This window comes from Eleutherodactylus coqui, chromosome 4 (genome assembly GCF_035609145.1).
Source record: "Eleutherodactylus coqui strain aEleCoq1 chromosome 4, aEleCoq1.hap1, whole genome shotgun sequence".
Classification (NCBI taxonomy): Eukaryota; Metazoa; Chordata; class Amphibia; order Anura; family Eleutherodactylidae; genus Eleutherodactylus; species Eleutherodactylus coqui.
In genome coordinates, this window is record NC_089840.1 from 217,040,190 (window position 1) to 217,112,278 (window position 72,089).

Genomic DNA, 72,089 nt, shown 5'->3' on the forward strand with positions numbered 1-72,089 from the left:
TCAGGCCAGAACCACGGCCAGGGAGAGGAGACACAGTTCAGGTGCAGGTTGCCTTGTTAGAGTGCCCTGGGTGGCACCATTATGCCTGAGCTTTAATGAGGCACCCCCAGTGATGATGCAGGCAGTGATGCCCAGTAGTTTCAGCCCCAACGATAGGGGATGTGAAGAGGGCTACCCCTCTACTTGCCCAGAGAGCTTAGGAAATGATTCAGCGTGCCTAACATTCTTTCATGTGAACTTTTCTATAGGAACATATTGGTTCCTATTAGAAGACTAATAGCGCGAAAACAGCACTCGTCTGAACGAGTTCTAAGGGAAAAGTACCATGGCAGTTCGTTAGCTGTGATCAAGAAAGAAATGTCTTTTGAAACATGTATGAAGGTAGACATGGTGTTACACGGTACCTACCATTTGTGATTTATAGATTTTTTAAGTCGGCTTTTCTTGTAGAACAGTCTTACGGTCTCATTCCCATAAACTTATAGCTTGGGTACCAGGTCTTTTTCAGAGTCTCTGATGGAAGGGTTTGGCCTACCTGCAATGGACAATCTTCCCCCCTGAACGATTAAGGGAAACTGGGGTGAACCTACGGAGTTGACCAACTCTGATCTTTATGCAGTAGTAGTACAGCAACAACTTCTGCTATGCCCGTAAGGCAATCGGACCTTCCTTGCAGAGCCGCTCCGCATACGTCTCACTCTCTCAACAACCTTGCTCACTCTGCCCACTTTCCAAATTCTGGTCCATGGTTGCAGGCCGGAACAGCCATTGCTTGGGTCTCCGTGACTCTTAAGGATACAGGAACAAACATAACATGTAAAAGCAAAAACATTGCCCTGACTGGCTACCCTTTACATGAATATTATTGCAGACCAAGTATGTGACCTCCATTTGCAACCTTTGGACTGCCTATGAATCCTGTACAGTTGCTTTTTTTAATGGACTACAAGTTTACTGAGGAACTACTCAGATAGTCATTGGTTGTGCCATGTAGATATACCCCTGTATGTTGTGTGGAACAGCAAGTTGGCTGGATGACAGGCCTAGTGCCCTGCAATGTCATAGTATATATTGTGCTTTAGCTGGACTAGGAATGAGAGCCTTCTGAGGACCAGTTACATGAGAGGCATGGAGGAATCACTAAGCTAGGGGATAAGTATCTGATTGGTGGGGGTCCGATCACTTGGACCCCCACCGATCATAAGAACAGTGATCCTATGTACCTACAAATGACTGTAGTGGCAGTCTAGTATATGTGCTGCCCCCTATTAATTTAAATTAGACTACTGGAGATAGAATGGGCTGAATATGTCTAGAGATTTTAGCTCTTCCAGACACACCCATGCAGCTATCCCTGCTGATTAGCATTCAGTATACAGATGGCCTGTTTACAGCCCCCTTCAGGTCATTCTATGCACAATCTTGCCAATTTCTCTTCCCAAACTCTAAATGGATAAAAATGAGTTCATCATCTTTCCCTACATTGCTCCCTGTCCTTCAAACCATACTTACAAGCTATCACCACTTCCTGCCGCCTCCAACTCAAAAACATCTCTTGGATGTGATTAGAGATGAGCGAGCACACTCATCTGAGCTTGATGCTCGATCGAGTATTAGGCTACTCAAGATGCTCGCTACTCGAGTCAAGCACAACGCAGTACTCAAATACATTTCATTTCCCCTCCCAGCATGTTTACTGCCATTTTGTAGCCACTAAGCATGCAGGGAAGGCATTACCACTTCCTGCTGTGACATGCCAACCCTGTGCACGTCTACAGCAGTGAGTGGCTAGCGAGATCAGGTGACCACAAAATACTTAAAATGGTGCCGCCAGCGGCTCGCCTCAGACGCATGCTGGCAGAGGTTAGGGAAAGAGCTGCTGAGATAGGGAAAGTGTTGGTGTAGTCCTTCTTAGGACTACTCCTCATTTAGTGAATTATCATTTTAGCTGGCTGGGACCAGTAGTGCATCAATTTTTTTTTCAAGCATCCCGGCTGTATTCTGCCCACTGGTAGAGGTTTTATGCAGTGTACTGCCAGGGGTGTACACACAGAACATAGGAATTTACCATTTTTAATTTACATTTTTTCTGGCCTTGCTCAGAGTCTATAAAAGCTAACAGTCTCTGTGTGCAGAGAATTAGCCATAGTTCTCATTGCTAAACAGTGGGTTCATTTTTCTGGCCTTGCTCACAGTCTGAAAAAGCTAACAGTCTCTGCATGCGGTGAATTAGCCGAAGTTCTCATCACTATACAGTGAGTTGATTTTTTCTGGCCTTGCTCACAGTCAATAAAAGCTAAGAGTCTCTGTGTGCGGTGAATTAGCCATAGTTCTCATCGCTATACAGTGGATTAATTTTTTCTGGCCCTGTGCAGAGTCTGTCACATCTACCATTCTCTGTATGCAGTGAATTAGCCGTAGTTTTCATCGCTATACAGTGGGTTAATTTTTTCTGGCCTTGCTCACAGTCTATAAAAGCTACCATTCCCTGTTTGCGGTAAATTAGCCGTAGTTCTCATCACTATACAGTGGGTTAAAGGAGATGTCTCGAGGAAGCAGTGAATTTTTTTTTTTGCCCAGTCCCCCCCATTAAGTACACATTACTAAGCCCCCCTGTAAATGACATTTCTAGCTGGTTCGTACTTACCATTCCAGCGTTTCAGCAACTTATAAAAGTTTCCCCAAGATGGCCGCCAGCTCTTTTCCCGTCGCTCGCTGCAACCCGACGTGCGCGCTCCCGAGACGCTGCCAGCTGTGTCTCCATGGCAACCAGACGCCCCGCAGCCGCCGACCGGACACAACCGCAGCCGCCGACCAGTCACCCACCGCCAGGCAGCAGGTAACCGGCGCAGCCCCCCCGGCGCAGCGACAGCCCCCCCCCCCGGCCCAGCGCTAGTTCCCCCGGCCTAGCGACAGCCCCCCCCGGCCCAGCGACAGCCCCCCCCCCGGCCCAGCGCTAGTTCCCCCGGCCCAGCGACAGCCCCCCCCGGCCCAGCGCTAGTTCCCCCGGCGCAGTGACAGCCCCCCCCCGGCCCAGCGCTAGTTCCCCCCGCGCAGCGACAGCCCCCCCATCGCAGCGGCAGCCCCCCCCCCCCCCGGCGCAGCCCGGCGCAGCGGCAGCCCCCCCGGCCCATGACTTACCAGGACAGCTGGGCGGCTTCTCCGGACAGCTTGGCAGCTCTGCACCTTCCTCTAACAGAGGAAGGTACAGAATGGCCGCTCCAGCGCGCTCCCGAGCAGTGACAGCTCGTCTGCGCATGCGCAGAAGAGCTGTAGCGGGGAGCACACTGAAGCGGCTCGTGCTGAATGGAGAAGACCGGACTGCGCAAGCGCGTCTAAAAAAGCAAGCTGCCGGCGAATTTAGACGGAACCATGGAGACGAGGACGCTAGCAACGGAGCAGGTAAGTGGAATAACTTCTGTATGGCTCATATTTAATGCACGATGTATATTACAAAGTGCATTAATATGGCCATACGGAAGTGTATAACCCCACTTTGTTTCGCGAGACCACCCCTTTAATTTTTTCTGGCCTTGCTCAGAGTCTATAAAAGCGACCATTTTCTCTGTGCGGTGAATTAGCCGTAGTTTTCATCACTATACAGTGGGTTAATTTTTTCTGGCCTTGCTCAGAGTCTATAAAAGCGACCATTTTCTCTGTGCGGTGAATTAGCCATAGTTCTCATCGCTATACAGTGGGTTAATTTTTTCTGGCCTTGCTCAGAGTCTCTCAAATCTACCAGTCTCTGTGGGCGGTGATTTAGGCCTAGGTCTCAGTGTTATACACTGGTTAAATTTATTCTGGCCCTGATCAGAGTCTCTCAAATCTACCAGTCTCTGTAGACGGTGAATTAGCCCCAGGGATCAGCGGTATCCACTGGTGAAATTTTTTCTGGCCCTGCTCTATGCTTTATCCTTCATGATGAAGAATAGGGGTAAGAGTCGAGGCCGAGGACGTGGGCCTCCCAATGAGCGTGTGGGCAGAGACCGAGGTCCTTGGCAGGGTGAAACAGTGCCCTGCTGCAAAGAGATTAGTAGAGCACCGCGTATCTCCACTCCCCAGCTTCATGTCACATTTTGCAGGTCCGCGTGGTAGACCATTCATTATTAAAAGCAAGCACAGCAGTGCAATCAGCTGCTGACGTGGATAGCGGATAACACCTCCACTACTTTATCCAACACCCAGTCTTCCACGCAGTCCACTCACGCCACCCAAGGGAATGCATCTCTGAATCCTCAGGCTGCTCCTTCTTCCGCCCAGCCTGGTCACTCTAGGAAAAGGAGAGATTATGATGAACAGGCATATGTAAGGAGAATTTATGTGTTTATCAAAGAGAAGACGATCCCAGATCCCGTGCAGAAGTCTGAGCCCAGGAGAAATTCAAATCAAACCAACTTTATGTGGTATCAAATAATTTCTACTTTATTCTGAGGTGGACAAAGTATTTATATCCTAAATGACATCACAGTAAAGATTATACCTCCAAAAATGGATAGAATATATGATAGGTTAAGATAAAAAATGATTAACATAAGTTACACCTTCTAGGGTGTATCTATTACATACAATGAGACCACTATGAATTCAGGAGAAAGGAATGCATGTAATACTTTACAGACTTACCCCCTGTAGTGTGTAGCTTCCTGTCTATAGATATGCATACATGGGGGGTCTAGTAGACTATCATCTTTCCTGAGAAGACATGGAGGCCTAAAGAAGGGTTATATTTTAACCCTTTCACTACTCATACCAGTATCATGCTCTACAAGGCAATATAGAATAATTAACTGATACATTGATCTACAATTTTCTTAACATTCCCCACTTTAGATCAATACATCAACACAGTATTATAGTAAATACACATATATAATGACTCTACCACAGACCCCCCTGGCTACGGCCCGAAGCTTTATTACCAGGACGCCTGGGTTCACACTTCAAGACTAAGTATATAATTATTTCATATAAAAGCATTACATTGATATATATATATATATATATATATATATATAAAGTCATTCCACCAATTGTACCCACAATTAGGCCCGCCTCCAAGAGAAGCTTGGCCTTGATTTATTATGAGATTGATGTTTCTTTCTTCATATATAAATGATTGTCCATCATGATATAAAATCTTATTTATTGAAATGTCACTCAGTTATTAGAGCGATCCTCCGGTACAATCAGAACGCACTGGAATCAAAATGTCACACTTCAAAATCATCAAAGAAAAATGGTGCTTTCTTCATAGAACTTTTAACCATCACTTGTCATAAAAGGTGGTCACCTGAACCAGTAAATCATCCTGTTCTTCGTCATCTTGTATATTTTGGAACATAGTTTTGGTGATGGAAGTGTTAATAAGGTTTTGTAACAGTCCTGGATACATGGAATACAACAACAACCACAGAGTACTAGAATGGAGGCAAATACTGACAGAGACTAATGTGGAGTATATGACTTGTGACCAGTGTCCGAACAAGTTTTCCAACCAGTCTGTGAATGGATCGTCTATTCCAGAGTTATCAGCTAGTTCATTTGATAATGCATTTAACCCTTCCAGTGCTCGAGTAACACTACCATCAGGTGCTGTGTTATTAGGAATGAAAGTACAACAATATCCTCCAATCATTTTACAAACTCCTCCTTTTTCTGCTAGTAACATATCAAGAGCCATTCTATGTTGCCATGCAATAAGTGTAAGGTGTGTCCTAGTTGTTCCTCTAGGCCCCTGATTGCATCTCTTGTATAATTAACAAATCTCTGTTGGTTATAGTATGTGTAATTAATCCAGTCTACATCTTTATTCACTGTTACCCACCATACGAGAAGAGACTCAAACCCCCTGCAGCCATCCGATTTCTCGCCCCATACTCGTCCGGTACCCCCCTTGGGACCCCGATGGGTCAGAGGAACCTTTGGGAGAGGTGTTCCTAGTTCTCCGGACATGGCCCTTGCTGTTGCCCTCGGAGGTCATGAGGTACACAGGCATTATCAGTTGTACCAAGCACAATCCCGTTAGGGGCTGTACCTGGCACCTGTTCTAGGCCCGGTCACCACACAACCATCACACTTCTGTGCGTGCTCTCTGTAGCTCAGGCCATATCCCAGAGACAGCGTGCCCTTTACGGTTCTCCTCTCCGCACAGCATCCCTCAGGCAGTCTCCCGTAGTCTGCCTTGGTCCCATTACCAGGTAGCGCGAAGCAAGCATGACCCCAGGATCAGAGGCAACAGCAGGTATTTGGTCCCCGCTCACAGGTGGAAACAGCAAACTCAATGTATAACATGGATCACTTATCTGTGGGGGGTAGGTACAGTGAAGAAGCTTAATCACACATTTTACGTTCATCACAGCGTGAGGACTTGTCATTAACTTTCATCTATCGTGGGATCAAGTCTTTCTATCTCATATAATTATTAATAACATATTCTCTATACACAATATTTACTGCATAACATTAAGATTTACACAACTACTACTACTCCAATCATCTGCAGTCGCTTGATCCTCCAACGTTAACAACCCCCCTCAGGAATTTCTCTTATCAAGGAGAGGTGATGGAGTAAGATGAACAGAGCTTTAGCTGTGGCTGGACTACTACAGATAACTGCAGCATCCTTGTGCTATCCTCCCCTTAATAGGGACACTCAGCTCTCACATTATCAACAACTTCATTATTATTATATCTTACATGACATTATCACATTGAAAACACCATTTAACAATCAAAATCACTGCAAACCAATCACAGAACGGACATGTACACAAATAACAGCAAGAATGGACGTTCCCTATTCACACAGGTTTATACTAAACTTCATTCCTGATCATCTTCATTACAGGTCTATTCATATCAAGCAAGCAGAGCATGGCTAGAGTCAGTCACACTCCCCCCCTCCCTTTTTCTCACTGAACTCTAAATCTAAAAAGTGGGGGTGAGGGTGAAAGAAGCATTCCCATGTAACAGATGATTTAACCATTTGTGAGCTGACCCCATCTTATAGCACACACTTAATAAGATAGACAACATATCATCAACACACAGAGGACAGTGATGGAGGCTGCTGACTATTCCTATGCAGTTCAGAGAAGGCACTAATCACTGGTGTTGTGTACTACAAGTGCAAGCATTGGGATGCCAGGTAGAAGGTACAGCTATGGGATGTAAGGAGCCAAGATGGCGTCTGGGCGGCGGCCAAAGGTATTACAGCAGGTACTAAAATGGCCGCAGGCCATGACTAGCACTAAGATGGCAGTCAGGAACGTGGCCTGACTAGGAGTACTATCAAGCCAGGCAAGCATCTAGCCACGCCTTACCCCTTTGTGTGCAATGCCAACAAGTCCCTCATCTGACACACATCTATAATAATCTTTGTGTATAGCGCCAACATATCCCGCAGCGCTTACATAGACAGGGGGATACAGAAAGACAAAAGGACAAACATTACAGAACCACGGTTACATAGTAATCAGCTGATGGAAACAATAGGGGTGAGGGTCCTGCTCCAACGAGCTTACATACTACAAGTAATGGGGGGATACAGAAGGTAAAGGGATGGAGATGTGCACGGTATGGCGAGGTAGGGATGTGCACGGTATGGCGGGGTGGAGATGTGCACAGTATGGCACTCGTCACTCCTTCTATAGAAGTTACACCCCGCGCTCTCCCAGCATCCCCCATGTGTAGGACGGCGCCCCCTCCTGGTCTTATACTCCCTTCTGCATTGTTTAGCACAAATAATACAAGACAAAATTTTTTTTTTTAGAGTAGTTTGTAAACCCCTAGGCTGTGAACACTGTCCATATGAGTGCTACCATCCCCCCTGTTGAGACATGACACAGCCCATGGCTCAAAACTGCTGCACATCTGAAGAACAATTTAGGTAAGATAGCTTTTTTTTTTTTTTTTTTTTTTTAACGGAGATGTACAGCCCATCTACAAAGGGTGTATTCAGCATCTACAAGAGATACCTCCTGCAGATCTGGTCTGGATAACACCTCATGTGCCATCTCTCCTAGACAGTTGTATGGGGGACCGTCTGAAGAAATAGGCAGTAAGGTAAATGGATGGACCGTAGTACATCCCTAGGTTGTCAGGTGTGGCTGTGAGTAGTAGTGTCCTGCAGGGGGATGTTTAGAAGGACTAAGATATGAGTATAACTAACTGCGTGCGGTACTCAGTGTGTGGGGGGGGACAGCACTATAGTGGCAGAAGGTCTGACTACCACTTGTACACAGGCAGGGAGCGCTCGGCCACTGGATCTAGTCTGCTTCCCACCGTGTTCCTGAGTTAATACAGAGGTGATATATCCTTCTCCTGAGTCAACAGTTAGCACAAAGGGCATGCTCTAGTTCAGCAGCCCCCCAGACTGATGTGCCCACCAGAGTCTGTTTTAACCTGACAAAGGCTTCCTCAGAGGCCCATCTCACTGGATCCTGCCGGCTGCAGCCAGAGGGTCATCATAGATGATTCTGGTAAGAAGCGCTGTCAGAGATGCAGAATTTGAGATCCAGGAGCTGTAGAAGTTTGTCTGTTACGATCGTGTGGGCAGGCAAAGCACGGAACCCACATGATCATGACCAAAGGGGACGCACACGGGTATCACCAGGGTCACACGGGACTCACACCGGTTTCAGGCAACTGACCCTGTGCTACAAGGGAGGATGACAGTGGCCCTACCTAAGCGGGGACATTGCCCTAATAAGGGCAGCCCAGCGGTCTTCGGATCTGGGCCCTAGCTGATCCTAGGAGCCACACACCAGAACAGGATGCATTCACATGCCACATGACAGACACAGAATACACTGCATACAACATGCAACCACTAGTACCAGATTGGAAGCTGAATATAAATACCAGGTATTAGTTGACATGTTGTACAAGATGTTGAAAGCTAGCAGGCCACTTCACGGCTCCTGGTTATACTGCTAGTCCCTACACTAACCAGGAGTCTAGCAGAACCAGACAGCATTCACACAGAACGCTGCAACAGGACAGGACACAGATAGCAGGACACACAGCAAGCTAACACAAAACTGACAGAATATAAACGTACAAACGGACATGAACCTGATCACACTGCAACCCTCACCAGACAAGCATTCATGACGGCCCACCTGAGGGGCCATATAGACTGACCAGGGGATTGGCTAGCAGACAGTACCACACCCAGCCAGCTCAATCATTAACCCTGTGAGTGCTGTGCTGCTGGAAACACAATAGAACAACATATCCCAGCAGCACATGTAACATTGTCATTCCCAAAGAGGACATCATTTGCTCATAGTTTTGGGACCTCCAGAATTGCTTGCCTACCTTCATCTGACAGGTTATGCCCCAAATATTTAACCGTTTGCTGACCGTATTGGAGTTTCTACCTGTTTACTTTTATGGCCTTGCTCATAAATAAACCTCAAGAGTGCGACTGTGTCCCTCCACAATTCTCTCCACTGTCTGCTGCTGGCTACCAACATACAGTAGTAGCTGACTACCTCTAAGAGGCTGGAACTGGGCTAAGTGTACTGACATAGCCTGGGAGAAAATTGTTGGAGGTTCACAGCAGCCCTGAGGTACTCTGGTGAAGGTATACCTAATTCTATCATAATATCTCATCACAACACATTTACTGGACATATTCAAGACTATATAATCTGACATTCACAGGCTTATTTGTCTCTAGGTCTGTTATAACTGGTTCAGAGAGGGATTCCCTGTGGGTCCGGCCATTAACCCCTCTTACCAGGATATGACTATTAATACATTTTACATTGGCTACATATTGGGATGTATTAATGCCCTGGTCGCTCCTGAGCCCACCAGGAAAGTAATCATCCGCCCATTCACCTGGAGATCTATCTCAGGCAGTGGAGATTGCCATGAGATCCTCCAAGTGTTGTACATCCACCTCTTCTAGTCATTTTTCCCAAGGTGTCCGAGAGTATTCGTTCTCTGGACATCCTCGGGCAATATGACCAGATTTCCCACAATTCCAACACACAATTGAGTCCCTGAACGGCACCCGACCTCTGCTTCTCCCTCTACCTCTACTTCCACGTCCTCTCGCTGTCCAATGACCTCTCTGACTTTCCTGAACCATCGCATCACATTCTTCCCCCTGTATAAAAACCCTCACTCTCTCACCCTTCTTTCCCTTCTCTTTGTAACACTTTTCTGCATGTTTTGCATATTGCAAAACATCCTGCAACGATCTCATCCTCAGGGTAACCATGTATCTCACTATATAACCTCCTATTCCCTTCTGATTATACTATGGAAGGGGTCCACCATCTCCTCCCCTCCCATTCTAATTTCCTTCTACAGAACTCCAATCTGGCCATAGAATTCTTCTATCTGCTCTCTCTATTTTTCATTCAATTGGCACTCCTCATTAACCCTTTGAATTGTTCATCAAACTGTCGGGCGTCTATTTTTATATGGGCGTGACAGTTTGGGGCTTCTTTTAACCAGACTTCAGCAGCGGATAATCCGTATTTCTGCTGATCTTTTAGCTGATTTTGTCCATATTTTATCACATAATTCTTTACAACTAGGAACTCTTAATTTATTTATTTATTCCACTCATCTCAATCACTCACACATTCGCTTCATGCAATATAAGACAACAATACAAATAGTACATTATGTTAGTAGGCGGCCGCCCTCTTCATATTCTTAGTTACTCTATAACACAATATCAAAGAGAAAGTAATAGAAAGATAAGAAGTAAAGTTCCTGGACACCCCTGTGTCCCATGACGTCATCTAACCACTTTTTACGTGTCGCACGGAGTTAATTCTTTCCTGTAGCCTTCTCACAATGGCTATGGTCTCACATAGACTACTGCTATTGCCCCTTTGGCAACCCATTCGTCTATACTTCTCATTTACCTTACACATTTCACATAGACTACTGCTATTGTCCCTTCGTCTATGATTGCCTCTCATTTACAATACACATTGTAAATTCTACTAACACTAAAGTATACAGAAGAAGAAGAAGAGAGAAGAGAAGTTTAACCATTGTTATACTTACTACACGTTATCTGGGAGGCTTCTAAATTCTCCGGCTAGTTCGGAAAAACGTCACTGTTTCAGACAGGATGCCCGACTGGCCTCTAATTACGTCTAAGCAAGACGGAGGTCTTTTAATGATCGGAGAGTACTTCAGACCCACCTTTTCACAGCCAGGCTGTCCTCTCCCTCTGCAGTGAGTGATTCCGGCTCGAAGGACCAAAAATGTAAGGAGAATTTATGTGTTTATCAAAGAGAAGACGATCCCAGATCCCGTGCAGAAGTCTGAGCCCAGGAGAAATTCAAATCAAACCAACTTTATGTGGTATCAAATAATTTCTACTTTATTCTGAGGTGGACAAAGTATTTATATCCTAAATGACATCACAGTAAAGATTATACCTCCAAAAATGGATAGAATATATGATAGGTTAAGATAAAAAATGATTAACATAAGTTACACCTTCTAGGGTGTATCTATTACATACAATGAGACCACTATGAATTCAGGAGAAAGGAATGCATGTAATACTTTACAGACTTACCCCCTGTAGTGTGTAGCTTCCTGTCTATAGATATGCATACATGGGGGGTCTAGTAGACTATCATCTTTCCTGAGAAGACATGGAGGCCTAAAGAAGGGTTATATTTTAACCCTTTCACTACTCATACCAGTATCATGCTCTACAAGGCAATATAGAATAATTAACTGATACATTGATCTACAATTTTCTTAACAGCATACACCCAAGAACTCTTCTCGGGTCCCTGCCCTGAGTGTAAAAAAATGGTTCAACAGCCACGTGAGGAGTTTTCCATGACCGATGCCGAAAATGTGGAACTTTCATAGACTCAGGGTGATGAGGGTGGGGACTTCGAATTACTTTCTCAAGATCTATTTGTGGATGATGAGGATGAGACACAGTTGTCTGTCAGCGAGGTGGTTGTTAGGGTAGTAAGTCTAAGGGAGGAGCAGACTGAGGAGTCAGAGGAAGAGCTGGTGGACGATGAGGTGACTGACCCCACCTGGCTTGCAAAGCTTCCTGAAGATAGGGCTTCAGAGGGGGAGGCAAGTGCTGCAACAGAACAGGTTGGAAGAGGCAGTGGGGTGGCCAGGGGGAGAAGCAGGGCCAGAGCAAATATTCCACCAACTGTTTCCCACAGCAATCCCTCGCGGCAAGCCTCCGTGCAGAGGGCTAGGTGTTCGAAGGTCTGGTGGTTTATTAGTGAGAACACGGAAGACCGACAAACAGTGTTGTGCAACTTGTGCCGCACCAAGATCAGCCGGGGAGCCACCACTACCAGCTTCACCACCACCAGCATGCACAGGCATATGATGGCTAAGCACCCCATGAGGTGGAACGAAAGCCATTCACCGCCTGCGGGTCACACCACTGCCTCTTCCCCCGTGTCACAACCTGGAACAGAGGTACATTCCCCCTCCCAGGATGCAGGCACGAGCGCCTCCCAGCCTACACCCACACCCTCACCTCTACGGTCCTCCACTGCCTCTACCAATGTGTCCCAGCACAGCGTTCCACTGTCGCTAACCCAATCGTTGGAACAAAAGCGGAAATACACGGCCACCAACCCGCAAGCACAATCTTTAAACGTGCATATCGCTAAACTACTCAGCCTGGAGATGCTGACATACAGGCTATTACAAATGGAGGCTTTCCGCAACATGATGGCGGCAGCTGTCCCTCGGTACTCGGTCCCCAGTTGCCACTATTTTTCCCGGAGTACTGTCCCTGCCCTACACCAGCACGTCTCACGCAACATAAACCGTTTCATCACCTATGTGGTTACAGGGAAGGTCCACTTAACAACGGACACGTGGACAAGTGCTGGCGGGCAGGGACACTACATCTCCCTGACTGCACATTGGGTGAACTTGGTGGAGGCTGGGACCGAGTCTGACCCTGGGTCTGCTCACAAGCTACCCACACCGAGGATTGCGGGTTCTACCTCGGTGAAGGTTTCACCGGAGAATTATGCCACCTCCTCCAAACACCCTCCCTCCTCCTCCACACCCTCCACCTTTCTATTACCACGTGTGAGCACGTCGCCGGCAGTCGGTAGCTCGAGGTGCTGTAGCACTGCGGTGGGCAAGCGTCAGCAGGCCATGCTGAAACTACTCAGCTTGGGAGAGAAGAGGCACACCGCCCAAGAGCTGTTGCAGGGTTTGACAGAGCAGACCGAGCAGTGGCTTTCGCCGCTGAACCTCCAACCAGGCATGGTCGTGTGTGATAATGGGCGTAACCTGGTGGCAGCTCTGCATCTTGGCAGGCTAACACACGTGCCATGCCTGGCCCACATGTTCTATCTGGTGGTTCACTTTCTGAAAAACTACCCCCATTTTTCTGACCTGCTCACCAAGGTGCGTTGTGTGTGCGCCCATTTCAGGAAGTCCACCACAGGTGCTGCCACCCTCAGGACACTGCAAAAGCGCTTCCAGCTGACAGTGCACTGACTGCTGTGCGACGTGCCCACGCACTGGAATTCTACATTGCACATGTTGGCCAGGCTGTACGAGCAGTGTAAAGCCATTGTAGAATACCAGCTGCAACATGGCCAGCGAAGTGGTAGTCAGCCTCCACAGTTCTTCACAGAGGAGTGAGTATAGATAGCAGACATCTGTCAGGTCCTAGAAAACTTTGAGGAGTCTACACAAATGGTGAGTGATGACGCGGCCATTATCTGCATAACCGTCCCGCTGCTTTGCCTGCTGAGAAGTTTGCTGCTAAGGATAAAGGCTGACGCTTTGCAGTTAGAATAGGAGATGGGGATGACAGTATGTCGCTTCATAGCCAGACCACCTCCACGCCTGTTTCTCAGTGTGTATGGGAAGAGGAGGAGGGGGATGAGGAGGAGGAGGGGGAAGAGACTGCTTCCCACACTGCAAAGGGTACCCATACTATTTCCCTCACATTTGTTTAGCGTGTATGGGCTGAAGAGGAGGAGGAGGATTATGAAAGTCATCCTCCTAGTGAGGACAGCGATGTGTTGCATACTGGGACTCTGGCACACATTGCTAACTTCATGTTAAGCTGCCTTTCCCCTGACCCTCACGTTAGACGCATTCTGGTTAACAAGGATTACTGGGTGTTGATCCTTCTCAACCCATGGTATAAGGAGAACCTTTCCACTCTCATTCCCGAAGAGGAAAGGAGTATGAAAGTGATGCAATACCACAAGGACCTGGTGGGAAAGCTGATGCTAAGGTTCCCATCTGACAACGCTGACAACGCTAGCGGTACAGGACGTACATCAGTGGGCCAACTAGCAGGGCACACGCAGGAATCAGGCAGCATGTCCAGCGCAGGCAAGGGAACACTCTCCAAGGCCTTTGCCAGTTTTATGGCTCCCCAGCCAGACTGTGTCATCACTCCCCAGTCTAGGCTGAGTCGGAGGGAACAGTGTAAAAAGATGGTGAGGGAGTATATAGCCTACCGTACCAACGTCCTCCGTAATCACTCTGCTCCGTACAATTATTGGGTGTCAAAGCTGGACACGTGGCACGAACTTGCGCTGTATGCCTTGGAGGTGCTAGCCTGCCCTGTCCCCGCCTGCTGATAGATCAGGACTACAGAGCTGGGGACAGGGTGGAGAAGATGTGGCTGAGCCCCAGCAGCTGAAGGGAGGTGAGTATCATTTAAAGCCCTTCCCTGAAATCCAATAACGGATGCAGGCAGCAGAATCCTCTACCGCAGCTGTCATGTGTGACAGCTGTGGTAGGGAATTGAAGAATTCATCTGCTGCATCTGTCACAGATGTGGCAGATATAGCAGCAGGGAATTGTTCTTACTAGCAGGGATGAAGGAAACATCTGATGCATGCGATAGATGTGTTCTTCATCCCAGCGGGGGACGCGGCGGCGGGTTAGTTTTTTAAATTTTTTTTCTCTTTTTACACTAAAACTATTGCTTTTCAGGGAAGGGCTTATATGAAAATCCCTTCCGTGAAAAACAATTTAGGGGTGCCAGCAGAGCATTGTTTTCAATGGAGCCACTGGCAGCAGCCGCGGCTCCATTGAAAACAATGCACGCTCCGCCCGGATCATCAGTCACCCTGAAAAGTGCTTGACTCTCTCATTGACTTCAATGGGGTTCGTTACTCGAAACGAGCTCTCGAGCATTACAAAAAGCTTGTCTCGAGTAACAAGCACCCGAGCATTTTGGTGCTCACTCATCTCTACCCAGGTGTAATAGCATCCAACACAGTAACTCAGTAGTAATAGTGACCCCCACAGTTTCCCCAGTAGTAATATTATCCCCCACAGTTGTCGCAGTACTAACAATGACCCCCTCATTAGACTCAATAGTAATAGTGTTCCTTCACAGTAGTATCAGTTGCAATAGTGACACCCACAGTGGCCCCAGTAGTAATAGTATCCCCTACAGTTGCATCAGTTGTAAGAATGACCCGCACATTGGCCTCAAAAGCAAAAGTGTCCCCCACAGTAGCCTCAGTAGCAATAATGACACCCACAGTGGCCCCAGTAGTAATAGTATCCCCCACAGTTGCATCACTTGTAAGAATGACCCGCACAGTGGCCTCAAAAGCAAAAGTGTCCCCCACAGTAGCCTCAGTAGCAATAATGACACCCACAGTGGCCCCAGTAGTAATAGTATCCCCAACAGTTCCCTTAGTAGTAATAGTGACCCCCACAGTGGCCTCAAAAGCAATAGTAACTCCCACAGTGGCCCCAGTAGCAATAGTGACCCGAAAGTAGACACAGTAGCGAGTGTCGCCCACAGTGGCCCCAGTAGCAATCGTGTCCCCCACAGTAGCCTCAGTAGCAATAATGACACCCACAGTGGCCCCAGTAGTAATAGTATCCCCAACAGTTCCCTTAGTAGTAATAGTGACCCCCACAGTGGCCTCAAAAGCAATAGTAACTCCCACAGTGGCCTCAGTAGCAATAGTGACCCCAAAGTAGACACAGTAGCAAGTGTCCCCCACAGTGGCCCCAGTAGCAATTGTGACCCACACAGTAGACCCAGTAGTAATAGTATCCCCCAGAGTTGCCTCAATAGTAATAGTGACCCCCACAATAGCCTCAGTAGTAATAGTGACACCACATATCAGCCCCAGTAGTAATAGTATCCCCTATATCAACCCCAGAAGTAATAGTGCCCCTACAGTGGCCTCATTAGCAATAGTGTCCCCCACAGTGGCCTCAGTAGTAATAGTGACCCCCACAGTAGCCTAAATAGTAGTAGTGACCTCCTATAATGGCTCTAGTAATAATAGTGTCCCTTATATCGACTGCAGTAGTAATAGTGACTCCCCACAGTTGCCTCAGCAATAGTGACTCCCACAGTGGCCTCAGTAATATTAGTGACTCCATATATCGACCCCAGTAGTAACAGTGACCCCCAAAGTGGCCATAGTAGCAATAGTGTCCCCCACAGTTGCATCAGTAGTAATCGTGACCCCCCCATAGTAGCCTCAGCAATAGTGACTCCCACAGTGGCCCTCAGTAGTAATAGTGACCTCCACAGTGGCCTCAGTAGTAATAGTTACCTCCACAGTACCCTCAGTAGTAATAATGACCCCCTATACCGATCCCAGTAGTAATAGTGAGCCTCACAGTGGCTACAGTAGCAATAGTGGCTCCCACAGTGGCCCCAGTAGTATTAGGGACCCCCACAGTGGCCTCAGTAGAAATAGTGACACCCACAGTAGCCTCAGTAGTAATAGTGACCCCCTATATTGACCATAGTAGTAATAGTGCCCCCTATATTGACCATAGTAGTAATAGTGACCTCCACAGTGGCCTTAGTAAAAATAGTGAGTCTCATGGTGGCCCTAATAGTGACTCCAACAGTGGCTCCAGTAGTAATAGTGTCCTGCAGTAGCCCCAGTAGCAATAGTGACCCCCGCAGTGGACCTAGTAATAATAGTGTCCCCTACAGTGGCCTCAGTAGTAATAGTGACCCCAACAGTTGCCTCAGTGGTAATAGTGACCCCCCACACTGGCCTCAGATGCAAAAGGGACTCACACAGTGGCCCCAGTAGCAATAGTGAGCCTCACAGTAGACCCAGTAGTCATAGTGCCCCCACAGTGGCCCCAGTAGTAATAGCAACCCACACAGTAGCGTTTCAGTAATAATATCTGCCACAGTGGTCTCATTAGCAATTGTGACCCTCACAGTTGCCACAGTAGTAATATTATCCCCCACAGTTGTTGCAGTAGTAATAATGACCCTCATGATAGCCTCAAAAGCAGTAGTGTCCCCACAGTGGCCCTAGTAGCAATAGTGACCCCTACTGTAGACCCAGTAGTAATAGTGTCCTCTACATTGGCCCCAGTAGTAATAGTGACCCCCGCAGTGGCCTCAAAAGCAAAAGCAACTCTCACAGTTGCCCCAGTAGTAATAGTGTCCCCCAGAGTGACTCTAGTAGCAATCGTGTACCCCGTAGCAGACGCAGGTGTAATAGGGTCCACCACAGTGGCCCCAGTAGTAATAGTATCCCCCACAGTTGCCTCAATAATAATACTTACCTCCACAGTAGCCTCAGTAGTAATAGTGACCCCCTATATCAGCCCCAGTAGTAATAGTGTCCCTAATATTGACCCCAGTAGTAATAATGTTCCCCACAATGGCCCTAGTAGCAATAGTGACCCCCCCCCACAGTACATTCAGTAGCAAGTGTCCCCAACAGTGGCCCCAGTACTAATGGTGACCCCCACAGTAGACGCAGTAGTAATAGTGACCCCCACAGTGGCCTCAAAAGCAATAGTGACTCTTACAGTGGACCCAGTAGTAATAGTGTCCCCCGAAGTGACCCTAGAAGCAATAGTGATGCCCACAGTAGACCAAGGTGTAGTAGAGTCCACTACAGTGGCCTCAGCAGCAATAGTGATCCCCACATTGGCCCCAGTAATAATAATATGCCCACAGTTGCCTCAGCCTTAATAGTGACTCCATATATTGGCCTCAGTAGTAATAGTGTCCACTATATCGATCCCAGAAGTAATCGTGACCCCCACAGTGGCGTCAGTAGCAATAGTGTCCCCCACAGTGGCCTCAGTAGTAATAGTGACCCCCACAGTAGCCACGGTAGTAATAGTGACCTCCTATATCAGCCCCAGTAGTAATAGTGTCCCCTATATCAACCTCAGTAATAATAGTGACCCCCACAGTGGCCTCAGCAATAGTGACTCCTACAGTGATCCCAGTAGTAATAGTGTCTCTTACAGTGGCTTAGTAGTAATAGTGATCCACACATTAGCCCTAGTAATAACCTCCTCAGTAGCAATATTAACCCGAAAGTAGCCACAGTTATAAAAATAACCCCCTAAGTAGTATTAACTCCACGTTAGCATCAGTAGTAATATGAACCCCTCGCAGTAGCCCCAGTCAGAGGCGTAACTTGAAGCTCCCGGGCCCCAATGCAAAACCTGTAACAGGGCCCCAACTATAATGGTTTAATAATAGTACTGGGCTCCCTATATAGAGAAGAGAGGCCCTTTGGGCCCCCTAAGGCTCCTGGGCCCGGGTGCAACCGCATCCCCTGCACCCCCTATAGTTACACCCCTGGCCCCAGTAATAGTAGTAACACCACAGTACATTGTTACGCCTGTCAGCTCATAGTTTATTTTGCCAGCACACCTCGTTCTGTCCAGACAAGCCAGGGTTAACATCTCCCGTGCCTCCCAGTCAGGTTAATTATCCTGCTATGTGTCTGAGGAGTGTGCTGGTGATTGACAGGTCTATTTACCTATCGGCTCCTCCCGCCTTCCTATAAGATCCAGCTCATGCTGCCTGGAAGTTGCCAATTATTGTTCTGTTGTTCTAATTTTCTTGTCTGTTGGACCTTGCTATTGTCTGCTTTACTTTCTGTTATCTGCCAGGCCTGTCTGCTAGACCTTGCTTTTATTTTCAGTTTTCAGTGTCTGCTGTGTAGTTCAGCTACTCTGACCTGCTGGTAATCTGGCCCTGGTACTTTGTGTCCTTCCCTCAGTCTGCTTGCTAGTCTGCCTCGTTTTGGTATCCTGCTTCCGTCACCTTGTCCGCTAGACCTCACTGTTATCAGCCACTGTTTTCCAGTCCACCTCTGTTTGTATCTTGCTTCTGTCAGTTTGTCTGCTAAGCCTCGCTGTTATCAGCCACACCTTACCATCTGCCTTTCCTGTCGGTGCTAGTGGGTAGTAGTCTCTTGCATAGGTACTGCGGTCCCTGTCTGTCCCCCCTAGTAAGCGTAGGGTTAGAGTTGGCGGCCTGGACGAGTTCACCATAAGGACTATCTCCAGGAAGGGACAGTGGCGTGGGTGTAGGTCAGGGAGCCCCGCGCCTTGCGTACCTAAGCACCCCACTAGTACCGTAACATACATTGAGTAATAGTAACCCCCTCAGCAACCCAAGTAATAATATTACCCCTTCCAGTAGCCCCAGTAATTAACTCCCTCAGTAGTAATATTATTTCCCACTGTAGCCCCAGTATTAATAGTACTCACCTAACCCATATACTTACCTCCTCCTTACAGTCAGCGCCGCTTCTTCTCTTCGAGAAGTAACAGCCGGCTCCCACTGTGGGATAGTGTTGGCTCAGCTTCTGAACCACGCCATGCACAGGACTTAATTTATGTCCTGTTCCGTTAAGTATATGACAGCTAGGACATAAACTTACGTACTCTAGAGTTAAGAGGTTAAAGGGCCATTCCAGTGATTTTTTTCCCATTCATTATATAGCTGTCCCTCCAGTATATAAAAGTGAGCTAGTGTAAGTTGATCAGATTTTTCCAAGGGTCAAACCAGGACAAAGGGGTGTGGTCAGGGGGTGGGGCTTATCCGATGTATGATTCTCATCACAATTGTTACAAAACGTACAGGGCCCCCACAGTAGCCCCAGTAGTAATAGCGACCCCCACAGTGGCCTCAAAATCAATAGTGACTCCCAAAGTGGCCCCAGTAGATAAAGTGTCCCCCACTGGCCCCAGTAGTAATAGTGACCCCCACAGCAGACCCAGTAGTAATAGTGACGCCAAAATCAATAGTAACTCCCACAGTGGCCCCAGTGGATAAAGTGTCCCCCACTGGCCCCAGTAATAATAGTGACCCCACAGTAGACCCAGTAGTAATAGCGACTCCCACAATGGCCCCAGTAGTAATGGGGTCCCCTATATCGGCCCCAGTAGTAATAGCGACCCACACAGTAGCCGTAGCAGTAATAGTGTCCCCCACAGTGGCCTCAGTAGTAATAGTGACCCCCACAGTTGCCCCAGTAGTAATATTATCCCCACAGTTGTCATAGTAGTAATCGTGACCCCCACAGTATCCTCAGTAGCAATAGTGACACCCATAGTGGCCCCAATAGTAATAGTATCCCCCACAGTGGCCTCAAATGCAATAGTGTCCCCACAGTAGCCTCAGTAGTAACAGTGACACCCATAGTGGTGCCAATAGTAATAGTATCCCCACAGTTGCCTAAGTAGTAATAATGTGCCCCACAGTGGCCTCCAAAGCAGTAGTGACTCCCACAGTGGCCATAGTAGTAGTAGTGTCCCCCACAGTGGCCCTAGTAGCAAGTGACCCCCACAGTGGCCCAAGTAGTAATAGTGACCCCCACAGTAGAACCAGTGGTAATAGTGACCCCCACACTTGCCTCAGTAGTAATAGTGACCCCCTATACCGATCCCAGTAGTAATAGTGAGCCTCACAGTGGCCTCAGTAGCAATAGTGGCTCCCACGGTGGCCCCAGTAGTATTAGGGACCCCCACAGTGGCCCCAGTGGTAATAGCATCCCCCACACTTGCCTCAGTAGTAATAGTTACCTCCACGGTAGCCTCAGTAGTAATAATGACCCCCTATACCGATCCCAGTAGTAATAATGACCCCCACAGTGGCCTCAGTAGCAATAGTGGCTCCCACGGTCGCCCCAGTAGTATTAGGGACCCCCACAGTGGCCCCAGTGGTAATAGTGTCCCCCACAGTTGCCTCAGTAGAAATAGTGACACCCACAGTAGCCTCAGTAGTAATAGTGACCCCCTATATTGACCATAGTAGTAATAGTGCCCCCTATATTGACCATAGTAGTAATAGTGACCTCCACAGTGGCCTTAGTAAAAATAGTGAGTCTCACAGTGGCCTTAGTAGAAATAGTGTCCACCTTAGTATCATCAGTAGTAATAGTGTCCCCTATATCGGCCCCGGTAGTAATGTCTCTGATATTGGCCCTAATAGTAATAATGTCTCCCACAGTGGCCCTTATAGCAATAGTGATCCCCACAGTATACCCAGTAGTAATAATGACCCCCCCACAGTGGCCTCAAAAGCAATAGTGACTCCCACAGTGGCCCCACTAGTAATAGTGTCCCCCACAGTGACCTGAGTAGCAATAGTGATTCCCAGAGTAGACCCATGTGTAATAGAGTCCACCACAGTGACCTCAGAAGCAATATTAACCCCCACAGTGGCCCAAGTAGTAATAGTATCGCGCACAGTTGCCTAAGTAGTAATAGTTACCTCTACAGTAGCCTCAGTAGTAATAGCGAACCCCTATATCGGTCCCAGTAGTTATAGTCCCCCCAACGCATATACTTACCTCCTCCTTGCAGTCAGCGCAGCTCCTCCTCTTCTTGGCGCTGATCCCGGGTACACACTGACAGCAGTGCAAGTGCCCGGAACATTTTTTCCCTTGTCCTCTCCTGCGGAATGAAGGAGAGGACTTAGGGGAGGAGGATCCCGGATGCACACGTTTACATCAGAACATGCGCCATGATCAGTGCTGCCAGCGGCACAACTATGAAGGGCTCTGCATGCCACCTCTAGCACGCGTGACCTACCCACTGACCTAGGTGTGTGTGAAGACTTATAAGACGATCGATACTCTTTTGGAAATATGCAAAAAGGGAACATGGAACAATACCTCTGCAGCACCAACTATTGGAAGACAACATTCATGCAAGTCATTGTTATAAAGACTTACATAAAGAGTCAGACAATGCCTTGCAGGAATGCTGGTCTCCTCACTGACCTTCTAGGTTATAACTTATAACCTTAAGGAGAAACGATACACTTTCTGAGGGTGCCTTCCCACTTGCAAACGCGATATTGCTGCATTTTTTTAATGCGAATGTCAATGGGACTTTGTAATGTTAAAAATGCATCGCACAAAAATCCCAAGTTTATGCTTTGTGATTTTTGTGCAATGCCTTAACATTAGAAAGTCCCGTTGATATGCACGTTAAGAAAGCGCAGCTATATCGCGATCGCAAGTGTGAAGGCACCCTGACCGCCATTCCTATATAAAACACTGAGTGGGGAGTGTTTAAATCCACCGAGGAGTGAGCGAGCCAACGATGATTATTGTGCTGGCTGAAACTGAACAATGAACGATAGGTTAGTCGTTGGCTCGCATTTAAACTGAGCGATTTGTTCACTTTCATTAGGCTTAACAATTGTTTGAAGGATAATCGTTGCGTCTTAACGCACCTTTAAGCGTACAAGGAGAGCGGTGTGCAATGCATATTCTAACATTTCCTCCATTATGAAACAAAACTGCTAATATTCCTTGTTAATAGATTTTATTACTCTTTTGTATAGTTATAAAACACCTAGAAAAAAATTAAAGAAAGAAACCCCAATACATTTAGGTCAGTTTCACGCGACCAAGAAACTCACATGAGATTTGTGCGTTGCACACAAATCCCGCATGAATATGATCCCTATTCTTTGGAGTCATACGCATAAGCAATGTAAAACGCGCTGCATGTTCTATCTTTTCACGTTCCTTGGAACGCATTGCCATTGTTTCCAGTTGGACAGTAAACCACAGTGCACTTGTCGATCCTCCGACACGGCTGAAAGCTGCGCCGAGGATCGCTTCTTTACTGAAGTGATTTGAGGCATTTTTGCCGTGGATATCGCGTTCGCCCCTGTGTATAGGTAGCCTCACTGATTAGCTATAAAATTAATTAAAATGAAAAGTCCACTGGAGCTCTGTTTAATAAATCTATCTATTTCACCACAGAGGGCTCTGTTACTTCCTAGTACATCCTACGGACCTCACCAGTCCACACACCTACACATGTCCATCCCTAGGCAGTCACATTTGGCACTATACGGGTCACCCTGAGCGCAGGAGTCATCCTCTTTTTCTCTTTACTTAACCCCTTAGTGACCAAGCCTGTTTGCGTCTTAATGACCAGGCCAAATTTTGCAAATCTGACATGTGTCACTTTAACATGGAAAAACACCAGAAAGGTTTTGCATATCCAAGCGATTCTGACATTGCTTTTTCGCCACATGTTGTACTTCATTTAGGCGGAAAAAAAAGACCGATAGAATTTGTGTTTATTTATTAAAAGCGCCAAAATTGGGAAAATTTTGAAAAAATCATCATTTTTTCAGATTTCCAACTGCAATATCTCAAATAATCTGCAAACATTATCCAGAAATTTTTGCTGAGATATATATTTCCACCCGTTTACTTTATTTTGAGCGCACATTGGAAAAACTTTTGTTTTTTTAACCATTTAGGAGACGTATAAATTTAACATTACTTTTCAGCATTTTGAGGAACACAAAGCCAAGATTGGAAAGGCTCATAGGAGTCAAAATGATAGATACCCCCACAAGTGACCCCATTTTAAAAACAACACCCCTTAACGTATTCACTGAGGGGTGTCATGAGTATTTTAACCCCACAGTTTTTTCTCACGAGTCAATGCAATTTAGAAGAGAAAAACTAAAATTTTTTATATTTTTGCAAATATGTTATTTTAAAGACAGGACTAAGGATGAGCGAGTATACTCGCTAAGGCACTACTCGTCCGAGTAATGTGCCTTAGACGAGTATCTCCCTGCTCGTCCATAAAGATTCGGGGACCACTGCGGCTGACAGGTGAGTCGCGGCGGGGAGCAGGGGAGAGCGGGCGGGAGAGAGAGATCTCCCCTTCGTTCCTCCCCGCTCTCCCCCGCAGCTCCCCGCTCCGCGGCGGCCCCTGAATCTTTAAGGACGAGCAGGGAGATACTCGTCTAAGGCACATTACTCGGACGAGTAGTGCCTTAGCGAGTATACTCGCTCATCCTTAGACAGGACGTTTTTCTATAGTACACATGAAAATGAGGATTTGCACCCCAGAATGGATACCCCTGTTTGTCCCGTGCTCAGAAACATACCCATTGTGGCCCTAGTATTACGTCTGTATGCACAATGGGGCCCAAAATGAAAGGAGCAACCGGTGGCTTTCGGAACAGAAATTTTGCTTGAAGGAGATTTAGTCCCCATTGCACACTTGTAGAGCCCTTGAGTGACCAAAACGTTGGAGAACCCGCACAAGTGACCCCATTTTGAAAAGTAGACCCCTTAACGAATTTATCTAGGGGTACGATGATTTTTTTGACTTCACAGTTTTTGAATGAATCTAAGCCAAGCAGAAGGAAAAAATTATGATTTTCATTTTTTTGGCAATTGTGTCAATTTAAAAACAGGTTTTTTTTGTACAGTGTACATAGGAATGAAGACGTTCACCCCAAAATGGGTACCCCTGTTTGTCCCGTGTTCAGAAATATACCCATTGTGGCCCTAATCAACTTAAAGGAAACATAGCTAGGCCTATAATGGAAGGAGCACCTGTTGGATTTCAGGGTACAACTGAATAAATTCCAGGCCCCATTGCCCACTTGTAGAGACATTGAGCGGCCAAAACATTAGAGAACCCCCACAAATGACCCCATTTTGAAAACTAGACCCCTTAACGAATTTATCTAGGGGTGTACTGCGTATTTTGACCCCACGGTATTTGAATGAATTTAAGCAAAGCAGAAGGAAAAAATTAAGATTTTCATTTTTTTGGCAATTTTGTCAATTTAAAAATGGGGTTTTTTTGTACAGTGTACATAGGAATGAAGACGGTCACCCCAAAATGGATACCCCCATTTGTCCCGTGTTCAGAAACATACCCATTGTGGCCCTAATCTACTTACAGGACACATGGCTAGGCCCATAATGGAGGGAATGCCCGCTGGATTTCAGGGTACAACTGAATAAATTCAAGGCTCCATTGCCCACTTATACGGAAAAAAAATTGACTTCCTAAAAATAATCCCCCCCCGCCATCGCCATTTTTTTGGCATTCCCTAAATATTAGATAAAAGTAATAATATAAACTGCGTTTTATGTCCAAAGACAGGGGTAATTACGGTGGCTGGTTGGGATGGGCACATGGGGCAAGAAAACCGGGTATCCCCCCTTCTCTCTCGGGGGTATTTCGTGACCTCAGCGGCAGGGATAGGGGTGTAAAAAGTGGCGCTCTGTGAAGCTTCGTAAGCTTGCTGCGGTGCGGCGGTCTCACACAGAAGGTGCTCAATAAGCTGCTCCTGGAACTGCAGGTAGGCGAGCGTTCCCGGGGCTTCTTGTAAATTACGGATTACAGGTAGCGATCTGAATAATGCCGGGCTCTCACGGCCATATGCAGAATCCGCTTGCGGAGGCCCGCAGCGGATCCCAGCTGTGCGCCCGGACGTGACCCTGCGTATGGCTGCGTAATGTACTGCGCATAACTGCCTACTCACACAGGCGGTCATGCGCAGTACACCGTTTTTTGTTTATATTTCCCGTGCTGTTGCTTAGAGATGACCCGGGTAACCGCAGCCCGTACACAATGTATTTGCACATGGGCTGCGAGTATATCCGCGGTCATAGAGCACAATGGGCTCTAGGTCACGGATATCCACGGTAAAATATAGCATGCAGTGTTCTGTTTCTGCGAGTGGATTACGTAATTCCGACCCGCTAATTGGGGGGAATTGTGTAGTCCAATGCATGTGATTCCTCTCCAGTCATGCGTGACCGGCCTGTTATATCGCTAATTTATCACGTGACCGGGGACCGCTCAACGAGGCCTCCGATCACTGCTGCAAGCACTCAGCGACCAACGCAAGGAGATTTAAAATTTCCTGGGCTCCCCGGCTCCTGTGAATGTGTCCGGCATTTTGCCGGCGGGTGCATACCCAGTAGCCGGCAGGATCCATGGAGGATAATCGCATCTGGATTCAAATGCGGAAGCCTCCGAGAAGATGTTTCATCTCCTCTCACCGATCGCATTGGTGAGGGAAGATGAAATTTCCACTTTAAGAACTTTTACGTGATCGCCATTATGCATTGGATAACGGCGATCACGTGATCAGTAACCGCATACCGCAGCTCCCCGTGACATCTCCAGGCTCTTGGCTACGTTTGGTAGCCAGGAGCAGGGAGATTTTAAATTTCTGGGGCAATCTTTCACTTTTGCGCATGCATCCGCCATCATGCTGACGGGCGCATGCGCCGAAGCTGGGGTAAGGTCCGCGGATCAACATCCCACCAGGGAACAAATCCGGGGATCTTGGGTACGTAATTTCATCCCCCCTTACAGATATGATCCGTAAGCGGAGATGAAACTTTAACTTTATAAACTTTTAACTTTTTTTTAAAAACTTTTTAACGTTATATGATCACCGTTATACGATTGATAACGGTGATCATATGACTAGAAACCGCATACAGCGGTCCCCAGTCATATCTCCCTGCACTCGGCTATCTGTGACAGCCGGGTGCAGGGAGATTTTGAATTTGACGGGCTCACCGGCCTTCTGCGCATGCGCGCCACATCGGCGCGTGCGCAGAAGCCAGCGGAGGGTCCCGAGACTGACCGGAGGACATGGAGAAAGCAGGGTGAGTATTTTCACCTTCCCTCATGGATCCGATCCATGAGGGGAGGTGAAGCTTTTCTTTTTTTTACATCTTACTTCACTTTTCCGCGATCGCCGTTATCCATTGGATAATGGCGATCGCGGTACCGGGGACCGCTCACCGCGGTCCCCGCTGACATCTCCTGCCTCCCGACGACCTACAAGAGCCGGGAGCCAGGAGATTTTAAATTTCCCGGGCCGCCGGGGCATGCGGCTGACGTAAAGCCGCCTGGCGCGCATGCGCAGAAGGCCGGCTTCAGGGCCCGGAGGACCAGGAGAGCGGGGAGCAGTGCGGCGGACTCAGGTGAGTAATTTCAGCTGCCCTAATAGATCCGATCCATCAGGGCAGCTGAATCTTTAACTTTTTAAAAACTTTTTTTTAACTTTAATGCCGATCGCATTGCCGGGGGGGAGGGGGGTCCCTGCAGCCCGGGATGACAGCTCCATGCTGTCGGCTACCTGCGGACACCGACAGCATGGAGCTGTCACGTCCAGAGCCCGAGGGGCTTTATTCTCTGCAGGACACATGTTTTTACGTCCTCAGAGAATAAAGCCCACTTGGGCAGGACGTAAAAACACTATGGGCTGGTCGTTAAGGGGTTAAAATTAAAACCTGTCACACGTGAAGTGTGACGTGAAAAACATTTTCTTGTTATAATCTCACCTGTCAAGGGGTGGGATATATTAGCCCCTTAAGGACATGACCTATTTGGGGTTTAGAGACGCAACGATTTTCTGGGGATTTTCGTTTCTGCTTTTCAAGAGACATAACTTTTTTTTATTTTTCCATCGACACGGCCAAATAAGGGCTTGTTTTTTGCATGGCGAACTGTAGTTTTTATTGGTATCTTTTTGGGTGCATATAATATATTGTAAAACTTTTATAATGTTTTTTGAGAGCAGGGAGAGAAAACATCAATTCTGCCATTCTTTTTTAATTCTCATCAAACAGCATAAATGACACAATATATATTTTTTGCGAAACAGTACGATTACAACAATACCGAAAACATAATTTTTTAATGTTTTCCACTTTTGCATAATAAAACCCTTTTTTGGAATTGATGATTATTTTTGCATAATTGCATTCAAAGTCGCATAACTTTTTTATTTTTCCATGGACGGAGCTCTGTGAGAGCTTGTTTTTTGCGTCACAAGCTGTAGTGCTTTATATACCATTTTGGGGTACATATGGCTTTTTTGGAGGTAAAGGCCGCCTGCAGACAGGCGGAAATTCTGCGGCGGGATTTCTGCCGCTGGAAGCCTGCATAGGATTGCGTTAACAAACGCAATCCTATGCAGACGGCCGCAGTTAGGCTTTGTGAAATCTCGCGAGGCAAACAAACCGCAGCATGTTCTATTTCTGCGAGCCCCGCACAGAAACGTCACTCACCCGCTGCTGGCTCCGGTCTGCGCATGCGCCAGCTGCCGGTACATGAAAGATCCGGAGCTGCGGGGCATGGGTGAGTATGCGCTGCTCTCTGCAGGCGCTCGGGTCGGGTCCCGCGGCGAGAATTCTCGCTGCCGGATCTAATCCAGCCGTCTGCAGGCGACCAAAATAAATAAAATAAGCATTTTGCCTCCATTTTTTTTACCATTTTTTGCTGTGCAGGATAATTAGTGTGCTCAAATTGGTGCTCAAACAGGTCATTAAAGACACGAGGATACCACATTTGCGTTTTTTTTTCTATAGAAATAGGGAAAAATGAGCAAGAAAGGGTTTTCTTTCTTTCTGTATTTTTTTACACCATGTCTTTTGTTTTTTACACTGTTTATGTCCCTGAAGGGGACCTCATTCATAACAGCTATGATAGGGCATTGCAGGACTGCTATGGCTTTTCGCTGGTTTTAGCGAACATAGGCAATGGCAAAGCAGGATGCCTGTATCTGGCGTCCTGTTGCCACGACAACCCGACGGTCCTCGCAATTACATTGCGTGGGTCCAGTAATGTCCAGAGGCAGCGCACTCCCTCTGTGAACCCTTTAAACGCAGCGATCTACATAGATTGCAGCATGTAAAGGGTTAACAGCGGGGATCACTGTCCCAATGCACCCCCGCTGTTGCAGGCTATCAGTATAAGCCAGCTCCTGCTGCCAGATGGCGCAGGATTGTTTTAGATCCCGCGAGATCCACATGACGTAAGGTTATGTAATGTTGCCTTAAGTACCACCCTGCCATGACATAACTCTATGTCCTATGGCGGGAAGGGGTTAAAGGTGTTGTACCAGGATATAAAGTTATTCCCCTATCCACAATATATGATTGGTTAGGGTCCTAGTGGTTGGACCCTGACCAATCGCAAAAATGGGGGTCCCAATGGTCTCCACGTGAATGGAGCAAAGGACACACGAGCATGCCACAGCTACGTTTATTTCAATGACAGTGCCTGAAATTGTCGAGTATGAGCGCCAGAGATTGCTGAGCGCTGTCACTGAAGTTAATGGAGCTGCAGCACGCATCACACTCATCCTCACATCCAGCCATGAGGGGTCCATCGGAACACCCATTATTGTAATCGGTGGTCGGATCATAATGTTATTCCCTATCCTGTAGGCAGGGGAATAACTTTATATCTTGGTACAACCCTTCAAGCATCAAGTGAAGAGTCAGCTCTTGGTGTGTTGGAAGCAGGTAAAATGGGCAAGTGTAGGAAACTGAGTAACTTTGGCGAAATAGTAACGACTAGACGACTGGAACAGAGCCCTCCAGAATACCAGGGAGGGCGGTTCCCAAGATGCAATGGTTAGTACCTACCAAAAGCGGTTCGAAGAAGGACAACTGGTGACAGGGTCATGGGCACCATAGGCTCATGTATGCATGTTGAGAGAGACTTTTGTTAAATGTAAATGAGCAAATTAAAGAAGTATAGGGATCATCGCACTGTAAGAGGTCATTAGATACCTCTACACCCTGGACAGTGGATTTCTAAATTACACTTTAGTTTTTTCTTGCTGGCACAACATTACATCTTTCCTCACAATTAAAACACTAATAAAAATGTAACTACAAAACTCATCTTTATTTTAGAAAATAAAAACATTTAGCAAAAATGTAACATTATACACAAGTTTTCACTGTATACAAATCTGAAAACAATCGTCCCTGTTCATTCCCAGTGAAGGTACAATGGTAAACGGCTTTATGGGTCGGGATAGTCACAAATGGTAGAAGACTTCAACGTGTAGCGATTTGTAGACTCATTCTATGGAGCGGCAACGACTGCAGTATAAGATGCTGGTTTTAGAAGAACAACTGAAGACATGGTAGAGGATGTTGAGCCCTGGTAGTACCTTCTCATGCTTGCACATAACAGTTTAATCGTTTAGTATGGTCCGGCTCAGGGGTGGAAGTGGGCTAGGGGTCATCTGCTTCCAACTCTTCCACTAATCCGGCCAACTTCTCCATCCGGGATACTTGTTGATCTGAAAAGATTAGACCTAAACAAATGTTACTGCAATTAGAACAGGATTCTCTCCAGTCTCTCCAGGTTGCTCCATGATGTCGGGTAATCACTGAGAAGGATCATAAGAAATCACTGCTTTTGACAGGAACATAGTCTTATCACAGTGTACATTGACACTTACAAGGTGCTCTCAAGCTGGTGACAGACTGTCTGAGCAGTTAGAAGACTTAGAAGGTTCTTTAGGGATGCTTCTTTACCCAATTAGTGTAGGCACAGGTTAGACTGTTCATATCTGTGCAAGCGTCTTCGGCACACAGCTGACATAGATTCCCGAGCAGCCTGGCGGAAGCCCGGAGGACACCATGCTAGTCAACTGGGTCCTATGGACATCATTCATGTCAGTTAAGCATGGGGTCCAGCACTTCCAATGTTTAGCTCCTATGATGGAGCCAAACAATGGAAATAATAGTGCAAATGTGAATCCAGCCTAGTTTTTGGCTGTGGATGGAGGGTTTATTATACTATCAGGATCAAATATGGCTGGATATTCAGAGGAAGTGGATAGTTTGATTGAGAAAAGAGGTCCATCCAAGTGTAAAATACCCGATTTTTAATTTTGCATAAAATGCCTTTATCAAAAATACAAATAGTGGGTGCCTTACTTGACTTATGGTCAGTAAATTACGGTGTAGCATAAGCAGAGGCAGTGAACGATAGCAAAGTACAACTCAAATGGTGCATTTCCTTGAAAGCCAACAAAATCTTGGAGATTTTCTACAGTATAATTGGCTGTGAAAATCAAGACTTCTAGACCAGCTTTTCTCAACTCCAGTCCTCAGAGACCCCCGACAGGTCATATAGGGGGGTCCCTGAGGACTAGAGTTGAGAAACACTGTTCTAGACCAGTCAACGCTTTGATGGGCTGCGCCAGCTGTCTTGGCAATGCTGATTGGAGGACCGTCTCTGACTGATGCATATCCCAAGATATGGTGCATATTTCAAAATGTTGGTGCAGAAAATGAACATGGCATGGGGTGGAGGGGGAAGGGGAAGGAAATATCATACTGCAAATGTGCTGATAATGTAAGCCTTTAAAAAGCTAAGTTGATATTTCTGTTGCCAAATTTTGTGCCTTCTGAAGTGTCTCTCGTTTTGATTGGAAAAATAGCTCTGCATACAACGCTGTTTTTCTAGTCAGAATTAGTGATGAAGGCTCCAAATGTAGCCCAACCTTTGCAGAAGTCCTTACCACCTCATGACATTAGCACAGTCTAGTCTTATAGTTTTCTTAAATCATAAGTCATAGGAGTACAAAAGTAACCAGTCATTTGTAGTAACTCATACCTCTTGTTATAGTTGTATATCTCAAGATCTGTAAGTTATAGCATTAACCTCTTCAGTGGCACGCCCGGAAATTTTCCAGGACTAGCTGCGCTGCCCATAGTGACATAGCCCAGAAGATTTCCTGGCTATGTTTCACTATAGGACCATGCAGAACACAATGCCATAAGCTGTGGCATTGTGCTCTGCCTGCATAGTCCCACAAAGAACCAGTGCAGGACTTTAAAAAAAGAAGCGGGAAGATATAACCGATCTACCGGCAACTTTCCGATTCTTCCCTGCACTGTTTACATCTGGCCACGGAAACCATCGGTTTTTCAGACGCCGGCTGATGGTCCGCGTGCAGGGAGAGCTGGTGACCAACTGTCAGATGATAGCCGGGCACCAGCTCTTACAGCAGAGAACAAAGAAAACCTCCAATCTCCGCTGTTTAACCCTTTACATACCGCAATCTCTGTGACCGCAGCATGTAAAGTGCTGACAGCTGAGAACGGAGAAAACCTCTGATCTCCGCTGTTTAACCCTTTAACATGTTGTGGTCTGTGCGACTGCAGCATGTAAAGGGCTGACAGAAGCAGAGGGCTCCCTCTGTCACCATTGGACAGCTCTCCCTGCCACGTTGACCATCGGCTCGTCAGAAGCCGGCCAATGGTCTCCATGGCAGGGAGAGCTGGTGATCGGCTGTCAAATGAAAGCCGTGTCACCATCAGAACCCTCGCAATGTGATCAAGCGGTTCTGAAGGGTCTCAGTTGCATCCGGAGGCTTGAATATAGCCTCCGGGTTTGCCAGCTAAATTAGGCTATGGCGCTAAGACTCTGAGCTTCATAGCCTGTCTAATACCCTACTATGCCTCAGCATTCCAGAGTATTAGAAGAATAAAAAAAAGGATTATGCAAGTTCCCTAAAAAAGACAAAAATGTAAAAAAAATGAAAAAGTTAAAAAATTATAAAAAAAACAACAATAAAAATGCCAAAACCCCACCATTCTCCCTTTAGGGCTTATTTAGACGGGCATATATCGGTCAGGTTTTCACGCCCGGCTGATATACGCTGCCCCTTTCTGCAAGGGGAGGAGCTAGTGCATTGAACTCCCGCCCCCTCTCTGCCTCTTGCTACTGTTTGCAATGGAGGGTTGGGTCAGGGGCGGAGCTATGTTCCATCCTGTTATGCCCCCTCCATTGCAAGCAATGGCGAGGGTCAGAGAGGGGACGGGATCTTAGTTCACCAGCTCCCCGTCCCATCTCACCTGTTTCTGGGCTGGTGCACTGAGCTGATTTCTGCAGGAAGCAGACAGCTCCATAATCACTGCAGTGGCAGGGCTCGGTATTGCATCAAATTTTCCATTCATTTCAATGACTGCAATGCCAGGGCTGGCCACCGCACTGAGAAGGAAGCTGTCTGCTTCCTGCAGATTTAAACTTAGTGCATTGGCCCTACAAACAGCTGATCGGTGGGGTTCCTGGTAACGGACTTCCACCAAGCTACTATTGATGATCTATCTTCAGGATAGGTCACCAATAGTTTACAAACTCTTTAATTCACTTCCCTCAGCCATAAAACAGGCATGCATTACTTAATACAGTTTGATAGAAGAGAAATCTGTAGGATGAGTTTCTGTTTGCTGGTGTAGACTGGATTATGGTCATGATTTGCACTCGTTACTTACCATGTTTCACCTGCTTCAGCGCTGATGCGACTTGATAACTGAACACGGATTCACAAAGGAATCCCTCTGAGCCATCTGCAAACAGAAGGATAGAAAAACGCATGAGCAACGTTCTTGACCAGACTGCACTATTGTATGTCCTGCCTACAAGTTGTAGAACATCTACTGACACTGGCCAGGATTCCAATCATTTCCACCTACTTTTACTGACATGTGCATGTTATGGCCCCCCGTGCACGCTTATGGACTACTAGCGCCAAACACATGTCTAGGTTAAATGTCCGTTGATGAAACTGTCCCGCATCTGCAGGCGCGTGTAGTGTGTGTTTGCGATAGAAACATTACATTGTGAGCGTTACCGGCGACCATGACAGATATTAGGGACGACAATCTCTGTACATTGCTGCAGAATATGTTGGAGCTATAGAGGTAACAAGAAAATGAAGACCAGCACAAGTAACCATTTCTCCGCATTCACATGGGCGCTTGCGTATTTCGGTCTGTAAATACGCTGTTGCCTTGCGCTTTGCGGCGTATTGGTATTCTTTTACTTCACATAAATATGCAGCGTATTTCCGCATGTAATAGAAACGTGCGAAATCTTCTTGATTTTGTGGGTAAATACGTAGCGATTACGCAGGTTTCCTGTGTATTTTGTGTGCATTTGCGCATGCACATTGATTTCAATAGGCTTCTACAGTGCGTAATAGACGCTAAGATACCGTGCTTCCTTAAAAAGAAGACCCTGTCTTATATTAACCCCTTAAGGACACGGCCTATTTTGGGCTTAAGGATGCAGCTATTTTTGGCAGGGTTTTATATCCATTTTTCAAAAGCCACTTTTTGTCGCCACGGCCATATAAGGGCTTATTTTTTGCATGGCGAACTATAGTTTTTATCGGTGCCATTTTTTTTTACTCTAAATCATCACTGTTATCTATTGGATAACAGTGATCACGTCCCCGGTGACATCTCTCTGCACATGTTACCCAGGAGCAGAGGGATTTAAAATTTCCCGGGGCACGAGCCCCTCTGCGCAGAAGGATACTTCAGGTCCCAGAAGATTGGGACATCGCGGAGGACCCGAGTGAGTATTTTCACCTCTCCTTATGGATCCGATCCATGAGAGGAGATGGAACAAACTTCTTTCCAACCTTTTAAAACTTTTTCGTGATCGCCGCTTTCCATTGAATAGTGGCAATCACGTGCACAGGGGACCGGTCACCTCGGGCTCCAGTGACATCTCCTGGTTCCCGGCTACCTTCAGGAGTCGGCATCCAGGAGACTTTAAATTTGCCGGGGCTCCTGGCCTTCTGCGCATGCGCATGACGTCATACATCTGGCACACATATGCAGAAGAGCGGTGACGGGTCCCAGAGAACCAATTCCCCGTGGGAGACCACGGACAAGGCGGGTGAGTAATCTCAGCTGCCCTGATGGATCGGATCCATCAGGGCAGCTGAATCTTAATCTTTTTTTAACTATTTATTCATTTAATTGCGATCGGCGCTATACACCGGATCACATTGCCGGGGGGGGGGGGGGGGGCAATAGGGCTTTAATTCTAAGAGGATGCATGTTTTTATGTCCTCCAGGATTAAAGCCCGCTTAGCTAGGACGTAAAAAGGCAATGGGGCCGTCACTAAGAGGTTAAAGTTGAAAGTGTAAATTGTTACAGATGCCCATAATCCCACTGACAGATGATGTCACAGGAAATCAGGTGACCGCTGCAGCCAATGAGAAGCTGCAGTGTCACCATCCATTCTCCTGGCATCGGCGCTCAGACCCTGATAGCCGCGATGCCAGGAGTTCAAGAACATGATGCTGCATTTATCATTGGCTACAGAGGTCATGTGACTTCCTATGCCCCTCCCCCTGAGTCTGCAGCAGGCTGCAGTGCTGAGTCCTGGGGTACGCGTGTATCTCTGTATATTATTTTCACACAGGGCGTCCTACTGAAAAGGGGTTGTCCGGTAACCGGAGAGTCCTTAAACATAGACATATACCTTATATTTACCATCTACAATGCAGTAACAATAAAGCAATATGACCGTTGTTCTCAAACAGCTGAGCGATCTCTCCGAATATAAGTGCGAGATTTACTAAACTGAATAAGGCAAAATTCTGGCTCAATCTTAGGCTGAAGCGGTGCGCCCCCTGTGTACGTATGATGTAACTACACGCTATGCCTCACACTCACTCATCATCACCATAGCATCTGCAGGGTGGTCCACGGAAAAGAAGGACGGCAGCCCACACTGTCTATAAGAAAGTCTATCAATGTTGTCCATAGCAACCAATCACAGCGCAGCTTTCATTTCTTATACTGCTGAGGTAAATGAAAGCTGCGCTGTGATTGGTTGCTATGGCAACAAAGATTTTCTTTTAGACAGCTTTGATGAGAGTGTGGTGCCGGGCTAATATTCCGTGGCCCATCCTGTACAAGAAGCTTCATTAGAATATTGCTTACTGGGAAATATTGTAATTAGATGCGCCAAGAATATAACAAAAGTCTGGAAGCTGCTGAACAGTTCCGCCCGTGGCTACAGAAATATGGCGGAGGGGGCATGCAGAGGGACCTCCATGTTGGTTCACCCCGAGTACTTTGTGGATTAGGAACAGAGGACGCCTTTACATTATAACTATTATTCCTAAGGGCTCGTGTCCTCGGGTGGTCTTTCACCGCCTATTACACATGCGTTGCACGGCCACGTAAAGCGTGCTGAATGGAGCTAATGAGAGTAAATGGACCTTCATTAGTCCTTGCACATGAGCGTATAGACACTGCATGTAGATACCAGCGAGAACTAGATCGCAGCATGCTCTATTCTCCGGCGTACCACGCAGAGTGAGCCGTATATGTTTGTATAAGCAGCGTATGCAAACCTGTCCATACACAATACATTATGTACGGGCGGCGATTCATACGCAACGCAGATACGACACAGCGGGGGATTAAAAAAAAGACAGCCACACTGCGCATGACCGCGGCCGTGAGATACGCAGATATGCGCAGTACACTCGCTGCCCGTACGCGGTATCACAAACACTGGTAAAACGCTGCGAGGGCACCTGTGGACATGAGCCCTAAGGCCGCTGAGTAATTCTCCTGAGCATGGAGATATGTATATAGATTGCAGTCGCCGTCGGGACGGGCTTCCCAATAATACACCATATCCCTGCAGCACATCATATATTCTGTCACACAAGTACCACGTCCGCTGCCGGATATCCATACTAATAGTATACATGCTAAAGTAAGGCCCAATGTCCACAGGCGGATTCGATTTGTGGAACCAGCGCTGGAGAACCGCAAATCAAGCCGTCCATAGGGATGCATGGATGTCCGCAAAGCAATGATAAGCATGCAGATGTGATTTTTCCCACACACCGCATACAGGGCTCAGGCAGGCAGATCAGCCAGAAGGTCAGTTTCTTACTTTGATATCTGATGTTCAAAGCAGCTTTCAAAGATGGCGCCGTTGTGCTGACTTCCCACAATGCCCTGCGCTCTCCCCCCTCTGTGTGCGAGCTCCCAATGACTGGCCTCGCTCAGCTCCCGTCCTGGCCACGCCCATCTCTAGTGAACTCATCTAAGTCTCTTCCTGCCCAGGCCCCGCCCCCTCTAAGTCCCTCCACAGGACAGCATGTTCTGCTGTACAGTGTACTTAGAGGGGGCGGGGTCAGGAGAGACTGTCTATACTCACAGGATAAAATCCTGAACGACGAGAGTTCAGTGTAAACAGCAGCCGTTCAGTACTGAACGTCCGCTGTGCAAAGTGAATGGAGAGGGGCGGGGAGAGAAATCTCCTGCAGCCGCCCCACTGTGAAACAAGGATACCCGCTTGACAGGCACCTCCCCCCCGACCATGACAAGTTATGGTGACAGCCCCCTCCCACCGTGCAACAAGTTATAGCAATAGCCCCTTCCCCCCTGCGACAAGTTATGGTGAGAACACCCCTCCGCCTCTCCCAGTGCGACAAGTTATAGCGACAGCTCCCCTCCTCCCGACAAGTTATGGTGACAGCCCCCCTCCCGTGCGACAAGTTACGGAGACAGTCCTCCCGCGCGACAAGTACACTGACAGCCCCCTTTCCCCCCACATGACAAGTAACACTGACAGCCCCCCTCTTCCCCGCGGCGACAAGTTGTCAGCACCCCAACTCCCGCGGCGACTAGTTGTCAGCACCCGAACCCCCGCGGCGACAAGATGTCAGCACCCAAACCCCGCGGCGACAAGATGTCAGCACCCAAACCCCATGGCGACAAGTTGTCAGCACCCCAACCCCTGCGGCAACTAGTTGTCAGCACCCCAACCCTCGAGGCAACTAGTTGTCAGCATCCCAACCCCCGCGGCGACAAGTTATCAGCACCCCAACCCCCGCGGCGACTGGTTGTCAGCCCTCCAACTCCCGCGGCGACTAGTTGTCAGCACCCCAACCCCCGCGGCAACAAGATGTCAGCACCCAAACCCCCATGGCGATAAGTTTTCAGCACCCCAAACCCCACAGCGACTAGTTGTCAGCATCCCAACCCCCGCGGCAACTAGTTGTCAGCACCCCAACCCCCGCGTCGACAAGTTGTCAGCCTCCCAACTCCCGCGGCGACTAGTTGTCAACACCCCAACCCCCGCGGCAACAAGATGTCAGCACCCAAACCCCCATGGCGATAAGTTGTCAGCACCCCAAACCGACTAGTTGTCAGCATCCCAACCCCCGCGGCAACTAGTTGTCAGCACCCCAACCCCTGTGTCGACAAGTTGTCAGCCCCCCAACTCCCGCGGCGACTAGTTGTCAGCACCCCAACCCCCGCGGCAACAAGATGTCAGCACCCAAACCCCCACGGCGACTAGTTGTCAGCACCCCAACCCCCGAGGCAACTAGTTGTCAGCATCCCAACCCCCGCGGCAACTAGTTGTCAGCACCCCAACCCCCGCGTCGACAAGTTGTCAGCCTCCCAACTCCGGCGGCGACAAGATGTCAGCACCCAAACCCCATGGCGACAAGTTGTCAGCACCCCAACCCCTGCGGCGACTAGTTGTCAGCACCCAAACCCCTGAGGCAACTAGTTGTCAGCACCCCAACCCCCGCGGCGACTAGTTGTCAGCACCCTAACTCCTGCGGCGACTAGTTGTCAGCTTTTAACCCGCGCGGGGACTAGTTGTCACCCCCCAACTCCTGCGTCCACTATTTGTCACCACCCCAACTCCTGTGTCGAAAAGTTGTCAGCACCTGAACCCCCGCGGCGACAAGTTGTCAGCACCCCAACTCTTGCGGCAACTAGTTGTCAGCACCCCAACCCCCGCGTCGACAAGTTGTCAGCACCCTAACCCACACAGCAACTAGTTGTCCGCACCTCAACCATTCAAAATAGTCATGGCTCTCCTCCCTGCACAAACAGGATTACACTGAGATGAGACACATCTGTATAGATAACACAGGACCACTATTCACAATACTCACAGCTCACCTCCTCTCCTCCCTGCACATACAGGATTACAGTGAGAGGTGACACCTATTTGTAGAGAACACAGGACCCACCATTAACAATAGTCACAGCTCACCTCTCCTCTCCTCCCTGCACAGACAGGATTACACTGAGAGGTGGCACCTATATATAGATAACACAGGACCACCATTCACAATAGTCACAGCTCACCTCCTCTCCTCCCTGCACAGACAGGATTATACTGAGAGGTGACACCTATATATAGATAACACAGGACCACCATTCACAATAGTCACAGCTCACCTCTCCTCTCCCTGCACAGACAGGATTATACTGAGAGGTGACACCTATATATAGATAACACAGGACCACCATTCACAATAGTCACAGCTCACCTCTCCTCTCCCTGCACAGACAGGATTACACTGAGAGGTGGCACCTACATATAGATAACACAGGACCACCATTCACAATAGTCACAGCTCACCTCCTCTCCTCCCTGCACAGGCAGGATTATAGTGGGTGGGTTGGTGGCTCGCTGGGCAGGTCGGTGGCAGGGGCAGTTATACAACCCACTCCCCTCCCCCCCTGCAATAAGTTATGGCAGCCCCCTCCCCCACTCCCATGAGAGAAGTTATGACAGCCCCCGCTCCCAGTAGTAATACTTACCCTTCAGCTGATGACCGGTGGACACTCCTGTCCGTCTCTAGTACGGACTGCGCATGCGCGAATAATCTGACGCGTGTTCCTGAGCCGGCAGGCGCTGCTGCGCATGCGCAAAAAAACAGGCGCGAACCCCTGGCCCAAGGACGTGTGTTTACGGCCCGACAAGAGGAGAAGACTGAAGATAGGGAGCACTCCTGTAGGTAAGTATATATCTTCTGTATGGCTGATTTACAAAGCACAAAGTATATTACAAAGTGCTTTGTAATGGCCATACAGAAGTGCATACATACATTTGTCAGGGCCAGACAACGCCATAAAGTGCGGTGGAGCGGAGTGCACATCATAAGCTAGGCCTCCACAAACGGGCAGACACCTGAGGGCAGACGTCGTTGCCGCACGTATGTGATTATTAGGCTAGCAGGGGTACCAGCGTTGCCCCGGATTAAGGGTGGGTTCACACAGGGCGGATTCCCGTCGGAAATCTCGCGGTTTGGCCACAGCAAAAACCGCGAGATTTCCGCCGGGAGAACCGCCGCGGTTTAAGCTGCGGCGGCTTTGAAGCAGCTCGGCGGCATGCTTTTCCGTTGCGGCTGGTGCTCCCATAAAGGGAGAGCGCGGCCGCGGTTTCAACCGGATTTACTGCAGCGGATTAGCCGTCCCGTGTGCACGAGGTTTCTGAGAAATCTCATCCACATGGCTGGCTAATCCCGAGATTAGCGGCCGCGGGCGGATCTGCTGCGGCAAATCCGCCCTGTGTGAACCCAGCCTAAAACTTGAATGAATGCCACATTAACATGGATTGAGATTTTAAAGAAAATCTGGGTTTCCCATAGCAACCAATCACAGCGCAGCTTTTATTTTACCTCAGTAGTATAAGAAATACCAACCAATCACAGCGCAGCTTTTATTTTACCTCAGTAGTATAATATATACCAACCAATCACAGCACAGCTTTTACTTTACGTCAGTAGTATAATACATACCAACCAATCACAGCACAGCTTTTACTTTACGTCAGTAGTATAATACATACCAACCAATCACAGCACAGCTTTTACTTTTCGTCAGTAGTATAATACATACCAACCAATCACAGCACAGCTTTTACTTTACGTCAGTAGTATAATACATACCAACCAATCACAGCACAGCTTTTATTTTACGTCAGTAGTATAATACATACCAACCAATCACAGCACAGCTTTTATTTTACCCTAGCTGTGTAAGAAATGATTTTGACAATTGTATTTCCCATCCATTTTTTGCTCTTCCTGTAATTCGCCTCACAAGGACAAGTCAATCACAGAACATGGCCGTTACTTACTGAGTGAGGAGTGCATATAGACAAGTCAGCTCTAGCGCATCTGATGACCAGAGCATTTGTAATGACCATCAATAAGGCTCAAGGGCAAACACTGAGGCCCAATGTCCCCAACCGAAAGATACACAAAGGGAAACATGGCCGTCCGCAATGAAATAAAGCATGTGGATTTGATTTGCGGACCTTTCGGTCTAGAAACAAGTTGCAGCATGCTCCATTTCAGTGCGGATCCCTCATGGACGACTTCCATTGCAGTCAATGGAAGCAGTCTGACCCGCGGCCCACGCGTATCTAACTGTGCCGCCGGGCAGCGGATCCCGCGGGAAAGCAGGAGACTTGAAAAAAATCCTCCACTGCGCATGTACGGTGGCACGCCAGCCGGCACTGCCGCACACATACGTAGTGAAGAAAATAGAAGACCCGGACGGGTAAGCAGTGTCCTCGGCCACGGACAGAGTGGGAATCCACTGCGGGCTACTGCCACGGAATCCGACCCGCCCGTGGACATGAGACCTTATGGTAGGTGGTGTACATTTTCTCATGGGCACCTATGCGCCGCGCTCACATGTATACAGGCCACAAAACCTTTATATCCTAGCAAAAGATGACAAGACCAGAAACGTACAGAACTGCGCTGACAGCAGATCGCGGCTACATTCCTTTCACTATTTCATAAAAAACACAAATTCCACGCAGATGGAAATATGCTATAGCCCCCCCTTGGCTCATGTGCTGGGATAGCGCTGCCGCCGCACACGGCTGGGGTCAGGGGTTGGCCACGGCAGTCATGTGTGTATATGAAAATGTCACCCCAGCAGCATGTCAACAAAAGCCAGCGAAGAAGCCTGGAGCAGTGGAGAAGACTAACCACTTTACCCCTCATCCGCTCCATCCATGGCAGGGCGGCTGTCTCTGACAGCTGACACCCGCCTGTAACAGCCGCCATCAGCGTTCACATTGATCGCAGCTGTTAATCCTTTAAATCGATCTGACAGCGGCATTTAAATGCCCCAATCGGCATTTAGTGGTCCAAAACAGCCCCCTCGCGATGAGATTGCAAGGTGTGGTTTGGTTGTCATGACACCCTGGGCCTCCTGAAGATTCCCAAGGCTACCATGAAGAGACTGACTGTCAGCATACAGCATAATGCAATACTATGGTACTGCATTACACAGTATGGCCTCATGCCCATGGCCGGGTCCATTTCCACCTGTGAAATATCGCAGCAGAATCAGACCTGGCGTCCCCCAGACACCCTATAGCAGTGATGACGAACCTTTTAGAGACCGAGTGCCCAAACTGAAACCCAAAACCCACTTATTTATCGCCCCAGCGGTAATAGTGACTGCGCACAGCGACCTCAGTGTTCATAGTGACATCCCACAGCGGATTTATTTAGCTTCACAATACATTATATGGTGCATTAAAGAGAACCATAAAAAACTACAATTCGCCCCACAAGAAGCAACAAGCCCTCAGACAGCTGCGTTATCGGAAAAATAAAACGGTTCGGATTTTCTGAATGTGGGGAAGAGAAACGAATCTTATATAAAACCGCCTGCAGGCTTTTCTTGCACCGCACTTTGACCCCTTTGTGTGACCTTGGGTGGATGATTTTGGTGTCATTAGATTTGTGACATCGTCACCACCGCCGTAAAATCATGAAATTAGAGTTTGATGCATTGAGTGACTCTCAGGCCGGGTCAAAGATCTTATGTTAAGTCTAGCGGCGCTGTTGTGCTTCACCCATTGATTATGAGCGCTATAACCAGCGATAAGGTATTGCTGTACAGAAGTCATGCAATGCCTTACCATAGCAATCACTGCTGCTATGGAGCAGGTCCGCTTCAGGGCTTATTCTCGCCTGTCCGATATACGGTGTCCCTTTCTGCAGGTGGAGGAGGTGGGCTGGTCCAGGAGCAGTGCACTGAGCTCCCGCCCCATCTCTGCCCCTCGCCACTATATGCAAGCGGAGGGGGCAGGATGAGGCGGAACTTATCTCTGCCATCCCCACCCTCCTGCCCCTCCCATTGTAAACAGTGGTGAAGGGCGTAGAGGGGGCAGGAGCTCAGTGCACTGCTCCCGGACCGCCTCCTCCCCCTGCAGAAAGGGACACCGTATATTGGGCGGGTGTAAAAACCAGGACAATATACGGACATCTGAATAAGCCCTCAGGGAAATAAACAGTGTAAATAAACTAAAGAAATAATGTAAAGAAATAAAATAAAATACCTTGGTTTTTTACTTGTTTACCGCTATTTGCAAGAAAAAAAATTACTAATTTCAGAAAAACCTCACATATGTGGTATCATTGTGTCGGTAATGAGCACACGAATTATCCTGCGCAGCAAATATCTCCTAAAAAGAGCAATAAAGGCAATCCAAAGAGCCATATGTACCCCGAAATGGTACAAATAAAAACTACAGTTCGTGACGCAAAAAACAAGCCCTGACAAAGCTCTGTCCATGAAAAAATCAAAAACGTTATGTGACTTTGAATGTGATGAAGTGGAAAAACCTAAAAAAAATTATGTTTTTGGCATTGTTGTAAACGTATCGAACCGCAGAAAAAATGAATTGCGTCATTTATACTGTTAGGCCTCATGTCCACGCGCTTAGAATCCGCAGCGTTTCTCCCGCACGCGGATCCGCGCCTCATAGGGATGCATTGCACACCCGCAGGTAGTTAAATACCTTTGGATGTCATTTCCCGCGTCAGGCGCGGATCCGCGTGCGGGAAACAAAATGGACATGCTCCATTTTCGTGCGGGTCTCCCGCGGGGACGGCTCCCGCAGGCTTCTATTGAGGCCTATCGAAGCTGTCCGGATCCGCAGGAGACCCGTACCAGAATTAAACTCACCTGCTCCGGACGATGCGGTTCTTCCCTTCTTCGCGGCCGGATCTTCTTTCTTTGGCCCGGCAGATGTGCCCGGCACGCCGCCGGCGTGTCGAGCACATCCGCCGGGTCGGAGAATGAAGATCCGTCCGCGAAGGAAGGAAGATCCGCATCCTCCGGAGCAGGTGAGTTTATTCTGATTTTTAGGCATCATGTCCGCGAGGCAGGAGGGACCCGCTGCGGGATTCTACATGAAGAATCCGCGGCGGGCCTGATTTTCCCCGTGGACATGAGGCCTTAGATTGTCGCTGTAAAAAAAAAAAAAATTAAAAACAATGGCAGAGTTAATTAATAAAAACTATAGTTGACCACGCAAAACATAAGACCTTATACGACTGTCGACTGGAAAATTAAAAGTTGTGGCTCTTGAAAACTGTAAATGAAAATCCCTCAGAAATCGTTGCGTTCTTAAGCCCAAAATAGGCCATGTCCATAAGGAGTTAACCGCTTAACATCACAGGACCACAGATCGCGGTATGATGTAATGCTATACATTAGATCATACTGTAGGAGCGATCAACGCATCACAAGTTGTTGTCCCCTCTGGGGACTAACAAAAAAGGTAAAATTGCATTTTTACTGATTATTAAATTAAAAAAGCTAATAAAAGTAAAACAAAACCCTTTTGCCATATTTATAATAAAGGGATCTAAATAGTAATACAAAAATACATATTTAGTATCGCAGCGTCCGTAAAAGTCTGATCTATCAGAGTAATGCATTATTTACCCTGCATGGCGAACATCATCAGAACTAGAGATGAGCGAGCCTACTCGGCCAAGCCCCTTTTTTGCCTGAGTACCGCGATTTTCGAGTACTTCCGTACTCGGGCGAAAAAATACGGGGGGCGCCGTGGGTGAGTGGGGGGTTGCAGCGGGGAGTGGGGGGGAGAGGGAGAGAGAGAGGGCTCCCCCCTGTTCCCCGCTGCTACCCCCGCTCCGCCACGCCGCCCCCCCCCCCCCGAATCTTTTCACCCGAGTACAGAAGTACTCGAAAATCGCGGTGCTCGATTGAGTAATTACTCGAAACGAGTAGGTTCGCTCATCTCAGAACATAAAAATAAAGAACACCAGAATTGTGCTTTTTTGGTCACCCCTATATCCAAGAAAAAATGTAATAAAAAATGATCAAAAAGCCGTATGTACGCCAGAATGGTAGCAATGGAAACAATGGGGCGTCCCGCACAAAATGAGATGTCGTACAACTATGTCGAAAAAATGAAAAAGTTATAGTCGTCAGACGATGGAAGCAGGAAATAATTTTTAAAAATTACATATCTTCGAAAAACAAAAAAAAGGAGTACAGCCCAAAAAAAACCTATATAACTTTGGTATTATAAGTATTCGTACTGACCCATAGAATAAAGTGATCAGGTCATTCTTGTTGCAGTCTGTACGCCGTAAAAACAAGACACACCCAAGATGGTGGAATTTAGTTTTTTTCCCATTTCACTCCACTGAGAAGTTTTTCTGTACATTATATAGTACATTATATAGTACCACTGAAAAACACAACTCGGCCCGCAAAATACAAGCCCTCATAGAGCGACGTCGATGAATAAATGAAGGAGTTATGATTTTTTTAAAAGGGGAGAGGAAAAAGCGAAAATGGAAAAACAAGGGCCGTGTCATTAAGGGGTTAAAACACATACCGTATATACCGAGCAAAAAATATATAACCATCACTTGCATCATATATACACTTCTGTACATCCCATATGCCCCCTGTATATACAGATAACGACAGTTATCACACATTTTATATATAATGTGAGCCCTCACTGACCGACTCTGAGGCTGACTTCACACTGCGCTCGTCAACGTGCGATTTCACCGCGGATGCGAGGCGTCTTTTGTATTAAAAACATCTGGCATCACTTCGGAGAAGTAGCGATCCTCCGCCGCGGCTGATCACGGAGTTTCTCCCATTGTTCTCATTGGTGAGACGCCTCATTGCATCGCGTGCATCTAGCACATGGAGCGATGCTGCCGCCGGCCCCACTGACAACAATGGCCGCTGCGATGTGAAGGCGCGCCCAAAGACGGTACGTGTCGCGATTCTTTTCCTGTATCGCTTTGTGGTGCAATGTGGGTAAACAATCGCTCATGCGTATGACCCCGTTCAAAAGAATGGGGATCATATTCACATCCCGCAAGGCACAAGACTCGTGGGAGAATCTTGCCCGTATGAAGCCGGCCTGACTCATCACTAATTCCCTAAGGCCGCTCTCACGCACGCATTAGCACATCATGGCGTTTTACTGCGATTTCGCGCGGCCTTTTCTAAGGCATTCCACTATTTGTCAGCGTTTTTTGAAGCGCCCCACTATGGGTGATGAGGTGCGTTAAAAAGTGCTAAAATGCACGAAAATAGAGCAGACAGCGCTTGAAAATCACAGCGTTAGACATGCTGCGTCCGAGCGCTAGTCGGCAGAACATCACTGAAATCAATGGAGGCGCTGTGCCGCGATTAAGCATCGCAGTAAATAGCGGGCTGTGTGAGAGCGGCCTTACTCCCCATGGAGGACAAACATGACATTTGGCGCAAATGTTCCTTAGATCCTAAGTAGGAAAAGTAACGGGGTCACAACTGGATTATACAATTCTAGCCAAGGAAGCACGCGGTCACCTCCACGCGGTGTTTCCTGGGTAACGTGAAGAACCAGGCAAAGTGGGGAACATACTATAATCCTCGGTTCCTGTTCTCTGTACCAAACTAACTGGGGCGAAGCCGAGTATATCAGCCAGTATATATATATATATATATATACACACAACACCCGTATGCGCATAGCGCTCACACCATACATACAGCACCATCATCCACCGGCCATACACGCCTTCTACACAGGAATATGGGGTCGGACACATATACTCTATCATATATATATATACAGAACAGAGATCAGAAGGCAGCGCCCCAGAGTGGGGGGGGGGGGGGGGATTTATATTTACCAATTTAATAAATATAATATTTTTATCTCACCCTGCGGTAACCGGGTTTCCCTGGGGAGCGCCGGTGGGTCAAAGATCCAGGCCGGCAGGAAGAACCAGATAATCGGGTGGTTGAGGTGATAGATATGCTGGTCGCCGGTCCTTACGACATCACATCATGGAGAGCATCGGAGGGAAATTAGAATATATAAGTATAAACCGGAGAGAGATAGACAATAGCAGAAACTAAATAAAAATCCCCAGCGAGCGGTCCGGACCATGCGGAAGGGGCGGGCCCAGGGGATTATACAACGCTTCTTTAGATGAGGGGTGCACTCGGTGTGAGGCACCCTGTGAAGTAGGTCCGGCACATTTATATGTCTGTTGGAGTCCGTTCACTGCAGCGCTGGGAATATTTATATAGAACACACATATACAAACGTTATACAACATCCAGAGCATCATATACAGACAGTATGCACACAAGGTATAATGTGCATTCACAGCATGCACACGGTGTATTATTTAGGCCGCCTGCAGACGGCTGGGTCGGAGAATTCTGGCAGCAGGATCCGACCCGCGCCCCGGCAGTGAGCAGTGCGGCTCACCTTCTTCCGCGTCTTCTCCTCTCTGTGATGTGCAGGCTGCCACCCAGCGGGCACATGCGCAGAGCGGAGGCGGCGTGCCAGGGGTGACATCTCTGTGTGGGCCTCTGTGAGACCCGCACAGAAATAGAACATGTCATGATTTGTTTACCGCGTGTGATTTCACACGGACAAATCACGGCCGTCTGCATAGGATTGCGTTTTGCAAAGCAATCCTATGCAGGCGGGCACGGGCGGAAATTCTGCGAGAAATCCCGCCGTGGAATTTCCGCCCGTGTGCAGGGGACCATAGTCATATACAATGTATACCAACTATACAGTGTAGTATACAGGCATATCTATATACAGTGTACTACATATAGAATATACACACTATGCCCACAGTGTATTATACTACCATATACACACACTGCACACTGTAGTATACAGCCATATATACACACTATACATACCGGTAGTATACAGCCATATAGACACACTATACATAGCATACAGCCATATACACACACATACATAGTATACAGCATATATACACACACTACACATAGCATACAGCCATATATACATACATACATAGTATACAGCCATATATACACACTATACATAGTATACAGCATATATACACGCACTATACATAGTATACAGGCATATCTATATACAGTGTACTACATATAGAATATACACACTATGCCCACAGTGTATTATACTACCATATATACACACACTGCACACTGTAGTATACAGCCATATATACACACTATACATACCGGTAGTATATAGCCATATACACACACACATACATAGTATACAGCCATATACACACATACAGACTATACAGCCATATATACACACTATACATACCAGTAGTATACAGCCATATACACACACACATACATAGTATACAGCATATATACACACACTATACATACTATACATAGTATACAGCATATATACACACTATACATACCAGTAGTATACAGCCATATACACACACATACATAGTATACAGCATATATACACACACACTATACATACTATACATAGTATACAGCATATTAACACATACATAGTATACAGCAAATATACACACATATGAGCAGACTACATACACCAGACGTGCAGCAGAGTGAAGCTTCTCTCCTTCGGCAGTAGGAGCTCCGAGGCTCCGCAGAGCCGCTCACCATGATGTAATCCTGCGGAGGGCATATTAACTTTTTCTTCCCCAGTTCTGCCTAAACTCAGCAATTCAAGCAACCTTAGGGTTAGGGTTTAGGCTTGGGCTTAGTTGCCGACCCTCCTACGGCCGTGCTGCTGCTTGTTTAACTACCCGGCCACACGTGCACATCTCCAAAGGGGGTGTGTCTCCAACAACCAATCAGGTCGCTGGAATCGCTCACTGCTACTGAACTGCGGCTGAAATCCCAAATATGCCTCCCGGCTACTCTGTGTTGCAGTTCTGCAGGAAGAAGAGACAGGAGTCACGTGAGCTGTCAAACCCCGCTCGAGCTCCGCGGGTCACGTGTCCTCCCGTGCGCACCTGATGTCACAACAGACTGCACACGGCTCAACTGACAGTTGAGAGTCGCGCTCAACCCGTATGGACGACGCGATGGACGCAGCCAAGAAGAGGATCCAGCGCCTGCTGCACGAGGCCTCAGCCTACAGGGACTTGTCATCCGCCCTGGACCTTCGGGACAGCCCTGCTCTGTCAGGTAACTCCCCTGCTGATTACCCTCTGCAGGCCCCTCATCTGCTCGGTGTCGCCCCCACACTCCCGGTGGTCAGCGCTGTGCACACAGTGCCGCTTCCCCCGGAGATGTTAGATTATTTTAACCCTATGAAGAACACTCATTGCATGATGGGAGTGTTCCCTGAGATCAGCCAGGCTTGGCTGGCCATTAGCAGTGACCTCTTCCTGTGGGACTTCCGCACCGGCCGGAATGTCACTCGCTTTGGTGGCCTCAGGGACACAATAGTGTGTGCTGGACTGGTCAGACCTCAAGAAGGTGTCGTCCAGCCACAGACATCCCATCTGCTGATCATTGCCACTCCGGTCACACTTGTTGTATTAGGAGTGAGCTGTCTGCAGCCTGAAGATCCCCATGACAACCCTTCTGGGCAGATCCAGCTGCTAGAAGAGCCCTTGTATTCAGCCGCTGCAGAAGATACCTACGTATCTGTCGCCGGCACACACAATGGGCGCATCTTTCTGTCTGGTACATCCGGCTGCTTGTATGAAGTGGTCTACCGGGCTGAAGCCGGCTGGCTTAGCCCCAAGTGGCAGATTATTAACTGTACGCGGAGCGCGGCCGGCGTGCTGCTTGCCTCCTGGCTTCTAAGCAGCCATGACCCCGTCGTTCAGATCGCTGTGGATGACAGCCGAAACATCTTGTATACCCGCTCTGAGAGCGGCGTACTACAGGTCTATGACTTGGGTCCAGATGGCAGCGGAATAACCAAAAAGGCGTCAGTATTCCAGGACGCCATCGTATCCGCTGCTGTAGGGATCGCCAAGACAACCGACCCGTCACTCTTCAGGCCCATCATTCAGATTGCTGTCATTGAAGATTCAGAATCTGTGAATTGTGACTTGGTGGCTATTACTGGCGCCGGCGTCCGCCTTTACTTTACATCCGCCCCGTCAAAGCGGCCCGCAGCTCAGCCCTGGCGATTGGATTTAGTCCATATTCGCCTACCGCCCGGATTTATAGACTCTGCCACCGTGGACAAGCCATCAAACGTCCATCAAGTGCTTTATAGCGATGGCGTTTTCCTTATGGCAGCTGCTGAAAACGCCGTCTATGACCAACTATGGTGCATCAACCATAACTGCGTCCCATTTCAGAACCAATTAATGGAAACACATGCCGTAAAACATCTGCGGGGTCATTCCTGTGTAATTGCGTCTGTCAAGGACTCTTCCATCCAACAACATATGGTTCCAGCCAAGACGTTTGTTGTGCTCTCCGCACATGGAAGCCATATCTTCTCTCTGGTCAGACCGGTGGAGCAGCTTCAGGATCCTCTCATCGACGCTTATGAAGATGAAGATGAGCAGAAGACTGAACAACTTTTTAAGGTGTATCACCCGGACCAGGCCTGTGCAGCTAGTTTACACCTTGCGTGTTCTACTGCTGCCTCCGATCAGAAGCTGTCTACCTGGGCTACTGAGGTATTTTTCAGATATGGAGGAATAGCGCAGGTGAAGAATAACTCTTCACTTCCCGCACCCAATAACACCAGGGCAAATAACACCATATCTGTTGGGTCACCCTTACCCACATGTAGCCAGATACCAAATAAACGCTTCCAGGGTTCAACTCAACAACATTTTTCTGGAGGACACAATGGGATTTACATCTATTTTACCAGCATTATTCACCTCATCTGGGATAAAGACCTCATAGTCGAAAGAACATGCAAGAATGACAACGGTGACTTCATAAAAATGGATAGTGGCATCTCCGGAGAACTTCTGCAATCAGCTCTACGAGACCTCAGAGACTTACAAGGATTTCTGGAGAGAAATTTTAATTTTGGAACGGGCACCCTCAGAGATCTAAAGTCTAAATATGAGAGCACGATCCCTCGTGGCAACAGAGCGACCACCGGCACAAGGCAGAAGCTGAAGAACAGTTCTGGAAAAGCCTTCAGTTTCCTAAAGCGTGATACCAACACCTGCCATCACCAAGAGGTACATGACGAGTGTCACACTGAGGCCCCGCTAACGGAGAAGACCTCCCTTCAAGGAATTCACCAGTTGGTGAAGAAGACCTGCCAAACCTTAGCGGTGTGGAACCAGTTCTGTGAGCCCCACTTTCACCAGGTAGTGTCTGGGCTTCGCAAGGAGTTGCAGAAGCAGCTGAAAAACATGACCTTTAAAGATCTAGTCATCCGGGGGAAGAAGCTGACCAAGACTCTCATCGCATCATTGATCGACTGCCATATCCGTCACAATGTAAATACGGATGAGGTGATCTCTTACCTGCAGCACATGTGCCCGATATTTTACAGCAGTGAAGATGCCATATTGTCCAAGGCTTATGTACTTATACAACGATCCCTTCAAGTCAACAACAAGTATGATAAAGAACAATTGCTGCGCGCGTCACTGCAGGAGTACCAGAAAGTATGTCACCTTCTTGACTTGGCTAGTGTTTGTGGCAAGTACAGACAGCAGTGTTTTTATGAGGGTGTAGTACAGCTGTGCCTTACATATGCTGGAAACAAGGATCCGCAAGGCCTTGGTTTGCGCTATCTGAAGAACGGTGAGCCCGAAGGCGATGAGTTGGGCTTACAAGCATTTGAAACCAAGATGCACAGCTACAAAATCATCATTGATTTACTGCAAGAGCTGGTCAACCAAAGGAAATCTGCTCCCCGAAGAGTAACCACAAAGCACGGCCCCTCTGGACTTCTTTTTCACCAGATACTGGAATTGCTTCCGCGCTCTGCAGATGAATTCTTCCATATTGTGTTATTCAACTGGCTCATCAAGGTTGATCTCACAGACGTCCTGCTGGAGCTGAAGTCACCTTTTCTGGAGTCTCATTTGGTGCGCATGTCCAACCATGAGGACAACGAAGTGCGCTACATGAATTTATTGTTCTGTTACTACCAGAAGAAGGGAAGTCCCATCAAAGCTGCCAGGGTGATGGCCAAACTAGCGGACTACGAGAGCCCCAACATCTCTCTGAAAGGAAGGATTGAATACTTATCTAGAGCCATCTTGTGTGCCAGAACCACCAATGGCCAGTATGGACGTGCTGAAGATTCAGAACTCATACATGAGCTGGAAGACTTAATGGATGTCGCTAAAGTACAGCTTGAAATCCAGAAAGTGCTACTCAGGAAATACTCCCAACATCCTCCAGCACAGACTTCTGCGGCGCAGCTTGATTCACAGGTAATGGACCTTACAGTTCTGTATGAGAAATTTGCAGACCCATTCCAGCTTTCAGAGTGCAAGCTTGCAATCCTTAGATGTGCTTCTTTTTCTAATGCTTTCTTGGTGCAGCAGATATGGAAGGAAATCATACAAACAGAGTTGAAGGACAGCGTAGAGATGGATGCTGCCGACAGGATGCAACTGCTGAACCTGAAGTTGGTCTCACTGGGCAAGATCTATGCCAGCACTCCCATGTATCTTCCTCTTCAGTTTTTGGCTCAGTACCTGGAACAACAAGTCTGCTCCTTGGATTGGCCGGCAGACTTTGGGTTAAAGACAATATTGGAGATGAATGTGCCGTTTCCCACGTGATTTCAGAATTGGAAATCCCTTCTGGACGGAGGTGAAGAAGCCTTTCCTTCTGCCGCAATGTATTCATGGGCTGCTCCCCGCATATGGAAATGACCATAATATCGTCCAGAGCCTTGACAGACAGCAATTTAACACAACCTGTGTTCCAATGCATCAGATCACACGGGCGTATTTCCAAGCCAATATAGCTCCGGGCGTTTTTACATTGGGCCCAAAAGATAGTCCAAGAACATCGGCCGCTGCATGGGCTCCTATGCTTAGCTCCGCCCCTTCCATTGCACAGTATCAGCGGGGAGGAACAAGAAGTAAGCCTGCAATTGGAAGGGAGGGGAATGGAGAAGTTGAGAAAACATCAATCTATTTTACCACCTTTTCTCAACAACCACTCATTCCACATTCCCCATTGGCTTATCAGTTCCGCCGACATTCTCCATGCTCCACATCTTACTCTACTGCTAGAAATATTGGGCATCTTGTCTTGCTGCATAGATAACATCGATCTGCCGTACCAACTTTCAAAATGTTGATCCAGGGATTATTCTGACTGCCATTATGGAGTCAGGAAGGAATTTTTTCCCCCAATGGGCTAAATTGGCTTCTGCCTCATTGGGGGTTTTTTGCCTTCCTCTGGATTAACAAGATAAGGTGGTACAGCAGAATGATGGTATTCATGCATCAGGACAACATGTGCCACATTTAGAGCAGTAGAGAAAGATTTTAATCATGGGGACTGTGGACTTAAACGACAAGCCGAGGGAAATTGTGTAGAAGTGGAAAAAACATCAATCTATTTTACCACCTTTTGTCCACTTCCACTAATTCCACATTCCCCATTGGCTTATCAGTTCAGCCGCCATGATCCATGCTCCACATCTTACTCTACTGCTTGAAATATTGGGCATCTTGTCCTCCTGCATAGATAACATCAATCTGCTATACCAACTTTCAAAATGTTGATCCAGGGATTATTCTGACTGCCATTATGGAGTCGGGAAGGAATTTTTCCCCCCAATGGGCTAAATTGGCTTCTGCCTCATTGGGGTTTTTTTGCCTTCCTCTGGATTAACAAGATACGGTGGTACAGCAGAATGATGGTATTCATGCATCAGGACATGTGCCTCATTTAGAGCAGTAGAGAAAGATTTTAATCATGGGGACTGTGGACTTAAATGAGAAGTAAAGGAAAATTGTGTAGAAGTTGAGAAAACATCAATCTAATTTACTACCTTTTCTCAACAACCACTCATTCCACATTCCCCATTGGCTTATCAGTTCCGCCGACATTCTCCATGCTCCACATCTTACTCTACTGCTAGAAATATTGGGCATCTTGTCTTGCTGCATAGATAACATCGATCTGCCGTACCAACTTTCAAAATGTTGATCCAGGGATTTTTCTGACTGCCATTATGGAGTCAGGAAGGAATTTTTTCCCCCAATGGGCTAAATTGGCTTCTGCCTCATTGGGGGTTTTTTGCCTTCCTCTGGATCAACAAGATAAGGTGGTACAGCAGAATGATGGTATTCATGCATCAGGACATGTGCCTCATTTAGAGCAGTAGAGAAAGATTTTAATCATGGGGACTGTGGACTTAAATGATAAGCCAAGGGAGAATGTGTAGAAGTTGGGAAAACATCAATCTATTTTACCACCTTTTCTCCACTTCCACTAATTCCACATTCTACATCGGCTTATCAGTTCAGCTGACATTCTCCATGCTCCACATCTTACTCTACTGCTAGAAATATTGGGCATCTTGTCCTCCTGCATAGATAACATCGATCTGCTATACCAACTTTCAAAATGTTGATCCAGGGATTATTCTGACTGCCATTATGGAGTCAGGAAGGAATTTTTCCCCCCAATGGGCTAAATTGGCTTCTGCCTCATTGGGGTTTTTTTGCCTTCCTCTGGATTAACATGATAAGGTGGTACAGCAGAATGATGGTATTCATGCATCAGGACAACATGTGCCACATTTAGAGCAGTAGAGAATGATTTTGAGCATATAGAACATGGACTTAAATGACAAGCCGAGGGAGAATGTAGAATGTGTGGAAAGTGACGAAAGGTGGTTCAGCACATTGATGTTTTCTATACAGCAGGAGAAGATGCCCCATGTTGGGAGCAGAAGGGAAAGATATTGACCGTGGAGAATGTGGGCCTAATTGATAAGTCGATGGAGAATGTGTAGAAGTTGAGAAAACATCAATCTAATTTACTACCTTTTCTCAACAACCACTCATTCCACATTCCCCATTGGCTTATCAGTTCCGCCGACATTCTCCATGCTCCACATCTTACTCTACTGCTAGAAATATTGGGCATCTTGTCTTGCTGCATAGATAACATCGATCTGCTGTACCAACTTTCAAACTGTTGATCCAGGGATTATTCTGACTGCCATTATGGAGTCGGGAAGGAATTTTTCCCCCCAATGGGCTAAATTGGCTTCTGCCTCATTGGGGGTTTTTTGCCTTCCTCTGGATCAACAGGGGGGGGGGGGGGGGAAACAGGCTGAACTAGATGGACATTGTCTCTCTTCAGCCTGTGTTATTATGTATTTGTGGGCAGCATGGTGTCTTAGAGATTATCACTGCTGCCTTGTAGGGCCATAATTAAAAGGGGTTGTCCATTTGCAAATGATTGATAGCCTATCTTTAGAATAGACCATCGCTAGCATATCCGCCAGGGTGTATTCACAGACATAGGTTAATGTAGTCAAGCACTCAGCTGATTTCTGCAGAAAGAAGACAGCTCTATTCCCAGGGCAGTTTTCAAAGGGAATTTGGACTGCACCACAAAGCAAGGCCGCTACAATGCGAAAGGAGCTATATGCTTCCTACAGAAATCAGCTCAGTGTACAATCACCCTGGCCTGGTAAACAGCTAATTGGTGAGGGTATTGTGTGATGGATCCACATCACTCTACTATTGATGACCTAAACTGATGATAGGCCACCAAAAGTTTACAACTAAACAACCCCTAGAAATTTGGCTATGGCAACATCTGCTGTGCATGGAGCTTGTTTTCCGTGTGTTTGCCTGGTTTTTTTTTGTTGTTTTTTTTTAGGATAGGGAACTCGCAAGGTAATGAGGACCCTTGACGTGGGTTGCGAGCTTACATATCTTGGCCAAAAGCGGTGGAAACGAACACCTCTGTATTGCATTCTACTTTGTCCATACACTTTGATTTTATATTGGCATAGCGTGGTGTTAGTACGTTTGGTGCACTTGGGGTGTTGGAGTATCTGCCAGGTCATATATTCATGCCACTGCATTGTCAGTACATGACTTTGTTTTACTGGCAGACCATACCCAGTGCATATATAAACACACTGAGCAGTCACTGGCATCTCCTCAATATATTATTTATTGTTCATTTGGATCCACACAATGAAGAATAAGTTTTCAGTGATGAAAAAACGTGCACAAACACGGCCATGTGAAGAAGCCCTAAGACCTGGATAAGTTAACACAATGGTGGAACTTGACATGTTTGCGTATTTTGGCCAAGATATAAACCAATACCTCATGTTATTTAATGAAGGAAGATAGAACAATTACGAGATTGATATTTTCTTTATTTAAATGAGTAAAAAGGTTATGAGTTCATGGGTAAAATGAAAAGAGGAGCTTCTACATGAAGGTATTGTGAGGTGCAGATGGGTTCACATGGCAGCCCAGAATCAAGGGAAGGTTCCTGGGTCTGCCATGTATTGCAGTCTATTAAGCTCTGTCACAGTCAGCTCTCAATAAAGCATCGTTAATAATACTATATGCTACTGTAGAAGTGACCAAACTGTTGCAAGGTCAAATCACCAATGGGGACCAAAAAAATTAAGATTATTAATTTTTTTAAAAAATATTTCAAAAATAAAATCTATTTAAATAAAAAAAAAAACCTTAAAGGGGTTGTCTGGCCAAGACAAGTGTATGTATGCACTTCTGTATGGCAATTACAAAGCACTTTGTAATATACATTGTGCATTGTTAATGAGCCATACAGAAGATATATACTTACAGGAGTGCCCCCTTCTTGTGTTGACGGTCCTGTTGTCCCTGGTTCCGACAAATTTCTTTCTTCTGTCTTCTCCTCTAGTCGAACTGTGGACTCGCGTCCTGTTTGTTTGCACATGCGCAGTAGCGCTCCTTGGGCTGTGAGTGCGTGCCTGTGTCTTCGCGCATGCGCAGTAGCGCTTGCTGTCTCGGGTACGCGCGGCAGTTCGCAGTGAGGGTCCGCCGGTCTCAGCTGGAGGGTAAGTATTATTACTAGGGGCGGGGGCTGTGTCGGTGTGGGGTCTGTCACCATAACTTGTCACACAGGGGGGTGGGCTGTCACCATAACTTGTCGCACGGGGGAAAGTGGGTGGTGGGATGGGGGGCTGTCACAATTACTTGTTGCACAGGGGGTGTGTAGGGGGAGGTGGGCTGTCACCATTACTTGTCGTTTCGGGGGTGGGGGTGTCACCATTACCCGTCGCACGGGGGTTGGGTGGGGGAAAGGGGTCTGTCACCATTACTTGTTACATGGGGGGGATGTCACCATTTCTTGTCGCATGGGGCGTGGGTGAGTGTGGGGAGGGGGGCTGTCACTATTACTTGTCACACGGGGGAGGGGGGCCTGTTACCCTAACTTGTCGCACGGGGTGTGGGGAGGGAGGGCTGTTACTATTACTTGTCGCACAGGGGGTGGGGGGACTTTCACATAAACTTGTCGCACGGGGGAGGGGGGCCTGTTACCCTAACTTGTCGCACGGGGTGTGGGTAGGGAGGGCTGTTACCATTACTTGTTGCACAGGGGCGGGTTGGTGGCCGTAGGGGGGGCTGTTGCTATAACTTGTTGTGCCGAGGGCGGGGTGGTCGCTGTCGGGCTGTCACTGTTCGGTTCTGTTGCGGTACTGGGACAGGTTTGTAATTGCCCAAGCAGTGATAGTAATCCCCAATAATTGCTACAGCAGTGATGATCACTTGGTGTCATTATCACTGCTGGGTAATTACTGTGTGTCACAATTACTGCTGGAGCAATTATTAAGGGGTAACTGTCCCAGCAGTGATAGTGATCCCCAATGATTGCCCCAGCAGTGATAGTGAAGCCCCATATTATTACTGCTGGGGCAATTATTGGGGGTCACTATCACTTCTGGGGCAATTATTGGGGGTCACTATTATTGCTAGGGCAGTTGCCCCAGCAAAAATAGTGACTCCCCTAGCAGTGATAGTGACCCCCAATAATTGCCCCAGCAGTGAGTGACCCCTCAATAATTGTCCCAGCAGTGCTAATTACTGGGGGTCACTATCACTTCTGCAATTATTGGGGGGCACTGTTACCGCTGGGGCAATTATTGGGGGGCACTATTAGTGCTGAGGTAATTGCTGGGGGTCACTATTAGTGCTGGAGCAACTATTGGGGGTCACTATTACCGCTGGGGCAATTATTGATGGTTACTATTACTGCTGGAGCAACTATTGGGGAAGCACTGATGCTGCTGCGGCTGCTATTGTCGGGGCAGTGATGTTGCTGAGGCTAATATGGAGGGAGCGCTGATGCTGCTGTGGCTATTATGGAGTGTTTCACTATGCTATGTGGGGGCACTATGTTAGTTGGGGGCACACTGCACGATCACCATGTTGGGGCACTGTGGGGGGGGGGGGGCACTGGTAGCACCATGTGGGGGCACTATGTGGGAGCACTATGGGGGCTCTATGTTATGTGGAGGCACTAGGTGAAGTCACTGTGGTAGCACCATGTGGGAGCACAATAAGAGTTGTGAGGGGTAGTATTACTGGCGCTGCCAATGACTGACCCAGCCAGCCTCCCATCCAGTGTAATCCTGCCTGTGCAGGGATGGGAGGAGGTGAGCAGTGACTATTGTGAATGTTGGGTGCTGTGTTATCTATATATAGGTGTCTCCTCTCAGTGTAATCCTGCCTGTGCAGGGAGGTGAGCACTGTGGGGATACTATGTTATGTGGGGGTGCACTGTGGGGGTACACTGTGGGAGCACTATGTGGGAGCAATATGGCAGCACTATGATATGTGGGCAGGCTCTATGGGAGCACCATGTGGCGGCACTGTATGGACGGGCACTATATAGGTGCACCATGTAGAGGCACTGTGGGGGCACTATGTAGGTTCACCATGTGGGGGCCCTGTGGGTACGCCGTGTGGGGGCACTATGTGGGAGCACCATGTTATGTGGGGGCACTGTGGTAGCACCATGTGGGAACACTATGTGGGAGCGCTATGGGGCTCCATGTTATGTGGGGGCGCACTATGCGGGAGCAGTATAGGGGTACTATGTTATGTGGGGGGTGCATTATGGGGGTACTATTTGGGAGCACCTCAGTGTAATCCTACCTGTGCAGGGAGGGGAGGAGGTGAGCTGTGAATATTGTAAATGGTAGGTCCTGTGTTATCTATATATAGGTGTTCACGCTTAGTGTAATCCTGCCTGTGCAGGGAGGGGAGCTATGATTATTGTGAATAGTGGGTCTTGTGTGATCTATATCTAGATGTCAGCTCTCAGTGTAATCCTGTCTGTGCAGGGAGGAGAGGAGGTGAGCTGTGATTATTGTGAATGGTGGCTCCTGTGTTATCTATATATAGATGTCACCTCTCAGTGTAATCCTGTCTGTGCAGGGATGGCAGGAGGTGAGCTGTGACTATTGTGAATGGTGCCTCCTGTGTTTTTTACATATGGGTGTCTCCTCTCAGTGTAATCCTGTCTGTGCAGTGATGGGAGGAGGTGAGCAGTGACTATTGTGAATGTTGGGTCCTGTTTTATCTATATATAGGTGTCTCCTCTCAGTGTAATCCTGCCTGTGCAGGGAGGCGCGCACTGTGGGGGCACTATGTTATGTGGGGGCGCACTGTGCGAACAGCATGGGGGCACCGTGTTGTGCACCATGTGGGGGCACCATATAGGGGCACTGTGTGGGGGCACTATAAAGGTGCACCTTGTAGGGGCACTGTGTGTGCACCATGTGGGGGCACTGTGCAGGTGCACCTTGTGGGGCCACTATCTAAGTGCACCATGGGGGGCACTAACTAGGTGCACCATGTGGTGGCACTGTGGGTACACCTTGTAGGAGCACTGTGGGGGCACTATGTAGGTGCATCGTGGGGGCCACTGTGTGTTTGTGTGGGCCACTGTGGGAATACTCTCACTTTTAAATAGTTTCAATGGGAGAGCATTGCGATCTCCTGCTCCTGCTGGTGACAACTGTAGCAGGAGATTCCTTCATCTCCCCAGCATGTCTCCATATCACTGGACACTGTGACAATGATGTGACAATGATGTGATAATGATGTGACAATGATGTCACAGTGTTCAGTGATGAGGGGACATGCCGGGGAGTTGAAGGAATCTCCTGTCAGAGCTATCACCAGCAGTGGTAAGTGATCGCAATGCTCTCCCATTGAGGGCGGACACCCACTGGTGACATTTTCTATCTTGCGCTGCGAGAGCAAGTGAAAACGCTTGCCTCACAGCGCAAGAAAGAAGCCGCAATGAAACTGGGATATCGCCAGTCTTTTCAATGGGGCAAGCGGCAGCTACGCTAGCCCCATTAAAAAGATAAGGAGAATACCGTGGACTTCTGCCACAGCTGTGGCAGAAGTGCAGCATGCTATCCCATTGCTTTCAAGGGGATCGGCGCTGCTGCCGGTCCAATTGAAAGCAGTGGTTTTTGGCAAACCCTGCAGCATGATTTTCGGGGAAGGGCTTGAAATATAAGCCCTTCCTTCCCTGAAAATCATCAATAAGTGGTAAAAAAATGTAAAAAAAAAAAAAAGTACTCACCTATCCGCCGCTCACACGCGTCCTCCGGCTGGCTCCCCAACACTGCTATCCAGCACTTTCAGCAGGCGGGGATTTAAAAATCCCTGCCTCCTGAAAGGGCTGTGCTGCTTGGCTGAGCGATTAGCCAATAGCAGCTAGTGCTTAGCTATTGGCTGAGCGCTCAGCCAATTACAAATAGTGCTTAGCTATTCATTCATGAATAGCACTATCCTAGCTATTCATGAATAAATAGCTAAGAACTATCTGTAATTGGCTGAGCGCTCAGCCAATAGCAGTGTCGGGGAGCCAGCTGGAGGACGCGTGTGAGCAGCGGATAGGTGAGTACTTTTTAAAAAAAAAATTTTACCACTTATTGATGATTTTCAGGGAAGGGCTTATATTTCAAGCCCTTCCCCGAAAATCATGCTGCAGGGTTTTCCAAAAACCACTGCTTTTAATGGGATCGGCAGCAACGCCGATCCCATTTAAAGCAATGGGATAGCATGCTGCACTTCTGCCACAGCTGTCACAGCTGTGGCAGAGGATTCCTTCATCCCCGCCGTACCCGGGGCTGCCGCTGGCCGCATTGAAAAGACAGGCGATGTCCCGCGCGGCTGCCGGCCCCGTTGAAAGCAGTAAAGGGATTCCCCGCAGGGGTACGTGGCTGTTTTCACATGAAACGCCGTGCATCCAGGAGACTCACATGGATGGAGAGAGCGATATCAGGCCGTCACTCACAGCTTGATATTGCTTTTCCCATCACAGCACGTGCCTCTCTTAATGACGCCAGTCTTTCAGTCATGTGACCGGCGTCGTCAGGAGCGCGCACGCTCAAGAGGAGAGAGAGCAGCGCATCATGGGAAGTACCCTGGTGGCGCCATCTTTAGGTCAGCTTTACAAGGAGAAGATAAGGAATAAAAAGGTTAGCAGAATATCGTTTTTATGTGTAATGCTGCATAGTATGATCCTTTTAATCTACAGGGCATTAACCTCTTGAGTGGCGGGTTTCCTACCACCCTGTCGTGCCCACCAGGGCAGGTTTTTTAAAATGCTCTAATCATTGAATTTCAACTAATTTTGCAGCTGCGTCTCAAGAGCCATAACTTTTTCATTTTTCCATTGACATGGCCATATAAGGGCTTGTTTTTTGCGGGACAAGTTGTGATTTTTTAAACAGGGGGGAGGAAAAAAAGAAAAAAAGGGGCCATGTCATTAAGGGGTTAAATAATGTATTAACTTCCTTCTCTGGGTCATTATGACGCATGGATACCACATGTGTGATTGTATTTTTGATTTTTTACAAAGTAAAGGGAGACAAGTGCTTTTATAATTTTTTAAATAATTTTTAACCTTTTTTATTTTTATTTTTTTAAATTTTTTTTTTTTTGTCCCTTTAGGGGACTTCCACAGGGACCCATCAGGACCCCTGATCACATTCTGGGGGGCCGATGGTAATAGCCCTTTACATGATGCAGTGACAGCCCTTTACATGCTGCAGTCACATAGACTGCAGCATGTAAAGGGTTAACACAGCAGAGATCGGAGGTTTTCTATGATCTCTGCTGTAAGAGCTAGTACCTAGCTGTCCTCTCACAGCCAAGCGCTAGCTCTCCCTGCCACAGAGACCATCGGCTTGCTTCTGACAAGCCGATGGTCTCTATGGCAACCTGTAAACAAAGCAGGAGATTGTTGACAGGACTGTCACAGTGTTCAGTGATGAGGGGGCTGCAGCTGGGACGAAAGAATCCTGTCACTGCTATCCCATTACTTTCAATGGGGCCAGCGCTGCTGCCACCCCGTTGAAAGCAATGGGATGAAGGCAACCCCTGCAGTGATGATGTTCAGAAGGGGTGCTAGACATATAAGCCCTACCCTGAAAATCATCCCTAGCTGTGAAAAAAGAAAAAAAAATGTTCCCCCCCTTCCTGAACCGCTATTCGGCTCTTCTCCCCATCCCTATCAGTCTGCATCTGTATCTGGGGGTCGGGGATTGAAAAGTCCTTGCCTCCTGAAAGCGCAGCCTCTGATTAGCTGAGCGCTGTGTCCAATCAGAGTGAGCGATCAGCTATTCATTGAATGACAGCTGAGCGCTGCCTCTGATTGGTCAGAGAACTCAGCCAATCAGAGGCAGTAGTCAGCCATTCATTAAATTCGTCTGAATGAGCCCCAGACCATGTGATTTGTAGCAGTGCTGCCGTGCGCTACCGACTGCTGGCAACGTGCTCACACTTCTTAATTGAGAGGTAGAGGTGGCGGAGGAGAAGGAGGGGGGGGTTTTGGAGGAGGTGAGATAATACGCCGCAGATACCAGCACCAAGGTAGGACCCGCTATTCTTGGTGTGAGTAGCACGTGAGGGGTCCCATGCTCTGACTCTGTCCCAGCCTCCACCAAATTCAACCAATGTGCCGACAGGGAGATATTGTGTCTCTGCCCGCCAGTACTTGTCCACGTGTCCATTGTTAAGTGGATCTTCCCTGTAACCACATAGGTGATGAAACGGTTTATGTTGCGTGAGACGTGCTGGTGTAGGGCAGGGACAGTACTCCGGGAAAAATAGTGGCAACTGGGGACCGAGTACCGAGGGACAGCTGCCGCCATCATGTTGCGGAAAGCCTCCATTTGTAATAGCCTGTATGTCAGCATCTCCAGGCTGAGTAGTTTAGCGATATGCACGTTTAAAGATTGTGCTTGCGGGTTGGTGGCCGTGTATTTCCGCTTTTGTTCCAACGATTGGGTTAGCGACAGTGGAACGCTGTGCTGGGACACATTGGTAGAGGCAGTGGAGGACCGTAGAGGTGAGGGTGTGGGTGTAGGCTGGGAGGCGCTCGTGCCTGCATCCTGGGAGGGGGAATGTACCTCTGTTCCAGGTTGTGACACGGGGGAAGAGGCAGTGGTGTGACCCGCAGGCGGTGAATGGCTTTCGTTCCACCTCATGGGGTGCTTAGCCATCATATGCCTGTGCATGCTGGTGGTGGTGAAGCTGGTAGTGGTGGCTCTCCGGCTGATCTTGGTGCGGCACAAGTTGCACAACACTGTTTGTCGGTCTTCCGTGTTCTCACTAATAAACCACCAGACCTTCGAACACCTAGCCCTCTGCACGGAGGCTTGCCGCGAGGGATTGCTGTGGGAAACAGTTGGTGGAATATTTGCTCTGGCCCTGCTTCTCCCCCTGGCCACCCCACTGCCTCTTCCAACCTGTTCTGTTGCAGCACTTGCCTCCCCCTCTGAAGCCCTATCTTCAGGAAGCTTTGCAAGCCAGGTGGGGTCAGTCACCTCATCGTCCACCAGCTCTTCCTCTGACTCCTCAGTCTGCTCCTCCGTTAGACTTACTACCCTAACAACCACCTCGCTGACAGACAACTGTGTCTCATCCTCATCATCCACGAATAGATCTTGAGAAAGTAATTCGAAGTCCCCACCCTCATCACCCTGAGTCTATGAAAGTTCTACATTTTCGGCATCGGTCATGGAAAACTCCTCACGTGGCTGTTGAACCATTTTTTTACACTCAGGGCAGGGACCCGAGAAGAGTTCTTGGGTGTATGCCTGTTCATCATAATCTCTCCTTTTCCTAGAGTGACCAGGCTGGGCGGAAGAAGGAGCAGCCTGAGGATTCAGAGATGCATTCCCTTGGGTGGCGTGAGTGGACTGCGTGGAAGACTGGGTGTTGGATAAAGTAGTGGAGGTGTTATCCGCTATCCACGTCAGCAGCTGATTGCACTGCTGTGCTTGCTTTTAATAATGAATGGTCTACCACGCGGACCTGCAAAATGTGACATGAAGCTGGGGAGTGGAGATACGCGGTGCTCTACTAATCTCTCTGCAGCAGGGCACTGTTTCACCCTGCCAAGGACCTCGGTCTCTGCCCACACGCTCATTGGGAGGCCCACGTCCTCGGCCTCGACCCTTACCCCTATTCTTCATCATGAAGGATAAAGCATAGAGCAGGGCCAGAAAAAATTTCACCAGTGGATACCGCTGATCCCTGGGGCTAATTCACCGTCTACAGAGACTGGTAGATTTGAGAGACTCTGATCAGGGCCAGAATAAATTTAACCAGTGTATAACGCTGAGACCTAGGCCTAAATCACCGCCCACAGAGACTGGTAGATTTGAGAGACTCTGAGCAAGGCCAGAAAAAATTAACCCACTGTATAGCGATGAGAACTATGGCTAATTCACCGCACAGAGAAAATGGTCGCTTTTATAGACTCTGAGCAAGGCCAGAAAAAATTAACCCACTGTATAGTGATGAAAACTACGGCTAATTCACCGCACAGAGAAAATGGTCGCTTTTATAGACTCTGAGCAAGGCCAGAAAAAATTAACCCACTGTATAGTGATGAAAACTATGGCTAATTCACCGCACAGAGAAAATGGTCGCTTTTATAGACTCTGAGCAAGGCCAGAAAAAATTAAAGGGGTGGTCTCGCGAAACAAAGTGGGGTTATACACTTCTGTATGGCCATATTAATGCACTTTGTAATATACATCGTGCATTAATTATGAGCCATACAGAAGTTATTCACTTACCTGCTCCGTTGCTAGCGTACTCATCTCCATGGTTCCGTCTAAATTTGCTGGCGGCTTGCTTTTTTAGACGCGCTTGCGCAGTCCGGTCTTCTCCTTTCAGCACGAGCCGCTTCAGTGTGCTCCCCGCTACAGCTCTTCTGCGCATGCGCAGACAAGCTGTCACTGCTCGGGAGCGCGCTGGAGCGGCCATTCTGTACCATCCTCTGTTAGGGGAAGGTGCAGAGCCACCCAGCCGAGAAGCCCAGCAGCCCAGCCGAGAAGCCGCCCAGGTAAGTGATGGGCCGGGGGAACTGTCACTGGGCCGGGGGAAAGGAACTGTCGCTGGGCCGGGGGGGGGGGGGGGGCTGCCGCTGGGCCGGGGGAACTGTCGCTGGGCCGGGGGGGGGGGGGGGCTGTCGCTGTGCCGGGGGGAACTGTCGCTGTGCCGGGGGGGCTGTCGCTGGGCCGGGGGGGCTGTCGCTGTGCTGGGGGAACTGTGAGGGTGAGGTGAGGGTGTGGGTGCAGGCCAGGAAGCGCTCGTGCCTGCATCCTGGGAGGTGAATTGGATCAGTGTGGCAGGTTGTGGCATAGGGGAAGAGGCAGTGGTGTGACCCAGAGGCGGTGAATGGCCTTCGTCCCAACTTGTGGGATTTTTGGCCATCATATGCCTGCGCATGCTGGTGGTGGTCAGGCTGGTAGTGGTGGCTCCCCGGCTGATTTTGGTACGGAACAGGTTGCACACCACTGTTCGTTAGTCGTCCGCGCTCTTACTTAAAAACATCCACACATTTGAACACCTAGCCGTCTGCATGGAGGCTTGCCGCGAGAGGGTGCTGTGGGAAACAGTTGGCGGATTCTTGGCTCTGGGCCTGCTTCTCCCCCTGGTCACCCCACTGCCTCTTCCAACCTGTCCTGCTGCTGCACAAATTACCCCACCGTACAGCGCTGAGAACTGGGGCTAATTCACCGCGCACAGAGACTTGTAGATACCGGAGGCTCTATGCTGTGACTGGGAAAAATTAGACCGCTATCTTGCGCTGATACCTAGGGATCATTGACCACTCACGGAGACTTGTAGAGAAGAGAGGCTCTATGGAGTGGGAGAAAACTAGAAAGCCAGTGGATAGTGCTGGTAACTGAGGCTACCTCAACCCCCCCCCCCCCCCCAAGAAAAGGGTTTTGTGAGATGCTCTTCACAGGGGCAGAAAGCTATAAAGCCAGTGGATAGTGCGAATAACTGCGGCTACTTCACCACACCCAAGGAAAGGGTATTGTGAGACACTCTGCACAGGGGCAGAAAGCTATATAGCCAGTGGATAGTGCTGCTAACTGCGGCTACTTCACCACACCCAAGGAAAGGGTATTGTGAGACACTCTGCACAGGGGCAGAAAGCTATATAGCCAGTGGATAGTGCTGCTAACTGCGGCTACTTCACCACACCCAAGGAAAGGGTATTGGGAGATGCTCTGCACAGGGGCAGAAAACTATACAGCCAGTGGATAGTGCTGCTAACTGCGGCTACTTCCCTGCACCCAAGGAAAGGGTATTTTGAGATGCTCTGCACAGGGGCAGAAAGCTATACAGCCAGTGGATAGTGCTGCTAACTGCGGCTACTTCACCGCACCCAAGAAAAACGTATTGCGAGATGCTCTGCACAGGGGCAGAAAACTCTAAAGCCAGTGGATAGTGCGAATAACTGCGGCTACTTCCCCGCACCCAAGGAAAGGGTATTGGGAGATGCTCTGCACAGGGGCAGAAAACTATACAGCCAGTGGATAGTGCTGCTAACTGCGGCTACTTCCCTGCACCCAAGGAAAGGGTATTTTGAGATGCTCTGCACAGGGGCAGAAAGCTATACAGCCAGTGGATAGTGCTGCTAACTGCGGCTACTTCACTGAACCCAAGAAAAGCGTATTGCGAGACGCTCTGCACAGGGGCAGAAAACTCTAAAGCCAGTGGATAGTGCGAATAACTGCTGCTACTTCACCGCACCCAAGGAAAGAGTATTGTGAGATGCTCTGCACAGGGGCAGAAAGCTTTACAGCCAGTGGATAGTGCTGCGAACTGCGGCTACTTCACCACACCCAAGGAAAGGGTATTTTGAGATGCTCTGCACAGGGGCAGAAAGCTATAGAGCCAATGGATAGTGCTGCTAACTGCGGCTACTTCCCCGCACCCAAGGAAAGGGTATTTTGAGATGCTCTGCACAGGGGCAGAAAGCTATACAGCCAGTGGATAGTGCTGCTAACTGCGGCTACTTCACCGCATCCAAGAAAAACATATTGCGAGACGCTCTGCACAGGGGCAGAAAACTCTAAAGCCAGTGGATAGTGCGAATAACTGCGGCTACTTCACCGCACCCAAGGAAAGGGTATTGTGAGATGCTCTTCACAGGGGCAGAAAGCTATACAGCCAGTGGATAGTGCTGCTAACTGGGGCTACTTCACCACACCCAAGAAAAAGTTATTGTGACACGCTCTGCACAGGGTCAGAAAGCTATACAGCCAGCGGAAAGTGTGAATAACCGTGGCTACTTCACCCAACACAGAGAATAGTATCTGTGAAATGCTGTTCTGCAGTGGCCCAGGAAATATTTGCATACTATTCAGCGATGACAATGAGACCTCTGCCTAAGGCACTGCACACATAGTATGGTATGGCTGCAATGATCTACAGTGCCCCATGAAATATTTGCGTACTATTTAGCGATGAGAGTGAGACCTCTGCCTAGGGCATTGCACACATAGAATGGTATAGCTGCAATGATCTGCAGTGGCCCAGGAAATATTTGCGTACTATTTAGCGATGAGACTTCTGCCTAAGGCACTGCACACATATATAACGGTATAGCTAAAATGATCTGCAGTGGCACAGGAAATATTTGCTTACTATTTAGCGATGAGAGTGAGACCTCTGCCTAAGGCACTGCACACATGGAACGGTATAGCTGAAATGATCTGCAGTGGTCCAGGAAATGTTTGCGTACTATTTAGCGATGAGACCTCTGCCCAATGCACAGCACACACACTACAGTATAGCTGTAATGGCCTAGATGCTTAAAAAAAAAAATCGGTGCGCTACTGCTCCCCGCCGGCCCCAACAGTAATGCACACAATGAGGAGTAGCCCTAAGAAGCACCGTTGGGGTTCTTGAAGAGAGGATCCTACTCTAACACTTTCCCTATATTAGCATCAGCTCTTTCCCTAACCTCTGCCAGCATGCGTCTGAGGCGAGCTGCGGGCGGGACCAGTTTAAGTACTCAGCGGTCACCTGATCCCGCCAGCCACTCATTGCTGTTGGCGGGCAGAGGGCTGGTACATCACAGCAGGAAGTGGTAATGCCGTCCCCGCATGTTTATTGGCTAGAAAATGGCACTAAACATGCGGGGAAGGGAGATGAAATTGACTTGAATACCCCGTGGTGTTCGTCTTGAGTAACGAGCATCTCGAGCACCCTAATACTCTAATGAGTATCAAGCTCGGATGAGTGTCTTCGCTCATCTCTAATAGAAGCCTGTCCGGTGTCTGCACAGTATGATGTAATGCCATAGCATTACATTATGCTGTGCAGGACAGATAGTTCTTATCTTACAAAGTTCGTAACTCGAACGTTCGCAAGTAGAAGACTATCTGTACATAGTAACATAGTAACATAGTAACATAGTATGTAAGGCCGAATGAAGACATTGTCCATCTAGTCCAGCCTGTCTATCCTACTGTGTTGATCCAGAGGAAGGCAAAAAACCCCAAGGCCAGAAGTCAATTAGCCCTTTTGGGGAAAAAATTCCTTCCCGACTCCCTAGTGGCAATCAGACTGTTCCCTGGATCAACCCCTAATAGTTCCTACCTGCCTATATTCCAGGATTGACACTTAACCTAATATTTATATCCTGTAATATCCTTCTTCTCCAGAAAGACATCAAGTCCCCTTTTAAACTCCTTTATGGATTTTGCCATCACCACTTCCTCCGGTAGAGAGTTCCACAGTCTAACTGCTCTTACAGTAAAGAACCCCTTTCTATGTTGGTGATGAAACCTACTTTCCTCTAATCGTAGCGGATGTCCTCTTGTTACCGTCGAGGTCCTGGGTGTAAACAGATCGCGGGAGAGATCCATGTGTTGTCCCCTCATGTACTTATACATGGTTATTTGGTCGCCTCTTAACCTTCTTTTTTCTAGAGTAAATAGTCCCAATTTGGATAGCCTCTCTGGGTATTCCAGTCCCGTCATTCCATGTATTAGTTTAGTCGCTCTTCTTTGAACCCCCTCAAGCACTGTGACATCTTTCCTGAGCACCGGTGTCCAGAATTGTACGCAGTATTCCATGTGAGGTCTGACAAGTGCCTTATATAGTGGGAGGATGATGTTCTCGTCCTTCGCCCCTATTCCTCTTTTGATGCACCCCAAGACTTTATTTGCCTTTGCAGCGGCTGACTGGCATTGGTTACTCCAGTTTAGTCTATTATCCACTAATACCCCCAGATCCTTTTCCATATCACTTTTCCCTAGTGGTACCCCATTAAGTGAATATTCGTGACATCCGTTCCTCCTGCCCATGTGCATAGTCTTACATTTTTCAGCATTGAACTTCATTTGCCATTTTTCTGCCCAAGCCCCCAGCTTATCCAGGTCCGTTTGTAGCCACATATTGTTCTCCGTTGCATTAATTACATTGTATAATTTTGTGTCATCTGCAAATATTGATATTTTGCTGTGCAGCCCCTCTATCAAGTCATTAATAAATATGTTGAACAGAGTGGGGCCTAATACTGAACCCTGTGGCACCCCGCTAGCGGCTGTGGTCCAATCAGAGTACGAACCATTTATTACCACCCTCTGCTTTCTATCGTTGAGCCAATTTTTTACCCACTTACACACGTTTTCGCCCAGTCCGAGCTGCCTCATTTTGTATATTAGCCTATTATGTGGCACGGTGTCAAAGGCTTTAGAGAAGTCCAGATATACAAGATCAATAGATTCTCCCTGGTCCAGCTTAGAGCTTACTTCATCGTAGAAACTGATCAGATTTGTCTGACATGAGCGACCCTTCATGAATCCATGCTGGTGAGGAGTTATTCCCTTAATCTCCTTGAGGTACTCATCGATGGCGTCTCTCAGAATCCCCTCGAAAATTTTTCCCGTTACTGAAGTGAGACTTACTGGCCTGTAGTTACCAGGCTCACTTTTGCTCCCTTTTTTGTAGATTGGTACCACGTTGGCAATGCGCCAGTCCAATGGTACTACTCCAGTCTTGATAGTGTCTAGAAATATAAGGTATAGCGGCCTAGCTATCTCGTCACTTAGTTCCTTTAGTATCCTTGGGTGTAATCCATCAGGGCCCGGTGATTTATCAGTTTTAGTTTTCTTTAGACGCTTCCGCACCTCCTCCTGCGTTAGGTATGAGATATTTTGTGTGGGGTTCGTTTTATTCCCCTGCATCTCGTGTGGCATTTCCTTTTCTTTGGTGAACACACTTGAGAAGAAACTGTTTATTAGATTTGCTTTCCCTTCGTCATCATCAATGATTTCTCCTGCATTGTTTTTTAAAGGGCCAGTGCTCTCCCTGCAAATCCTTTTGCTGTTTATGTAGTTGAAAAATAGCTTCGGGTTGTTTCTGCTCTCTTTTGCGATCCGTCTTTCCGCTTCCTCTTTGGCAGTTTTAATCGTATCTTTGCATATTTTGTTTTTTTCCCTGTATGATTTTAGCGCTTCTTCGCTGCCTTGTTGCTTTAGTAGTTTGAACGCTTTCTTCTTTTCGTTTATTGCCCCTCGTACCGTCTTGTCGAGCCACATTGGTTTCTTTTTAGCTGAGTTACTTTTATTTCTGAAGGGAATGAACTGCTCACATGAGGCGATTAGGATCCTTTTGAACTCTTCCCATTTTTCCTCCGTACTGATATTTTTGAGGATGTTGTCCCAATTAATGTTACCGATAGTAGTTCTAAGCTCATCAAATTTTGCTTTACTAAAGTTTAGTTTCTTTGTTACTCCTTGATAAGGCATCCTATTGATTGACAGCTGGAAGTTGATTATATTGTGGTCGCTGTTCCCCAAGTGCCCCTCAACCTGCACCCCCTTTATACGTTCCGGTTTGTTAGTTAGCACTAGGTCCAGAATGGCTTTCCCTCTTGTTGGTTCCTGCACAAGTTGGTTCAGGTAATTGTCTTTAATTACTCTCAAGAACTTATCACCCCTGTGAGATTTGCAGGTTTCGTTCTCCCATGTTATATCTGGGTAATTAAAGTCCCCCATGATAATTACTTCGTTTCGCTTTGACACCTCTTCTATCTGCCTTAGTAGTAAGTCTTCAATTTCTGCTGTTGCTTTTGGTGGTCGATAAAAGACCCCTATCAGGATTTTGTTGTTTTTTCCCCCCTGTATTTCAACCCACAGAGATTCCGCCTGTTCGTCTCCTACCCCTATATCCTCCCGTAGCCTCGGCTTCAAGTTCGATTTGACGTACAGACATACCCCTCCCCCTTTCTGGTTCCTTCGGTCTCTTCTGAAGAGATTGTACCCCTGCAAATTCACCGCCCAATCGCACTTATCATCAAGCCATGTTTCAGTAATTCCGACCATATCATAGTTTTCATCAGTCATTCTCGCTTCAAGCTCGCCCACTTTACCGATCAGACTTCGTGCATTCGTGATCATACAATTTATTTCATTTTTTTTGTTTTTTAAATTTGTTTTGTTGCTATTCGTACTTATGGCTGATCTGTCAGTTCTAACTGTACTAACCCCACCCCCTGCTCGTCCCCCATTCCCTTTGCTTGAGCCCAGATCACTAATTACACTGGCTACCCCACTATTTCTCATTTTACCCTCCCCCCCAGTCCCTAGTTTAAACACTCCTCCAGCCTTCTAGCCATCTTTTCCCCCAGCACAGCTGCACCCTCCCCATTTAGATGCAGCCCGTCCCTACGGTAGAGCCTGTAGCCGACCGCAAAGTCAGCCCAGTTCTCCAGGAACCCAAATCCCTCCTTCTTGCACCAACTCCGGAGCCACTTGTTTACCTCCCTAAGGTCCTGCTGCCTTTCTAGTGTGGCTTTAGGTACAGGTAGTATTTCCGAGAAAACTACCCTGGAGGTCCGCGCCCTGAGCTTGGACCCTAAGTCCCTGAAATCATTTTTGAGGGCCCTCCATTGACCTCTAATTTGTTCATTGGTGCCAACGTGCACCATGACCGCTGGATCCTCACCAGCCCCTCCCAGTAACCTGTCAATCCGATCCGCGATGTGTCGAACTCGAGCGCCAGGAAGACAACACACCGTTCGACGATCCCGGTCTTTATGGCAGATTGCCCTCTCTGTCCCCCTAATAATTGAGTCCCCCACCACTAGAACCTGTCTAGCCTGCCCTGCGCTCCCTGTCCCCGTCTCACTGGAGCAGTCATCCCCCTGGCGTTCAGAGGGCGTGTCGTGCTGCAGCGGTGCTGGCTCTGTAATGGCATCCCCCTCATCTGCCAATCGTGCAGACTTGTTGGGTTGTGCCAGTTCAGGACTAGCCTCCCTGGTTCTCTTCCCTCTACCCCTCCTTCTTTCTGTCA

The 72,089-nt window shown here is 47.9% G+C and overlaps 1 protein-coding gene and 1 pseudogene across 3 annotated transcripts; one reads left to right on the top strand and one right to left on the bottom strand.

Annotated features, from left to right (window-relative positions):
- Positions 1-29,702: 29,702 nt before the first annotated feature.
- Positions 29,703-48,495, bottom strand: LOC136626044 (anaphase-promoting complex subunit 16-like). Of its 3 annotated transcripts, none has more exons than XR_010792615.1 (3): positions 46,432-46,933; positions 33,114-33,188; positions 29,703-30,124 (listed from the first exon to the last, which is right to left on the bottom strand). XR_010792615.1 is itself a non-coding variant. In XM_066600753.1 (3 exons), the coding sequence occupies exons 1-3, from the start codon at positions 48,188-48,190 to the stop codon at positions 30,057-30,059; spliced, it is 255 nt and encodes an 84-aa protein (XP_066456850.1). In that variant the 5' UTR covers positions 48,191-48,495; the 3' UTR covers positions 29,703-30,056. The 3 variants fall into 3 exon arrangements, 2 of the variants coding, with proteins under 2 accessions (XP_066456850.1, XP_066456851.1); XM_066600753.1 differs by lacking the exon at positions 46,432-46,933 and adding an exon at positions 48,094-48,495 and having other exon boundaries at positions 29,703-30,139; XM_066600754.1 differs by lacking the exon at positions 46,432-46,933 and adding an exon at positions 48,094-48,490.
- A 31-nt stretch (positions 48,496-48,526) lies between these two features.
- LOC136626613 (nuclear pore complex protein Nup155 pseudogene) lies at positions 48,527-52,737 on the top strand (annotated as a pseudogene).
- The last annotated feature ends 19,352 nt before the right edge of the window (positions 52,738-72,089 follow it).

Coding starts and splice junctions, on each gene's coding strand:
- LOC136626044 (XM_066600753.1), bottom strand. CDS start 48,190: ATGCCCTCCGCAGGATTACATCATGGTGAGCGGCTCTGCGGAGCCTCG. Junction 33,189..48,093: donor CACTCTGCTGCACGTCTGGT/GTATGTAGTCTG, acceptor TTCTGTTTGCAG/ATGGCTCAGAGGGATTCCTT. Junction 30,140..33,113: donor GCTGAAGCAGGTGAAACATG/GTAAGTAACGAG, acceptor ACATTTGTTTAG/GTCTAATCTTTTCAGATCAA.